Raw genomic sequence first — 72,089 nt, forward strand, 5'->3', positions numbered from 1 at the left:
ATCCTGACTAGGAGCTGTACGGACAATTCCTTCTACCTCATGTTTTGGTGTTTGCTCTGACATGCACTGTCAACTGTAGGACCTTATATAGACAGGGGTGTGCCTTTCCAAATCATGTCCAATTAATTGACTTTCCCACAAGTGGACTCAAATCAAGTTCTAGATACATCTCAAGGATGATCAATGGAAACAGGATGCACCTGAGCTCAATTTAGAATCTTATAGCAAAGGTTCTGAATACTTATGTAAATAAGGTATCGTTTTTTTATTTTTATATAAATTTGCAGAAATTCTAAAACCTGTTTTCACTTTTTCAATATAGTGTATACTGTGTAGATTGATGAGGAAAATGTTTTATTTAATACATTTTAGAATAAGCCTGTAACGTAACAAAAGGTGGAAAAGGGGAAGGGGTCTGAAAACTTTCCCAGTCATTCAATTAACTGGTAAATGTACAAAAATTTAATTCTAATCGAATTCCAATTCAAAACAGTCCAAACACTTAAATTCCAATTCTAAAACTTGAAGATTGAATTAATTTCAAAATTTCAACAATGTAAATTCTCCACTTCATGAGTTAATTCAAGAATTGAAATTGACCCCAACCCTATGCCTGTTTAACTTTGGTTTGTCATTTCAAATAAAAGTGTGACTTGAAAGACGATTCTAGACCATTAATAAATATGTAAACTATGATATCACTAGGGAATTAATCAGTGTAATATTTTGCGTAGATGGACCGGAGTTATCCTCTCTGCAGTTTCAAGATCCTATTTTGCTACATTTTCTATCAAAGTTAATAATTGCAAAATTGCTCAACTTTTACAGTATAGGTCCACAAAGCACAAATATATTTAACTTTGAAGTCACAGTTGTGTGAGCCAAGAAAGCAGACATGAGAACTGGAAATTAATCCTTTGTTATAGGTCAGTTTGATTTTGTGACTGTCTACCAAGTCGCTCATGAGCAATATCATCAATTCATGGAGACCAAAATCCACAAATTTAGCACGTTAAAATTCCATTGCAGTCATAAGAATATCCAGTACATAAATCATAGCATTGAAACAAGGCTAAGATAGAAAGGAACACTATAATACTGCACTTGGATATAGCAGAAGTCACAGAGACAACAGATACCAATCTATATATAGAGTCTATTCTTATTCACGTGAGGCACTTGAAAGACCTTCCTTTATGGCAACTTAGTTATTGTAATACACAAAGACTCACCTAATGCCATAAAGAGTAGAATTGTCACCATCTTGATCCTTGTAATGTCCTCCAATATCAGGTATGATTCTCACCAATACATGGCAGTAAATTGCAATTTTTACCCCAGATTTAACTATTTTCGAGTTACAATACAATGGACTCAACTATTAATACAACCAAAATTCTGCTGAACCAAAATTGAGAGTTAAATTACCATGGTCTGGCAATGCTACATCCATGTGAAAAAGATCAATGTGTGATCTTCTACACACTTTCAGAGTCACACAGCCACAAAACAGGAAATCCTGGCCCACTACTGTATTTAGTCTCTGGTCTGGCCACCAATTCCACTAAACTGAGCTCAACACTGAGCTCAAAGCCACAAACATCATTTTTTTCCTTTTTTTTTTACAAATAATATGAAACCCATAAAACACGAAAATTAACTGAGGGGCCAATAAGAAATGCACAGAAAGTAAAAAATAAGTCACCCCCCCCAAACAAAAATTGTAGTATAACCCTTAAATGTTCTCTGAATCTTGTGTTTGTTCTTGTAAAGTGATCTACCATAGTCCCAGGTCCACTGAAATGCTGCTCTGAAAGTGGACAGGTAGCCTAGTGGTTAGGGAATTGGGCCGGTAAGCTAAAGGTTGCTAGATTGAATCCCTGAGCTGAAAATGTAAAAACCTGTCATTCTGGCCCTGAACAAGGCAGTTAACCCACTATTCTTAGGCTGTCATTGTAAGTAAGAATTTGTTCTTAACTGACTTGAATTAGTTAAATAAAGGTAAAAACTCCCCCGGAGTTAAGAAACAACATTTAAAAAGACACAATGTGTGTTAATGCTAATGCCGGAAAGTATGTCGAAGATCACACAATGATCTTGCAAAATCAAAACAGTTGTTTATGTATTTTATCCCCAAATGCAGGTTGTGCATCCGATTGCAGTACAAGATCAAGGTGTGATCTTCTACACACTTTCTGGTATTAGCATTAACATAACAGAGAAAACCAGTACACTGTAATAGAACAGGAAATCCCAGCGCACTAACCACTTATGTGGTTAGTCTCTGGTCTGGTCACTGATTCCACAAAACTGCGGCGGCACACAACACTGAGCTCAACACCACAAACCCCATTTCATTTATTTTTTAAACCAAGAATATCAGACCCTTAAAACACGATGGAGCTATACATACAATTATATAAAATGTATTTTAGATTTTAGATTCTTCAAAGTAGTCACCCTTTGCCTTGATGACAGCTTTGCACACTCTTGGCATTCTCTCAACAAGCTTCACCTGGAATGCTTTTCCAACAGTCTTGAAGGAGTTCCCACATATGGTGAGAACTTGTTGGCTGCTTTTCCTTCCCTCTCAGGTCCAACTCGTTCCAAATCATCTCAAACCATCTCCATCACTCTCCATCTTGGTCAAATAGCCCTTACATAGCCTGGAGGTATGTTGGGTCATTGTCCAGTTGAAACAAATGATAGTCCCACTAAGCGCAAACCAGATGGGATGGTGTATCGCTGCAGAATTCTGTGGTAGCCATGTGTTAAGGGAATGTTTTATCAATAATTACTAATTATGTATACATTTCAATCAGGACTGACTAATCAGAATACTATTATATTACTGTATACGTATGAATTTTCCTTATAATCCTAGTACTGAATATAATGTGTGTAAATATAATCAAAAATTAGAACAATGACTGTCTGTTCCTTGGTAGAAAGTAATGATCTTATAGCCAGACTGGCTAGAAGGCTTATCTACACAGGCAGACCTTGGCTCTGATCGTAAATTATCTTAGTAGGGAGAGACGATGTGGGAAAGCTTGAGAACCATACAGTCATTGTACAGGAGCAGAGATGAGACGGGCTAGTAAAAAAAACTAATGATGTAATTTTCAGTTTATAACCTGTGGTAAAACGTATCATGGGCAGTACTCTCGAGAATAAACACTGCTGGTTGATTTTAAAGACTGGTCTCTGTCCATTTTATACAAATAAGAGTCTTACAAATTCTTATGAATTGACAAGAGTGTTTAATTTTAATTGGGTATTAAAACATAGAGGAATTTAATTCCTGTAACACCATGCTGGTTAAGTGTGCCTTGAATTCTAAATTAATCATGACAGTGTCATCAGCAAAGCACTCCCACACCATCACACCTCCTCCTCCATGCTTCACGGTGGGAAACACACATACAGAGATAATACACCCACCTACTCTGCGTCTCACAAAGACACGGCAGTTGGAGCCAAAAAATCTCACATTTGGACCAAAGGAAAGATTTCCACCAGTCTAATGTCAATTGCTCATGTTTCTTGGCCCAAGAAAGTATCTTCTTATTGATAATGTCCTTCAGTAGTGGTTTCTTTGCAGCAATTCGACCATGAAGACCTGATTCACACCGTCTCCTCTGAACAGTTGATTTAGAGATGTGTCTGTTACATGAACTCTGTGAAGGATTTATTTAGGATATGATCTGAGGTGTAGTTAACTCAAACAAACTTATCCTCTGCAGCAGAGGTAACTCTTAGTCTTCCTTTCTTGTGGCAGTCCTCGTGAGAGCCAGTTTCATCATGGTCCTTTATGGTTTTTGCGACCGCACTTGAAGAAACTTCAAACGTTATTGAAATGTTTCATATTGACTGATGTCTTAAAATAATGATGGACTGTCATTTCTCTTTGCTCTTTCCAAGAAACAAAGAGATCTTCTGTTGAATCTGGCAATTAATCTTAATGGTTGTACAGTCGTCTCAAATAAAACTGTGAAGGACCTCGGCGCCCTACTGGACCCTGATTTCTCTTTTGACGAACATATCAAGACTGTTTCAAGGACAGCTTTTTCCATCTACGTAACATTGCAAAAATCAGAAACTGTCTGTCCAAAAATGATGCAGAAAAATGTATACATGCTTTTGTTACATCTAAATTAGACTACTGCAATGCTCTACTTTCCGACTACCCGGATAAAGCACTAAATAAACCTCAGTTAGTGTTAAATACGGCTGCTAGAATCCTGACTAGAACATAAATATGTGATCATATTATTCCAGTGCTAGCCTCCCTACACTGGCTTCCTGTCAAGGCAAGGGCTGGTTTCAAGGTTTAACCTACAAATCATTACATTGGCTTGTTCCTACCCATCTCTCTGATTTGGTCCTGCCGTACATACCTACACGTATGCTACGGTCACAAGACGCAGGCCTCCTAATTGTCCCTATAATTTATAAGCAAACAGCTGGAGGCAGGGCTTTCTCTTATAGAGCTCTATTTTTATGGAATTGTCTGCCTACCCATGTGAGAGACGCAAACTCGGTCTCAACCTTTAAGTCTTTACTGAAGACTCATCTCTTCAGTGGGTCATATGATTGAGTGTAGACTGGCCCAGGAGTGTGAAGGTGAATGGAAAGGCTCTGGAGCAACGAACCGCCCTTGCTGTCTCTACCTGGCCGGTTCCCCTCTTTCCACTGGGATTCTCTGCCTCTAACCCGATTACAGGGGCTGAGTCAATGGCTTACTGGTGCTCTTTCATACCGTCCCTAGGAGGGGTGCATCACTTGAGTGGGTTGAGTCACTGATGTGATCTTCCTGTCTGGGTTGACGACCCCCCTTGGGTTGTGTTGTGGCGGAGATCTTTGTGGGCTATACTCGGCCTTGTCTCAGGATGGTAGGTTGGTGGTTGAAGATATCCCTCTAGTGGTGTTGGGCTGTGCTTTGGCAAAGTGGGTGGGGTTATATCCTTCCTGTTTGGCTCTGTCCGGGGTATCATCGGATGGGGCCAGTGTCTCCTGACCCCTCCTGTCTCAGCCTCCAGTATTTATGCTGCAGTAGTTTATGTGACGGGGGGCTAGAGTCAGTTTGTTATATTTGGAGTACTTCTCCTGTCTTATCCGGTGTCCTGTGTGAATTTAAGTATTCTCTCTCTAATTCTCTCTTTCTCACTTTCTTTCTCTCTCTCGGAGGACCTGAGCCCTTAGGACCATGCCCCAGGACTACCTGGCATGATGACTCCTTGCTGTCCCCAGTCCACCTGCCATGCTGCTGCTCCAGTTTCAACTGTTCTGCCTGTGGCTATAGAATCCTGACCTGTTCACCGGATGTGCTACCTGTCCCAGACCTATTATTTGACCATGCTGGTCATTTATGAACATTTGAACATCTTGGCCATGTTCTGTTATAATCTCCACCCGGCACAGCCAGAAGAGGACTGGCCACCCCTCATAGCTTAGTTCCTCTCTAGGTTTCTTCCTAGGTTTTGGCATTTCTAGGGAGTTTTCCTAGCCAACGTGCTTCAACACCTGCAATGCTTGCTGTTTGGGGTTTTAGGCTTGGTATCAGAGATATTTGAGATATCAGCTGATGTACGAAGGGCTATAGAAAGGTTATTCTCTTTGCCCAATGATCTGGCATAATCAAAACAGTTAAACAATTTAAAAAGTGTTTGATTCAATTTGGCATGAGGGTCTGCTATCCAATTTTATGGAAAGTGGTGTTGGGGGGAAAACATACAATATTAGAAAATGAATGTATACAAAAAACAATTGTGACTCACCACCTGGATTCGGTTTGGAAATTGGGTTTCTTACAAAGTATATATTTAAATATACAATACAAAATGGTAAATAATACACTGCATTTTTTAAAGGAACAATGGGAATTTAATTCTGCGTTTAAAGTTGATAAACTTGTGAACTCACTTTTGAGAAAAGGGTCTTTGAATGTTTTGATACTTACTCGAGAGCTCTCCTTTGTCTACACCCATTCAGCATTGTTCACACCCTCTTATGCCAGCCCCACCCGTCTCATTAAGGATTCACATGGGAAGTCATGTACTAAACAGTGAGCAGTTTAGTAAAGAATAAGACTAAAAGTGGAAGTAGCCTACAATAAGGACAAATTCCAGGAAAACAGAGTGTCCAGATGTAAAGATACCTTAATTGAAAATGACTGAAGTAAAAGTAAAACTCACCCAGTAAAATACTACTTGAGTAAAAGTCAAAAAGTATTTGGTTTTAAAAATGATTAGGTATCAAATGTAAATGGAATTGCTAAATTATACTTAAGTATCAAAAGTAAAAGTATAAATCATTTCAAATTCCTTAAACCAGAAGGCCCAATTACATTCTTTATTGACGGATAGCCAGGGGCACACTCCAACACTCAGACATAATTTACAAACAAAGCATTTGTGTTTAGTGAGTCAGTGTGATATGTCACAAAATCATGTTACGACCACACATATCAATATTCATTAAAAAAAATATATATTTTGCTAAGTCTTGCTGTGGAAGGGTCTCTACAGAAGGTGTAAACTGTACAGCCAATGGTTACTTGCATAGTAGCAATATCAGAAATAGATCATGTCAATATAAATCAAATACTATACAGTATGTACACGAACAACTTCAATAACGATAGTGACAAATGAGGTAGTTGTATGCACACAATCAGGGGTAAAGTGGCTGAGCAGCAGGATTAAAAAAATTATAGTAGCAGCAACATATGGCGTGTGTGTTAGGAGAGAGCAGATAGTGCTGATGACTGGTCAGTCCGGACCACACATGGACAATGGAATCTATATTCAGAGAGCCTGTTTCTGTCCTGCCCTTGACTTTAGTACAGGGCATGTGATGTATATAGCCTCTTTGTCACAAAACTCCCTGATCTTCTTAAAAATATGCATTTGTCTAGCTGTGTCCAGGCCAGGTGGCCCTTGTACAGGCAGACCATCTATGGGAGGAAGGATGTCAGTGTTGCATTTTGAAGACATTACAACCTTGCACAACATCAATTCACCTCCCAAGTTTAGATAAGAATTACCTCATACAATGCAATGAAAATGATATTCACCTGAAATGCTGGTACAGCTTGATCTGTGGCAGCGGCCTGAAGTACAGAGTCAGGTGTTGTTGCCAGCCATAGCTTACCACCAGCACAGTCCTCCTGTCCAACCAGCTGTGGGATGTTGACCCCTGTCACAGTGCTGTCCTTCACAACACCAGCAATCTCAGACAAAGTGTTCCCTCTGGTCTTTCTGAAGCGCTGCTTGATGAGGCCTCTGCGTAGTTGTTGATGAAGTTCACCACTCGCTGCAAGTCCTCATGCTTCAGGTGTAACCTGTGCTTGCTTGGGCCAGCTCTCTTTTTGATGGGATGCATTAGACCATTCTCCTTGTATGACTGGTGGAGGAGAGTCAGGCGTGTTCTACTGATGCTGAAAGACAAATTCTAATGATACTAATGTTACAAACACTTCATACATGTAAGTCAATGTCAGCTAGCAAGTCAGCCATCTAACCTCTGCTAACATTAGCTAGCTAACAGCAAGCTTTAACTTGGGGTCTTTTGTTTAGACATGTAACGTTAACGTTAGCTAGCGAACAAAGGAACTAAAATCCCAATCCAGAATAATGTTAGTAAGCCAGCCATTGAAGTCCAGCTGGCTAGCTAACAGCAAACTTTAGCAATACAAACCGATTGTCATAGCTAGCTGAAGTTAACCAAAATATGTTCAATGTTAGCTAGCAAGCCAGCCATCTAACTTCCACTAACTTTAGCTAGCTAACAACAAACTTTAACTTGGGGTCTTTTATTTAGACATGTAAAATTAACGTTAGCTAGCTAGCTAACAGCGAGCTTTAACTAGCAATACACACCACTCGTTATAGATCAAGTTAACCAAAATAAGTTCAATATTAGATTCTTACCGGTACACATGAGTGAAAGATTCACTGTAGACTGCAATCCCTTTTATTAAATAAGACATCTTGTGCCATTTCCATTTAGTTTGAACAGCTTGTTTGGCCCATTGTGTCAAGTCACTCTGATTCACACTGATCGTGTGCAATGCCATGAGAATCATCAGATTTTTCTCCCTCTCTGTCACCAATGCCATGGTTGCCCATAGTTTGAAGAATCCAGGGAGATTTTATACAACAGTTTTATACAACAGCCCTATGCATTTGCAATTAAACGCCAGAATTCTATTTATCTCCTTATCATACGCTGCTTCTTCCAGACATTCCACAGATTTCAAAACTCGGTCAACTACATCCGTGACAACAACACTGTTGATTGTCACCATTTCTTCTCCATCACTGTCATCACAAGACTCTCCAATGTCTTCTTCAATTAAAAGGTTTCTACCATTTTCAGAGTCAGAGCGAGTCAGCATGGCACGATCGTCCTCCATAAAGTAGTCCATCGCAACTTCTTCCCACTGACCTTTGTCGACTGTGCCTGATAAATTCAGGGCAGCAATGTTATTGAGAGCAGTAACAACATATTTACAACTCTCCATGGCTAAGGCTATATCTTTAGAAAAAGTTGCAGTAGAAAGGATTATTTACGCATTACGAGCAGCTCATTTTATAGACAAAAAGATGCTACACCGCAGACAAATCCAAACTCATCTCTCGGCATGTCCAGCCCACTCATTATCTCAGCCGATCATGGTTAGAGGGATGGTGGCTCTCTTTTTCTGTGGCTAAACCAACTAGACTCATAACTTAATATTGTATTCGTATTTACAGATGACATACAAGTTTGATATTAAGGCACATGAAAGTTCACATGTTCGAGAGGGCATTTCTGTCCAAAAACACACTTTGATTAAAAAATATATATGTTTTAGGTTCAAACGGCTCTCCTGTGAAGTCGTGACTTGAGACATACGCCTAGTTTCCTGAATCGGGTCACAATTGTACTGTTAAAATTGGCAATAAACACACAGATGCATTTTCTCAGAGCCATGGGGTGAGACAGGGATGCAACTTAAGCCCAACCCTTTTCAACATACAGTACAATGTTTTCAGAAAGTATTCACACTCCTTTACTTTTTCCACATTTTGTTGTGTTACAGCCTGAATTTAAAATGGATTAAATATAGATATTTTTGTCATGTGGTACACACAATACCCCATAATGTCAAAGTGGAATTATGTTTTAGACATTTTTACAAATTAATTAAAAATGAAAAGCTGAAATGTCTTGAGTTAATAAGTATTCAACCCCTTTGTTATGGCAAGCCTAAATAAGTTCTGGAGTAAAAAATGTGCTTAAAATTCACCTAATAAGTTGCATGGGCTTACTCTGTGTACAATAATAGTGTTTAACATGATTTTTGAATGACTACCTAATTCCTGTACCCCACACATACAATTATCTGTAAGGTCCCTCGGTCGAGCAGTGAATTTCAAACTGAGATTCAACCACAAATACCAGGGAAGTTTTCCAATGCCTCGCAATAATGAGCACATATTGGTGGATTGGTAAAAAAATATCAAAAAGTAGACATTGAATATTCCTTTGAGCATGGTGAAGTTATTAATTACATTTTGGATAGTGTATCAATTCACCCCGTCACTTAAAAGTTACAGACGTCCTTCTTAACTCAGTTGCCGGAGAAGGAAACCCATAAAGCCAATGGTTACTTTAAAACAGTTACAGAGTTTAATGGCTGTGATAGGAGGAAACTGAGGATGGATCAACAACATTGTAGTTATTCCACAATACTAACCTAAAATGACAGAGTTACAAGAAGGAAGCCTGTAAAGAAGAAAAAATATTCATCCTGTTTGCAATATGTCACTAAAGTAAAACAAAAAAAACAAAAAATAAATAAAAGTGTGGCAAAGAAATTAACTTTATGTCGTGAATACAAAGCGTTAAGTTTAAGTTTGGGCCTAATCCAACACAACACATCACTGAGCACCACTCTTCATATTTTCAAGCATGGTGGTGACTGCATCATGTTATGGGTATGCTTGTCATCTGAAAGGACTAGGAAGTGTTTTGGGGATAAAAATACATCGAGTACTGGTAAGCACAGGCAAAATCCAAAAGGAAAACCTGGTTCAGTCTGCTTTCCAACAGACACTGGTAGATAAATTAAACTTTCAGCAGAACAATAACTTAAAACACAAGGCCAAGTATACAATGACCTTGTTACAGTTTTGACTTAAATCGTCTTGAAAATCTATGGCAAGACTTTAAAAAGTGTCTGCCTAGCAATGATAAATAACCAACTTGACAGAGTATAAAAATGTTTTTAAATAACAATGTACAATCCAAGTGTGCAAAGCTCTTAGAGACTTACCCAGAAAGACTGACAGCTGTAATCACTGCCAAAGGTGATTCTAAAACGGGGTGGAATACTTATATAATCAAGATACAAACTACAGTGACCCAGAAGAGTAACACCTGCATATGCCCTTATGTCCACATGCAGTGTTTACTTTTTCACTCTTAACTTTAATTGCTGTTTGATCTGGCTTACGAATTTTGCGCTTTTACCGCATCTTGGTCTTGTCTATGCCCAACGTTTTTCGTTAAGCTTTTCACTTTGGATGTTTTTATCTGCCCCACCACGCATCGGTATGGTAGGGTTGAACTCCTCCTCTCCTACTCAGCTTCCTGACAAAAGCTTCTCCCTCATTGCCTGCTGCTTGGATCCCACCCGCCGATCTGCTCTGGCCTGTCTCCCCCTGTCTGGCACAGGTACCCCCACCACACTCCCCCCTCTTTCACAAGCTTTCGCTCGCCTCCAGCACACACACACACACACACACACACACACACACACACACACACACACACACACACACACACACACACACACACACACACACACACACACACACACACACACACACACACACACACACACACACACACACACACACACACACACACACACACACACACACGCGCGTTTGGATTGATCTGAATTTTATGTGGCTAATTAACCGGTGAATCTTATTGGGTGCGCTTTACACAGAAACACTTTCATTAGCATAAGCATACTATATATTTAAATCAGACTTTTCTAGCCTACTGGACTCATAGAGAGCTCTCTCACATTATTTTGTTGGGGCGAGTGACTCTTTGATCTTACAATGCTAGCCTGGGTCTGGGTTTTCTGCACACTATAATCGTATTACCTAAAATGTATGATTTGAATGTGTGGGTTCACAGCTCCAATCCAGATGTGTTGGTCATGACTGAGACGTGGTTAAGAAAGAGTGTTCTGAACACTGATGTTAACCTTTCTGGTTATAACCTTTTTCGGCAAGACAGATCTTCCAAAGGTTGTGGAGTGGCAATCTTTACCAAGGAACACCTTCAGTGCTAGATTGTCTCCACCAAGTCTGTTCCCCAAACAATTGATTTGCTGCTGTTAACCATTAAGCTTTCAAATAGCTCTTTGTTGATTGTTGCTGGGTGGTATTGTCCACCACCAGCGTTGGTCTGTACCCTACATACCCTAAACTCTCTCCTGGCACCCTACTCTAAATCTGAATTTGTAATGCTAAGTGACCTAAACAGTGTCTTAAAACAATGGAACTCCCTAAATCTCTCTCAGATTATTACCAATCCCACCAGGTATTACCAATCCCACAAACACCCAGAAAAGGCGACTCTCCTTGACATTATCCCCACAAATAATCCTGAAAGGTCTCAGTCCGGTGTTTTCTGTAATGACCTATTTGATCACTGTTTTACAACCTGTGTTCGTAATGGCTGCTCAGTTCAATGACTTGTCCTGATTTGTCATAGATGCTTGCTGAAAACCTGTAATGAGCAAGCCTTCCTTCATGACCTGGTCTCTGTAAATTGGTATAGAATCTGCTTTATCCCCTCTGTCAAAGTTGCTTGGACCTTCTTTCCCCCCCCAGCGGTATTGTTAATAAACACTCCCCTATAAAGAAATCTCTAATTAAAAACAGGTTCAGCCCCTGGTTTGACCGTGATCTGTTAGCGTTACTCCACCTTAAATTCAACACACAAATACTCAGGCTGACTGGCTCTCGTTCAGGCAAATGAGAAATAAGTGCACTCAGGCTATCCGGAAGGCCAAAGTTAGATACTTTAAGGACAAGTTCTGGAAACAATGAAAGACCTGGAGAATAACCCTGCTCACAGCTGTCCATGTCCCTTAATTGTCTTGTCTAGTAAAAAAGGTGAAATAGATCAAATAAAAATATATATTAGACTTTTACTTTTCATATTTATTTTTACAAATGTTATAATTTTTCTTCCACTATGACATGACAGAATATTTTGTGTAAATCATTGACAAAAAATGACAATGAAATTAAGTTTAAAATGTCAAGGGGTTTGAATCATTTCTGAAGGCACTGTATATGAAGATGAAAACTGCTGATGCACAACTAAATTTCCAAATTTCACCTAATATATTCTACTATTCCTACTCTCAACAGTCATTTGAGACCCAGTTTGAGACATATGGAGTTACAGACATGATAAGAAGTTGACCTTCAGCTAAACTGTCTGTCAGCCATCGTAAAATAGGCCGAAAGAGTCCAATTGTAGGTTAAGCAAAGTCTCTGTTCTCAAAGGCTATGATCTCCAAGAGAGAGCAACATGTTTGATGTCTGATATGGCTGAAATAGAATGAGGAATCTCCAAAACGTAGAAGAATTGTAAATGTGTTTATGGATGACATCCATTAAGTAGTGTGGAGAAGAGAGATGGATAGAGAGAAGACTCACTTGCACCTTTCTCATTAAACAGAATAAAAGAGGCATGAGAATAAAACACTATTGAATGTAGCTCTGCTTACTTACTGAGAAAACAGATAGAAGCGTGACTAAAGGAAGGTTAGCGACAATATAATTCAATGACATTAGATGGAGTGCACACAAGTACAGCGATAAAATAATATATTTGAAGGAATTGAAAACAACCTCTGAAGAGTAGGTGTGAAAGGCAGGGGAGGAAGGAGGGAGAGGAGGGTGAAAATGAAAAGGCTGTTGATTTCAGACCAAACTAAAGGCCTACCCAGAACAAGAGAGAGGGGAAGAGCTGTCAAATTCTTACTTTCTTCCTCCATCCTTGTTCCTCAATTCCTGTCAAAGCTCATTATGTCAGTCTCATCGCTTACAATAGGTTTTTTGATGGTAATGGTTGTATAAATTTGGGATCTATCACATCCCACAACTGTACCAGACTATGTTTGGAATATTTATTTTTCACACAAAATAGAATGGGTCAACTTTTATACTATGGGGGATAGTAAATTGACATAAACTAATGCTTTTGCTGTTTGTTAGGCCTACTCATCCTGTTGGCTGAAGATTAATAAACGTGCACAGTTCTTCCAATTTCTTGTAGCCTGTGAGAAAGACTCAATCACGTGATGAACATTGGCTAATGAGAATTGAGCTATCTGAGAGATGAATTTTACGACCCTCTCCACTATTGTTCCATCGATGTGGATAGGGGGGTGTTCCATCTGCTGTTTCCTGAAGTCCACAACCATCTCCTTAGTTTTGTTGAAGTTGAGTGTGAGGTTATTTTCCCGACACCACACTCCGAGGGCCCTCACCTTCTCCCTGTAGGCCGTCTCGTCGTTGTTGGTAATTAAGCCTACCACTGTTGTGTAGTCCGCAAACTTGATGATTGAGTTGGAGGCGTGCTTGGCCACGCAGTCGTGGGTGAACAGGGAGTACAGGAGAGGGCTCAGAACGCACCCTTGTGGGGCCCCAGTGTTGAGGATCAGCGGGGTGGAGATGTTGTTGCCTACCCTCACCACCTGGGGGCGGCCCGTCAGGAAGTCCAGTACCCAGTTGCACAGGGCGGGGTCGAGACCCAGGGTCTCGAGCTTGATGACGAGCTTGGAGGGCACTATGGTGTTAAATGCCGAGCTGTAGTCGATGAACAGCATTCTCACATAGGTATTCCTCTTGTCCAGATGGGTTAGGGCAGTGTGCAGTGTGGTTGAGATTGCATCGTCTGTGGACCTATTTGGGCGGTAAGCAAATTGGAGTGGGTCTAGGGTGTCAGGTAGGGTGGAGGTGATATGGTCCTTGACTAGTCTCTCAAAGCACTTCATGATGATGGAAGTGAGTGCTACGGGGCGGTAGTCGTTTAGCTCAGTTACCTTAGCTTACTTGGGAACAGGAACAATGGTGGCCCTCTTGAAGCATGTGGGAACAACAGACTGGGATAGGGATTGATTGAATATGTCCGTAAACACACCAGCCAGCTGGTCTGCGCATGCTCTGAGGGCGCGGCTGGGGATGCCGTCTGGGCCTGCAGCCTTGCGAGGGTTGACACATTTAAATGTTTTCCTCACGTCGGCTGCAGTGAAGGAGAGTCCGCATGTTTTGGTTGCGGGCCGTGTCAGTGGCACTGTATTGTCCTCAAAGCGGGCAAAAACGTTATTTAGTCTGTCTGGGAGCAAGACATCCTGGTCCGTGACGGGGCTGGTTTTGTTTTTGTAATCCGTGATTGACTGTAGAGATTCTACTTTGTCTCTATACTGACTCTTAGCTTGTTTGATTGCCTTGCAGAGGGAATAGCTATACTGTTTGTATTCGGTCATGTTTCCGGTCACATTGCCCTGATTAAAAGCAGTGGTTTGCGCTTTCAGTTTCACGCGAATGCTGCCATCAATCCACGGTTTCTGGTTTAGGAATGTTTTAATCGTTGCTATGGGAACGCACGTTCTAATGAACTCGCTCACCGAATCAGCGTATTCGTCATTGTTGTTGTTTGATGCAGTACGAAACATATCCCAGTCCACGTGATGGAAGCAGTCTTGGAGTGTGGAATCAGATTGGTCGGACCAGCGTTGAAAAGACCTCAGCGCAGGAGCTTCTAGTTTTAGTTTCTGTCTGTAGGGAGGGATCAACAAAATGGAGTCGTCAGCTTTCCCGAAAGGAGAGCGGGGCAGGGCCTTATATGCGTCGCGGAAGTAAGAATAGCAATGATCCAAGGTTTTTCCAGCACTGGTTGAGCAATCGATATGCTGATACAATTTAGGGAGTCTTGTTTTCAGATCAGCCTTGTTAAAATCCCCAGCTACAATGAATGCAGCCTCAGGATATATGGATTCCAGTTTGCAAAGAGTCATATAAAGTTCGTTCAGAGCCATCGATGTGTCTGCTTGGGGGGGAATATATACGGCTGTGATTATAATCGAAGAGAATTCCCTTGGTAGATAATGCGGTCGACATTTGATTGTTAGGAATTCTAAATCAAGTGAACAGAAGGACTTGAGTTCCTGTATGTTGTTGTGGTCACACCACATCTCGTTAACCATGAAGCATACACCCCCGCCCCTCCTCTTACCAGAAAGATGTTTGTTTCTGTCGGCGCGATGCGTGGGGAAACCAGCTGGTTGCACCGACTCCGATAGCGTCTCTCCAGTGAGCCATGTTTCCGGGAAGCAAAGAACGTTACAGTCTCTGATGTCCCTCTGGAATGCTACTCTTGCTCGGATTTCATCAACCTTGTTGTCAAGAGACTGGACATTGGCGAGAAGAATGCTAGGGAGTGGTGCACGATGTGCCCGTCTCCGGAGTCTGACCAGAAGACCGCTTCATTTCCCCCTTTTACGAAGTTGTTTTTTTGGGTCGCCGGCTGGGATCCATTCCGTTGTCCTGGGTGAAAGGCAGAACACAAGATCCGCTTCGCGAAAGTCATATTCTTTGTCGTACTGATGGTGAGTTGACGCTGCTCTTATATTCAGTAGTTCTTCTCGACTGTATGTAATGAAACCTAAGATGACCTGGGGTACCAATGTAAGAAATAACACGTAAAAAAACAGTTTCCTAGGAATGCGGAGCGAGGCGACCAACTCTGTCGGCGCCGGAAGTAAGGAGATGTCCTCCTGTTCTCCACTCATTACATGTATTAACCTGTTGCGACGAGCAATCCCGTATCCGGGATCGTAATTATAGCCTCAAGCTCATTACCATAACGCAACGTTAACTATTCATGAAAATCGCAAATTAAATGAAATAAATATATTGGCTCTCAAGGTTAGCCTTTTGTTAACAACCCTGTCATCTCAGATTTTCAAAATATGCTTTTCAACCATAGCAAAACAAGCATTTGTGTAAGAGTATTGATAGCTAGCATAGCATTAAGCCTAGCATTCAGCAGGCAACATTTCCACAAAAACAAGAAAAGCATTCAAATAAAATCATTTACCTTTGAAGAACTTCGGATGTTTTCAATGAGGTAGATAGCAAATGTTCAGTTTTTCCAAAAATATTATTTGTGTAGGAGAAATCGCTCCGTTTTGTTCATCACGTTTGGCTAAGAAAAAAACCTGAAAATTCAGTCATCAAAACTCCAAACTATATTCCAAATTAACTCCATAATATCGACAGAAAAATGGCAAACGTTGTTTAGAATCAATCCTCAAGGTGTTTTTCACATATCTATTCCATGATAAGTCATTCGTGGCAGTTTGGTTTCTCCTCTGAATCACATGGAAAAATACATGCAGCTGGAGATTACGCACCAATTTCGACGGAGGACAACAGGCGGACACCTGGTAAATGTAGTCTCTTATGGTCAATCTTCCAATGATATGCCTACAAATACGTGACAATGCTGCAGACACCTTGGGGAAACGACAGAAAGTGTAGGCTCGTTCCTGGCGCATTCACAGCCATATAAGGAGACACAGCGCCTCAAAAATCTGGCTCACTTCCTGTTTGAAGTTTCATCTTGGTTTCGCCTGTAGCATTAGTTCTGTGGCACTCATAGACAATATCTTTGCAGTTTTGGAAACGTCAGAGTGTTTTCTTTCCAAAGCTGTCAATTATATGCATAGTCGAGCATCTTTTCGTGACAAAATATCTTGTTTAAAACGGGAACGTTTTTCATCCAAAAATAAAATACTGCCCCCAGAGGTTCAAGAGGTTAACTGCACCTGTTTGAACTCGTTACCTGTATAAAAGACACCTATCCACACACTCAATCAAACAGACTCCAACCTCTCCACAATGGCCAAGACCAGAGAGCTGTGTTAGGACATCAGGGATAAAATTGTAGACCTGCACAATGTCATGTTTGTCATTTATTATCATGTCTTGTCCCTGTGCTCCCCATTCTATTCGTTTCCCTCTGCTGGTCTTATTTGGTTCTTTCCCTCTTTCTATCCCTCTCTCTCCCCCCTCCCTCTCTCACTCTCTCGCTCTCTCTTCTCTCTATCGTTCCGTTCCTGCTCCCAGCTGTTCCTATTCCCCTAATCATCATTTAGTCTTCCCACACCTGTTCCCGATCCTTTCCCCTGATTAGAGTCCCTATTTATTCCTTTGTGTTCCGTTCCTGTCCCGTCGGTTCCTTGTTTAGTATTCACCATGCTGTGATTGCGTTTCGCCCTGTCCTGTCGTGTTTTTGCTGTGATTGTGTATCGCCCTGTCCTGTCGTGTTTTTTGCCTTCATCAGATGCTGCGTGTGAGCAGGTGTCTCTGTCAACTACGGCCTGCGCCTACCCGAAGCGACCTGCAGTCTGTGGCCGCTTCTCCTGTTATTCCCCTCTACAGACTAGAGGATTTCTGTTATTCCCTGTTTGGACTTGAATAAACTCTGTTTCTGTTAAGTCGCTTTTGGGTCCTCTTTCACCTGCATGACAGAAGGAACCGACCAAGGAATGGACCCAGCGACTTCAGACGCTCGTTACACTGCCGTCGAGATCCAAGGAGCCATGCTCGGCAGACACGAGCAGGAATTGTCTGCTGCTCGCCATGCCGTGGAGAACCTGGCCGCTCAGGTTTCCGACCTCTCTGGACAGTTCCAGAGTCTACGTCTCGTGCCACCTGTTACTTCCTGGCCTGCCGAGCCTCCAGAACCTAGGGTTAATAACCCACCTTGCTACTCCGGGCAGCCCACTGAGTGCCGCTCCTTTCTCACGCAGTGTGAGATTGTGTTCTCTCTCAACCCAACACATACTCTAGAGAGAGAGCTCGGGTTGCTTACGTCATTTCACTCCTTACTGGCCGGGCTCGAGAATGGGGCACAGCTATCTGGGAGGCAAGGGCTGATTGCTCTAACAAGTTCCAGAACTTTAAAGAGGAGATGATTCGGGTTTTTGACCGTTCAGTTTTTGGTGGGGAGGCTTCTAGGGCCCTGGCTTCCTTATGCCAAGGTGAACGGTCCATAACGGATTATTCTATTGAGTTTCGCACTCTTGCTGCCTCTAGTGAGTGGAACGAGCCGGCGCTGCTCGCTCGTTTTCTGGAGGGACTCCACGCAGTGGTTAAGGATGAGATTCTCTCCCGGGAGGTTCCTTCAGATGTGGACTCTTTGATTGCTCTCGCCATCCGCATAGAACGACGGGTAGATCTTCGTCACCGGGCTCGTGGAAGAGAGCTCGCATCAACGGTGTTTCCCTGCTCCGCATCGCAACCATCTCCCTCCTCTGGCTTTGAGACTGAGCCCATGCAGCTGGGAGGGATTCGCATCTCGACTAAGGAGAGGGAACGGAGGATCACCAACCGCCTGTGCCTCTATTGCGGAGTTGCTGGACATTTTGTTAATTCATGTCCAGTAAAAGCCAGAGCTCATCTGTAAGCGGAGGGCTACAGGTGAGCGCAACTACTCAAGTCTCTCCATCAAAATCCTGTACTACTTTGTCGGTCCATCTACGCTGGACCGGTTCGGGTGCCACATGTAGTGCCTTGATAGACTCTGGGGCTGAGGGTTGTTTCATGGACGAAGCATGGGTTCGAAACATGACATTCCTTTCAGAGAGTTAGAGAAGCCTACGCCCATGTTCGCCTTAGATGGTAGTCATCTTCCCAGTATCAGATTTGAGACACTACCTTTAACCCTCACAGTATCTGGTAACCACAGTGAGACTATTTCTTTTTTGATTTTCCGTTCACCGTTTACACCTGTTGTTTTGGGTCATCCCTGGCTAGTATGTCATAATCCTTCTATTAATTGGTCTAGTAATTCTATCCTATCCTGGAACGTTTCTTGTCATGTGAAGTGTTTAATGTCTGCCATCCCTCCCGTTTCTTCTGTCCCTACTTCTCAGGAGGAACCTGGCGATTTGACAGGAGTGCCGGAGGAATATCATGATCTGCGCACGGTCTTCAGTCGGTCCCGAGCCAACTCCCTTCCTCCTCACCGGTCGTATGATTGTAGTATTGATCTCCTTCCGGGGACCACTCCTCCTCGAGGTAGACTATACTCTCTGTCGGCTCCCGAACGTAAGGCTCTCGAGGATTATTTGTCTGTGTCTCTTGACGCCGGTACCATAGTGCCTTCTTCTTCTCCGGCCGGGGCGGGGTTCTTTTTTTGTTAAGAAGAAGGACGGTACTCTGCGCCCCTGCGTGGATTATCGAGGCTGAATGACATAACGGTTAAGAATCGTTATCCGCTTCCCTTATGTCATCAGCCTTCGAGATTCTGCAGGGAGCCAGGTGCTTTACTAAGTTGGACCTTCGTAACGCTTACCATCTCGTGCGCATCAGAGAGGGGGGACGAGTGGAAAATTAAGGCGTTTAACACTCCGTTAGGGCATTTTGAGTACCGGGTTCTGCCGTTCGGTCTCGCCAATGCGCCAGCTGTTTTTCAGGCATTAGTTAATGATGTTCTGAGAGACATGCTGAACATTTTTGTTTTTGTCTATCTTGACGATATCCTGATTTTTTTCTCCGTCACTCGAGATTCATGTTCAGCACGTTCGACGTGTTCTACAGCGCCTTTTAGAGAATTGTCTCTACGTAAAGGCTGAGAAGTGCTCTTTTCATGTCTCCTCCGTTACTTTTCTCGGTTCCGTTATTTCCGCTGAAGGCATTCAGATGGATTCCGCTAAGGTCCAAGCTGTCAGTGATTGGCCCGTTCCAAGGTCACGTGTCGAGTTGCAGCGCTTTTTTAGGTTTCGCTAATTTCTATCGGCGTTTCATTCGTAATTTCGGTCAAGTTGCTGCCCTCTCACAGCTCTTACTTCTGTCAAGACGTGTTTTAAGTGGTCCGGTTCCGCCCAGGGAGCTTTTGATCTTCTAAAAGAACGTTTTACGTCCGCTCCTATCCTCGTTACTCCTGACGTCACTAGACAATTCATTGTCGAGGTTGACGCTTCAGAGGTAGGCGTGGGAGCCATTCTATCCCAGCGCTTCCAGTCTGACGATAAGGTTCATCCTTGCGCTTATTTTTCTCATCGCCTGTCGCCATCTGAGCGCAACTATGATGTGGGTAACCGTGAACTGCTCGCCATCCGCTTAGCCCTAGGCGAATGGCGACAGTGGTTGGAGGGGGGCGACCGTTCCTTTTGTCGTTTGGACAGACCATAAGAACCTTGAGTACATCCGTTCTGCCAAACGACTTAATGCCCGTCAAGCTCGTTGGGCGTTGTTTTTCGCTCGTTTCGAGTTTGTGATTTCTTACCGTCCGGGTAGCAAGAACACCAAGCCTGATGCCTTATCCCGTCTGTTTAGTTCTTCTGTGGCTTCTACTGATCCCGAGGGGATTCTTCCTTATGGGCGTGTTGTCGGGTTAACAGTCTGGGGAATTGAAAGACAGGTTAAGCAAGCACTCACGCACACTGCGTCGCCGCGCGCGCTTGTCCTAGTAACCTCCTTTTCGTTCCTGTTTCCACTCGTCTGGCTGTTCTTCAGTGGGCTCACTCTGCCAAGTTAGCTGGTCATCCCGGTGTTCGAGGCACTCTTGCGTCTATTCGCCAGCGCTTTGGTGGCCGACTCAGGAGCGTGACACGCGCCGTTTCGTGGCTGCTTGTTCGGACTGCGCGCAGACTAAGTCGGGTAACTCTCCTCCTGCCGGTCGTCTCAGACCGCTCCCCATTCCTTCTCGACCATGGTCTCACATTGCCTTAGACTTCATTACCGGTCTGCCTTTGTCTGCGGGGAAGACTGTGATTCTGACGGTTGTCGATAGGTTCTCTAAGGCGGCACATTTCATTCCCCTCGCTAAACTTCCTTCCGCTAAGGAGACGGCACAAATCATTATTGAGAATGTATTCAGAATTCATGGCCTCCCGTTAGACGCCGTTTCAGACAGAGGCCCGCAATTCACGTCACAGTTTTGGAGGGAGTTCTGTCGTTGATTGGTGCGTCCGTCAGTCTCTCTTCCGGGTTTCATCCCCAGTCTAACGGTCAAGCAGAGAGGGCCAATCAGACGATTGGTCGCATACTACGCAGCCTTTCTTTCAGAAACCCTGCGTCTTGGGCAGAACAGCTCCCCTGGGCAGAATACGCTCACAATTCGCTTCCTTCGTCTGCTACCGGGTTATCTCCGTTTCAGAGTAGTCTGGGTTACCAGCCTCCTCTGTTCTCATCCCAGCTTGCCGAGTCCAGCGTTCCCTCCGCTCAAGCGTTTGTCCAACGTTGTGAGCGCACCTGGAGGAGGGTGAGGTCTGCACTTTGCCGTTACAGGGCACAGACGGTGAGAGCCGCCAATAAACGCAGGATTAAGAGTCCAAGGTATTGTTGCGGCCAGAGAGTGTGGCTTTCCACTCGCAACCTTCCTCTTACGACAGCTTCTCGTAAGTTGACTCCGCGGTTCATTGGTCCGTTCCGTGTCTCCCAGGTCGTCAATCCTGTCGCTGTGCGACTGCTTCTTCCGCGACATCTTCGTCGCGTCCATCCTGTCTTCCATGTCTCCTGTGTTAAGCCCTTTCTTCGCACCCCCGTTCGTCTTCCCTCCCCCTCCCGTCCTTGTCGAGAGCGCACCTATTTACAAGGTACATAAGATCATGGACATGCGTTCTCGGGGACGGGGTCACCAATACTTAGTGGATTGGGAGGGTTACGGTCCTGAGGAGAGGAGTTGGGTTCCGTCTCGGGACGTGCTGGACCGTTCACTCATCGATGATTTCCTCCGTTGCCGCCAGGATTCCTCCTCGAGTGCGCCAGGAGGCGCTCGGTGAGTGGGGGTACTGTCATGTTTGTCATTTATTATCATGTCTTGTCCCTGTGCTCCCCATTCTATTCGTTTCCCTCTGCTGGTCTTATTTGGTTCTTTCCCTCTTTCTATCCCTCTCTCTCCCCCTCCCTCTCTCACTCTCTCGCTCTCTCTTCTCTCTATCGTTCCGTTCCTGCTCCCAGCTGTTCCTATTCCCCTAATCATCATTTAGTCTTCCCACACCTGTTCCCGATCCTTTCCCCTGATTAGAGTCCCTATTTATTCCTTTGTGTTCCGTTCCTGTCCCGTCGGTTCCTTGTTTAGTATTCACCATGCTGTGATTGCGTTTCGCCCTGTCCTGTCGTGTTTTTGCTGTGATTGTGTATCGCCCTGTCCTGTCGTGTTTTTTGCCTTCATCAGATGCTGCGTGTGAGCAGGTGTCTCTGTCAACTACGGCCTGCGCCTACCCGAAGCGACCTGCAGTCTGTGGCCGCTTCTCCTGTTATTCCCCTCTACAGACTAGAGGATTTCTGTTATTCCCTGTTTGGACTTGAATAAACTCTGTTTCTGTTAAGTCGCTTTTGGGTCCTCTTTCACCTGCATGACACACAAGGTCCTGAAGAGAGCTGGGACCACAGTCTCAAAGAAAACCATTAGTAACACACTACGCCGTTATGGATTAAAATCCTGCAGCGCACGCAAGGTCCACCTGCTCAAGCCAGCGCATGTCCAGGCCCATCTGAAGTTTGCCAATGACCATCTGGATGATCCAGAGGAGGAATAGGAGAAGGTCATGTGGTCTGATGAGACAAAAATAGAGCTTTTTGGACTAAACTCCACTCGCCGTGTTTGGAGGAAGAAGAAGGATGAGTACAACCCCAAGAACACCATCAAAACCGTGAAGCATGGAGGTGGAAACATCATTCTTTGGGGATGTTTTTCTGCAAAGGGGACAGGACGACTGCACCATATTGAGGGGAGGATGGATGGGGCCATGTATCGCGAGATCTTGGCCAACAACCTCCCTCAGTAAGAGCATTGAAGATGGGTCGTGGCTGGATCTTCCAGCATGACAACGACCCAAAACACACAGCCAGGGCAACTAAGGAGTGGCTCCATAAGAAGCATCTCAAGGTCCTGGAGTGGCCTAGCCAGTCTCCAGACCTGAACCCAATAGAACATTTTTGGAGGGAGCTGAAAGTCACTATTGCCCAGCGACAGCCCCAAAACCTGAAGGATCTGGAGAAGGTCTGCATGGAGGAGTGGGCCAAAATCCCTGCTGCAGTGTGTGCAAACCTGGTCAAGATCTACAGGAAACGTATGATCTCTGTAATTGCAAACAAAGGTTTCTGTTCCAAATATTAAGTTCTGCTTTTCTGATGTATCAAATACTTATGTCATGCAATAAAATGCTAATTAATTCCTCAAAAATCATACAATGTGATTTTCTGGATTTTTGTTTTATATTCCGTCTCTCACAGTTGAAGTGTACCTATGATAAAAAGTATAGACCTCTACATACTTTGTAAGTAGAAAAACCTGCAAAATTGGCAGTGTATCAAATACTTGTTCTCCCCACTGTACATGGATTTATTGTGATGGCGTAGGCTATATTACATGGATTTATTGTGATGGCGTAGGCTATATTACATGGATTTATTGTGATGGCGTAGGCTAGATTACATGGATTTATTGTGATGGCGTAGGCTATATTACATGGATTTATTGTGATGGCGTAGGCTATATTACATGGATTTATTGTGATGGCGTAGGCTATATTACATGGATGTATTGTGATGGCGTAGGCTATATTACATGGATTTAATCAACTTTTTCAAACGTAGATGTTGCAAAGGTATGCATCGTTGGCTTGTAGGCTATACGTGGAATCCATGAGATCCTACATGTGTTTATGTTAATTGACAGTCAATTACTGTGAGAATGGCAGTTATTTGCTTGACAATCACCAGCTGACAAAATGTCATGACCACCACAGCCCTACCCCCTGTCCCGTCAGCCTTGGTTAGCCTCTGAGCGAGGCCAGCTAGTTTTACTGGGTGCTTCTGGGTGACAGGTGCCCTCAAACATTAAAGTGTAGTTTAGAGTGTGTAGTTTGTGTAGTTTAGAGTGTGTAGTCTTAGAGTGATTATCTTAATTTACCGAGGTTAGCTAGCCAGCTATTTGTCGTCCTTAACGTAGGAGACACTGCTAGCTAGCCAACAGCTAGCCAACGTCTTCCGAATAGAACTCAACAACCCGGTCGCATTCCGCTTCGCTCCACAGGTAGTATCACATTTTCATTTCATTTCATTACAGTACAACGGTTTGATTTGTTTGATCGTAGCTAGCTACATAGCTAGCTACATAGCCGTCTTTGTATCAAAGATAATTGTGTAGTCTAGAGCGACTTTCTAGGTTAGCTAGCCAGCTATTGTCGTTCTTTTAACGCAACGTAACGTAATCAACACTGCTAGCTAGCCAGCTAGCCCCCGAATAGCAGCACTGTAGAAACTATTACACTCAACGGAACAACTTGATTAGTGTAGTGTCAACAACGCAGCCACTGCCAGATAGCCTACAAAGTCAACAACGCAGCCACTGCCAGCTAGCCTACTTCAGCAGTACTGTATCATTTTAATCATTTTAGTCAATAAGATTCTTGCTACGTAAGCTTAACTTTCTGAACATTCGAGACGTGTAGTCCACTTGTCATTCCAATCTCCTTTGCATTAGTGTAGCCTCTTCTGTACCCTGTCAACTATGTGTCTGTCTATCCCTGTTCTCTCCTCTCTGCACAGACCATACAAACGCTCCACACCGCGTGGCCGCGGCCACCCTAATCTGGTGGTCCCAGCGCGCACGACCCACGTGGAGTTCCAGGTCTCCGGTAGCCTCTGGAACTGCCGATCTGCGGCCAACAAGGCAGAGTTCATCTCAGCCTATGCCTCCCTCCAGTCCCTCGACTTCTTGGCACTGACGGAAACATGGATCACCACAGATAACACTGCCACTCCTACTGCTCTCTCTTCGTCCGCCCACGTGTTCTCACACACCCCGAGAGCTTCTGGTCAGCGGGGTGGTGGCACCGGGATCCTCATCTCTCCCAAGTGGTCATTCTCTCTTTCTCCCTTACCCATCTGTCTATCGAATTCCATGCTGTCACAGTTACCAGCCCTTTCAAGCTTAACATCCTTATCATTTATCGCCCTCCAGGTTCCCTCGGAGAGTTCATCAATGAGCTTGATGCCTTGATAAGCTCCTTTCCTGAGGACGGCTCACCTCTCACAGTTCTGGGCGACTTTAACCTCCCCACGTCTACCTTTGACTCATTCCTCTCTGCCTCCTTCTTTCCACTCCTCTCCTCTTTTGACCTCACCCTCTCACCTTCCCCCCCTACTCACAAGGCAGGCAATACGCTCGACCTCATCTTTACTAGATGCTGTTCTTCCACTAACCTCATTGCAACTCCCCTCCAAGTCTCCGACCACTACCTTGTATCCTTTTCCCTCTCGCTCTCATCCAACACTTCCCACACTGCCCCTACTCGGATGGTATCGCGCCGTCCCAACCTTCGCTCTCTCTCCCCCGCTACTCTCTCCTCTTCCATCCTATCCTCTTCCCTCTGCTCAAACCTTCTCCAACCTATCTCCTGATTCTGCCTCCTCAACCCTCTCCTCCCTTTCTGCATCCTTTGACTCTCTATGCCCCCTATCCTCCAGGCCGGCTCGGTCCTCCCCTCCCGCTCCGTGGCTCGACGACTCATTGCGAGCTCACAGAACAGGGCTCCGGGCAGCCGAGCGGAAATGGAAGGAAAAGGGAAACTCGCCTCCCTGCGGACCTGGCATCCTTTCGCTCCCTCCTCTCTACATTTTCCTCTTCTGTCTCTGCTGCTAAAGCCACTTTCTACCACTCTAAATTCCAAGATTCTGCCTCTAACCCTAGAAAGCTCTTTGTCACCTTCTCCTCCCTCCTGAATCCTCCTCCCCCTCCCCCCCTCCTCCCTCTCTGCAGATGACTTCGTCAACCATTTTGAATAGAAGGTCGACGACATCCGATCCTCATTTGCGACACCGCTCAAACGACACCGCTGGTTCTGCTCACACTGCCCTACCCTGTGCTCTGACCTCTTTCTCCCCTCTCTCTCCAGATGAAATCTCGCGTCTTGTGACGGCCGGCCGCCCAACAACCTGCCCGCTTGACCCTATCCCCTCCTCTCTTCTCCAGACCATTTCCGGAGACCTTCTCCCGTACCTCACCTCGCTCATCAACTCATCCCTGACCGCTGGCTACGTCCCTTCCGTTTTCAAGAGAGCGAGAGTTGCACCCCTTCTGAAAAAACCTACACTCGATCCCTCCGATGTCAACAACTACAGACCAGTATCCCTTCTTTCTTTTCTCTCCAAAACTCTTGAACGTGCCGTCCTTGGCCAGCTCTCCCGCTATCTCTCTCAGAATGACCTTCTTGATCCAAATCAGTCAGGTTTCAAGACTAGTCATTCAACTGAGACTGCTCTTCTCTGTATCACGGAGGCACTCCGCACCGCTAAAGCTAACTCTCTCTCCTCTGCTCTCATCCTTCTAGACCTATCGGCTGCCTTCGATACTGTGAACCATCAGATCCTCCTCTCCACCCTCTCCGAGTTGGGCATCTCCAGCGCGGCCCACGCTTGGATTGCGTCCTACCTGACAGGCCGCTCCTACCAGGTGGCGTGGCGAGAATCTGTCTCCTCACCACACGCTCTCACCACTGGTGTCCCCCAGGGCTCTGTTCTAGGCCCTCTCCTATTCTCGCTATACACCAAGTCACTTGGCTCTGTCATAACCTCACATGGTCTCTCCTATCATTGCTATGCAGACGACACACAATTAATCTTCTCCTTTCCCCCTTCTGATGACCAGGTGGCGAATCGCATCTCTGCATGTCTGGCAGACATATCAGTGTGGATGACGGATCACCACCTCAAGCTGAACCTCGGCAAGACGGAGCTGCTCTTCCTCCCGGGGAAGGACTGCCCGTTCCATGATCTCGCCATCACGGTTGACAACTCCATTGTGTCCTCCTCCCAGAGCACTAAGAACCTTGGCGTGATCCTGGACAACACCCTGTCGTTCTCAACTAACATCAAGGCGGTGGCCCGTTCCTGTAGGTTCATGCTCTACAACATCCGCAGAGTACGACCCTGCCTCACACAGGAAGCGGCGCAGGTCCTAATCCAGGCACTTGTCATCTCCCGTCTGGATTACTGCAACTCGCTGTTGGCTGGGCTCCCTGCCTGTGCCATTAAACCCCTACAACTCATCCAGAACGCCGCAGCCCGTCTGGTGTTCAACCTTCCCAAGTTCTCTCACATCACCCCGCTCCTCCGCTCTCTCCACTGGCTTCCAGTTGAAGCTCGCATCCGCTACAAGACCATGGTGCTTGCCTACGGAGCTGTGAGGGGAACGGCACCTCAGTACCTCCAGGCTCTGATCAGGCCCTACACCCAAACAAGGGCACTGCGTTCATCCACCTCTGGCCTGCTCGCCTCCCTACCACTGAGGAAGTACAGTTCCCGCTCAGCCCAGTCAAAACTGTTCGCTGCTCTGGCCCCCCAATGGTGGAACAAACTCCCTCACGACGCCAGGACAGCGGAGTCAATCACCACCTTCCGGAGACACCTGAAACCCCACCTCTTTAAGGAATACCTAGGATAGGATAAAGTAATCCTTCTCACCCCCCCCCCTTTAAGATTTAGATGCACTATTGTAAAGTAACTGTTCCACTGGATGTCATAAGGTGAATGCACCAATTTGTAAGTCGCTCTGGATAAGAGCGTCTGCTAAATGGCTTAAATGTAATGTAAATGTAAAGTCCCACTCACCTCTAGCCAGGCACACATACACACACTCGGGTATAATCAATGACACTCAGGAGAAAGCAGGTACACACACACACACACACACACACGCACAAACATTTGTTTAACTATCTTTGTGGGGACCAAATAATTGATTCTGATTAAAAATCCTGTTTCCTAACCCCTAACCCCTTAACCTAACCTTAACCCTACACTTAACACCTAACCCTAATAGTAACCCTAAACCTAACCCCTAAGCCTAAAATGGCCTTTTTCCCTTGTGGGGTTCCCACAAATGTCCCCAATTTTCCTTGTTTTAATATCGTTGTGCGGTCCCAAAACCACACACACACACACACACACAATGTGTTGGACATAATGAATGATGTGACACAATTTCCTCCTTGTGGCGATAATAAGATCTGCACCATCAAGTCCTTTGCTTAATAGGTTTTTTCTAAATGAAAGTTGTTGGTCGGGGTCGATTTTGGCCTCCTGCGTCCAGAGATCTATTTCTAAATGTTGACCATATAGTTGTACAATATTTAAATCTCCACATATTTTTAAGACCATATCTGTATCTAGTGAAGTCTCACATCAATAATAACAATTTAACAATCTAAAAAGTAGTCAGGGTTCATGGATTTCATGTTCTTTAAAGCCATACACACAATAATTGAAAATGTACACTGAAATCAAATTATTGTTAGATTTACACACACAGTACAAATGTTTATTTTTTTACATTTTGTCATACAGTAGATCTCAAGTTTAGCACATCACAACCAGTCATTGCTACAGACTATTCTTTGACAGCACACTGAACGTTATAGAAGAGAAATAGTCTAAAGTATTAATATATTTACTTAAAAAATGAAATAATAGATTATGTTCAATGCGTTCAGCCAATTCATCAAGACAATCACTATTTTTAAACTGAAGTAAATAATGTCATAATATAATGTCATTATTTTAAAATATATATAACATAGTCAAGTCTGAAATCTAATACAAGTACCTGGAAACAATACAACTAGAAATAATACACCCAAACTATATTCAAACAAAGCCTTTCCTCTTATCTACTAAGTGAACATTTTGATGAAAAAGTTGTTTTTTTAAGCCCTTATAATTCAACTCTAACAAAGCTAACATTTCATGCCTTTCCTGGCATCACTATCTCTGCATCAGCATTCGTATTACTGGGCCTTCACTCATAGTTTGCGTATACGTTGTCATCCTCTTCATAGTCATTCTCCCTTCCATATTTACATGAAGTGAGCTGCTCCAGGTCTAAAGACTCACTGTCTTCATCGTAGATGTCTTCAGCAAAATCCCTCTCTGTGAAGATGTCTGCATTTTCATAGTCGGCCTCATCTTCCTCACTTGCCTCTGGCCCTTCTACACCTTGGTTGTTTCCAAACTTGTTCATGGCTCCTGGAGCATTCCTGAGGATGAATACAAACATTCGAGTTACATGCCTAGGCCCAGATTCACCAAAAAGTACCTATTATTCTCCACTTCCTGTCTGATTGATGTGCCAAAAGTAAACTGCCTGTTACTCAGGCCCAGAAGCCGGGATATGCAGATAATTGGTACCATTGGATAGAAAACTCTTTGAAGTTTCTAGAAATGTTAAAATAATGTATACAACTATAACACAATTGAGATGGTAGGAGAAAATCCAAAGAAAAACCAACCAGACCTTTTTTTTGAGAGAGAGCCCATGCTCTTACAATGGAAAGCTATGGGTCATATGCAATTCCAGCGACCAGATTGCAATTTCTATGGCTTACACTAGATGCAAACGGTCTTGTTCAAGTTTTCAGGCTTGTTTCTTCCCAAACGAGGAAGAATTGTGAGTTTTGGTACTGGGAGTCAGAGTTGGAAATCAGTGTGTGCATGCGCAACGAAAAGGACATGCACCTGATAATTCTACTTTCCTATTGAACATACTTCTTTCCGTATGAAATATCATAGTTTAGTTACATTTTAGGGTACCTGAGTATTGGGTAGAAACGTATTTTGACTTGATTTAACCTCTCTGAGCACGGAACCCAGTAGCGGGCTGAAATTCCACAACATACGGTGATCGCTACATAAATAGTCATATTAAACATTCATGAAAATACAAGTGTCTCACATGTATCAAAAGCCTAGAATCTTGCTAATCCAACTGCCTCGGATTTAAAAAAGGATTTACTGTGAAAGAATACAATGCGATTATCTGAGGATTGAGCCCCCCCCCAAAAAAACAATTTCAACCAGCACAGGCGTAACAAAATCACATACTGCATTAAAATAAATAGTTTATAAATAGTTTACCTTTGACGATCTTCGTCTGTTTGCAATCCCAATGCTCATTGTTACACAATGAATGATCTTTTGTTTGATAAAATCCGTTTTTTATAGCCTAACACTAAACATTTTGTGAACCGCTTGTGTCGTGAATTCCGTCTCATTCCATTTTCGACAACACATTCCAGGTAAATAACCCACACAGAACGTGACTTTTCCAGTCATGTTTGGTTTCATTGCAATCAACTGGTTTGTTTGTAACACAACCACACCTGATGGGCCATTTCGCGGGACGTATTGACTGAAAGAAACCGATTTGAAGACAACAAGTAATGACATCACTGTGCACCAATGATATGACCACTGTTTCGTTGATTGACTGTATTTTAACCCAATGACCACTGATCGTCTTGAAATCTAGCTGGGTAGATAGCCAATGAGCTGAGGTAAACGGCAGTATGCAGTGGTTGTGTGTTGGAAGACCAACCCATGTCGTAAACTCCGGAGTAAAGAGAGTCATTCGCTATTGAAGATTTATTCCGGAAGGAGCTACGCATTTTACGCACAGCGTTGTTTTGGTAAATGCGCAGATTCAGCTGTTTATATATCAATCAGTATGGCGACTAAGTCAGGGAAAGCTAAATCTAAGTCTAGATATACAGATGTACACACAATTTTAGAAGAAATTGATCGGAAAAGTGAGACAGAGTTTGATGTAGGACGATTCATTTAGCGATTCCCAAGTGGAGGAATATTTTTTGAACGGAGAGGACACCGTTGTAGCCACTGTGTATAATCTGTAATGGTGACTGCAGAAGAGGAACAATGTCACCGTTTTGGACTGGTAAGTTCTTCTCATGCTAACGCCCTTGTTTGAAATTAATAATATAAAATATTATTTGTGATTTTTTCAAATTTTAGAAGCAATATATAGAAATGTAATGTAATGAAATGATGTAATGAAATGTAATGAAAAGTGATGAAATGTGCCCCATCCCAACCCACATGAAATAGCCTATTTGAGACTGTTGAGGGGAGGGCAGGCCCACAACAATGACCAAAGTGAAATGGAGACAGTAGATACAGCTGGTCTGTTGTAATATAATAAAGACAGTACATCTAGCTGGTCTGTCATAATATAATAGAGACAGTAGATCTAGCTGAAATGTCATAATATAAAATAGACAGTAGATCTAGCTGGTCTGTCATAATATAAATGAGACAGTAGATCTAGCAGGTCTATAATAATATAACAGAGACAGTAGATCTAGCTGAAATGTCATAATATAAAATAGACAGTAGATCTAGCTGGTCTGTCATAATATAAATGAGACAGTAGATCTAGCAGGTCTAGTGTAGCCTAGTGGTTAGAGCGTTGGACTAGTAACCGGAAGGATGCGAGTTCAAACCCCCGAGCTGACAAGGTACAAATCTGTCGTTCTGCCCCTGAACAGGCAGTTAACCCACTGTTCCCAGGCCGTCATTGAAAATAAGAATATGTTCTTAACTGACTTGCCTGGTTAAATAAAGGTTAAAAAAATATGTTCCCTGTACTCTATATATATATATCTGTATATTATACCTCAGCAGCACAATATTGTGTAGAGCTTTGGCAAAGTGGGTGATGTTAAATCCTTCCCGTTTGGCTCTGTCCGGGGGTCTCATCGGATGGGACCACAGTGTCTCAGCCTCCAGTATTTATGCTGTAGTAGTTTATGTGTCGGGGGCCTAAGGTCAGTTTGTTATATCTGGAGTACTTCTGTCTTATCCGGGGTCCTGTGGGAATTTAAGTAAGCTCTCTCTAATTCTCTCTTGGAGGACCTGAGCCCTAGGACCATGTGTCAGGACTACCTGGCATGATGACTCCTTGCTGTTCCCTGTTCCACCTGGCCTTGCTGCTGTTCCAGTTTCAACTGTTCCTCTTGAGGTGCTGTCCTGTTGCATCCTCTACAACTACTGTGATTATTATTATTTGACCCTGCTGGTCATCTATGAACATTTGAAAATCTTGGCCGTGTTCTGTTATACTCTACACCCGGCACAGCCAGAAGAGGACTGGCCATCCCTCATAGCCTGGTTCCTCTCTAGGTTTCTTCCTAGGTTTTGGCCTTTCAAGGGAGTTTTTCCTAGCCACCGTGCTTCTACACCTGCATTGCTTGCTGTTTGGGGTTTTAGGCTGGGTTTCTGTACAGCAATTTGAGATATTAGCTGATGTACAAAGGGCTATATAGATCAATTTGATTTGATAGAGGACTGAGGGTCTTCCAAATATTGAAAGCATGTAAATAGTTACCCATGTTATTTTGTAAATGTTTGTATTTTTTTCTTCATATTTTTTTCCATATTTGTTTCTCCATTTCTTGGAGGTGTGTATTAGAATACCATTTTGGCATTTTGTATATAGTTATTTGTTTCAAAATGTATACCTTCACCAATTTGGCCACTTGGGTACATTTGGACTACTTGTGTGGGACACCTGGGTGACTTCATGATAAATGTCATGTAGCACACACATTTTGGAAGTTATCATTCTGAAACTTTGCACAAGTACTGTTGCCCACTTGTATCTTTCACTGAAATTGTCCCCATCATCCTATCTGAATGTTTGTTTTATCTTGTTCATTTTAAAGATGATGATACAACAATACAAATAAAAAAACATGTTTTTTTTCATTGTATTATCTAAACCAGATCTATTGTGTTATATTCTTATATTCGGGGTGGTGGCATAGGGATCCTTATCTCTCCCATGTGGTCATTCTCTCCTTCTCCCCTTACCCATCTGTCTATCGCCTCCTTTGAATTTCATGCTGTCACAGTTACCAGCCCTTTCAAGCTTAACATCCTTATCATTTATCGCCCTCCAGGTCCCCTCGGAGAGTTCATCAATGAGCTTGATGCCTTGATAAGCTCCTTTCCTGAGGACGGCTCACCTCTCACAGTTCTGGGCGACTTTAACCTCCCCACGTCTACCTTTGACTCATTCCTCTCTGCCTCCTTCTTTCCACTCCTCTCCTCTTTTGACCTCACCCTCTCACCTTCCCCCCCTACTCACAAGGCAGGCAATACGCTCGACCTCATCTTTACTAGATGCTGTTCTTCCACTAACCTCATTGCAACTCCCTCCAAGTCTCCGACCACTACCTTGTATCCTTTTCCCTCTCGCTCTCATCCAACACTTCCCACACTGCCCCTACTCGGATGGTATCGCGCCGTCCCAACCTTCGCTCTCTCTCCCCCGCTACTCTCTCCTCTTCCATCCTATCATCTCTTCCCTCTGCTCAAACCTTCTCCAACCTATCTCCTGATTCTGCCTCCTCAACCCTCCTCTCCTCCCTTTCTGCATCCTTTGACTCTCTATGTCCCCTATCTTCCAGGCCGGCTCGGTCCTCCCCTCCCGCTCCGTGGCTTGACGACTCAATGCGAGCTCACAGAACAGGGCTCCGGAAGGCCGAGCGGAAATGGAGGAAAACTCGCCTCCCTGCGGACCTGGCATCCTTTCACTCCCTCCTCTCTACATTTTCCTCCTCTGTCTCTGCTGCTAAAGCCACTTTCTACCACTCTAAATTCCAAGCATCTGCCTCTAACCCTAGGAAGCTCTTTGCCACATTCTCCTCCCTCCTGAATCCTCCTCCCCCTCCCCCCCCCCCCTCCTCCCTCTCTGCAGATGACTTCGTCAACCACTTTGAAAAGAAGATCGACGACATCCGATCCAGGTTTGCTAAGTCAAACAACACCGCTGGTTCTGCTCACACTGCCCTACCCTGTGCTCTGACCTCTTTCTCCCCTCTCTCTCCAGATGAAATCTCGCGTCTTGTGACGGCCGGCCGCCCAACAACCTGCCCGCTCGACCCTATCCCCTCCTCTCTTCTCCAGACCATTTCCGGAGACCTTCTCCCTTACCTCACCTCGCTCATCAACTTATCCCTGACCGCTGGCTACGTCCCTTCCGTCTTCAAGAGAGCGAGAGTTGCACCCCTTCTGAAAAAACCTACACTCGATCCCTCCGATGTCAACAACTACAGACCAGTATCCCTTCTTTCTTTTCTCTCCAAAACTCTTGAACGTGCCGTCCTTGGTCAGCTCTCCCGCTATCTCTCTCAGAATGACCTTCTTGATCCAAATCAGTCAGGTTTCAAGACTAGTCATTCAACTGAGACTGCTCTTCTCTGTATCACGGAGGCGCTCCGCACCGCTAAAGCTAACTCTCTCTCCTCTGCTCTCATCCTTCTAGACCTATCGGCTGCCTTCGATACTGTGAACCATCAGATCCTCCTCTCCACCCTCTCCGAGTTGGGCATCTCCGGCGCGGCCCACGCTTGGATTGCGTCCTACCTGACAGGTCGCTCCTACCAGGTGGCGTGGCGAGAATCTGTCTCCTCACCACGCGCTCTCACCACTGGTGTCCCCCAGGGCTCTGTTCTAGGCCCTCTCCTATTCTCGCTATACACCAAGTCACTTGGCTCTGTCATAACCTCACATGGTCTCTCCTATCATTGCTATGCAGACGACACACAATTAATCTTCTCCTTTCCCCCTTCTGATGACCAGGTGGCGAATCGCATCTCTGCATGTCTGGCAGACATATCAGTGTGGATGACGGATCACCACCTCAAGCTGAACTTCGGCAAGACGGAGCTGCTCTTCCTCCCGGGGAAGGACTGCCCGTTCCATGATCTCGCCATCACGGTTGACAACTCCATTGTGTCCTCCTCCCAGAGCGCTAAGAACCTTGGCGTGATCCTGGACAACAAACTGTCGTTCTCAACTAACATCAAGGCGGTGGCCCGTTCCTGTAGGTTCATGCTCTACAACATCCGCAGAGTACGACCCTGCCTCACACAGGAAGCGGCGCAGGTCCTAATCCAGGCACTTGTCATCTCCCGTCTGGATTACTGCAACTCGCTGTTGGCTGGGCTCCCTGCCTGTGCCATTAAACCCCTACAACTCATCCAGAACGCCGCAGCCCGTCTAGTGTTCAACCTTCCCAAGTTCTCTCACGTCACCCCGCTCCTCCGCTCTCTCCACTGGCTTCCAGTTGAAGCTCGCATCCGCTACAAGACCATGGTGCTTGCCTACGGAGCTGTGAGGGGAACGGCACCTCAGTACCTCCAGGCTCTGATCAGGCCCTACACCCAAATAAGGGCACTGCGTTCATCCACCTCTGGCCTGCTCGCCTCCCTACCACTGAGGAAGTACAGTTCCCGCTCAGCTCAGTCAAAACTGTTCGCTGCTCTGGCTCCCCAATGGTGGAACAAACTCCCTCACGACGCCAGGACAGCGGAGTCAATCACCACCTTCCGGAGACACCTGAAACCCCACCTCTTTAAGGAATACCTAGGATAGGATAAAGTAATCCTTCTCACCCCCCCCTTAAAATATTTAGATGCACTATTGTAAAGTGGTTGTTCCACTGGATGTCATAAGGTGAATGCACCAATTTGTAAGTCGCTCTGGATAAGAGCGTCTGCTAAATGACTTAAATGTAAATGTAAATGTAATTCTCCTACATTCAATTCACATTTACACAAACTTCAGAGTGTTTTCTTTCAAATGGTACCAAGAATATGCATATCCTTGCTTCTGGGCCAGAGCTACAGGCATTTAGATTTGGGTATGTCTTCAGGCGGAAATTGAATAAAGTAAGGGGGTAGCGCTAAGAGCTACCTCTTGAAGCTAGGGGGCACTATTTTTATGTTTGGAAAAATAACCTTCCCAAAGTAAACGGCCTATTTCTCAGGACCAGATGCTAGAATATGCATATAATTGACAGATTAGGATAGGAAACATTCTAAAGTTTCCAAAACTGTCAAAATATTGCCTGTGAGTATAACAGAACTGATATTGCAGGCGGAACCCTGAGAAAAATCAAACCAGGAAGTGACTTCTATTTTGAAAACTCAATTTTCCATAGCCTCCCATTGCGCCATTTAAAGAGATATCAACCAGATTTCTTTTCCTATCTCTTCCTCAAGGTGTCAACAGTACTCAGACATAGTTTCAGGCTTTTATTTTGAAAAATGAGCCAGAACAATAATATCGTGTTAAGTGGTCACATGAGTTTTGCCCCCACAACAGAGTTTGGATAGGTATAGCTTTTCCCTCTCCCACTGTGAAAAACATTTGCGGTTGATATATTATCGATTATATATTTTAAAAACAACCTCAGGGTTGATTATAAAAAATGTTTGACATGTTTCTGTGAACATTACGGATATTATTTGGAATTTGTCTGCGTTGTCGTGACCACACTTCCATTTCTGAACATAATGCGCCAAACAAACGGAGCTATTTTGGATATAAAAATAATCTTTATGGAACAAAAGGAACATTTGTTGTGTAACTGAGAGTCTCGTGAGTGAAAACATCCAAAGATCATCAAAGGTAAACGATTAATTTGATTGCTTTTCTGATTTTCGTGACCAAGCTACCTGATGCTAAGTGTACTTAATGTTTGTCATGCGATCGATAAACTTACACAAACGCTTGGATTGCTTTCGCTGTAAAGCATAATATTTGACTGAGGAACTATGTTATTCAATTATCCCGCTTAATGGTTGGGTAGCGTCAAGAAGTGCAAATTATTTTGTTTTAGATTCCATCTCTCATAGTTGAAGTGTACCTATGATTAAAATTACAGACCTCTATATGCTTTGTAAGTAGGAAAACATGCAAAATCGGCAGTGTATCAAATACTTGTTCTCCCCACTGTACATTCCTGCATGGCATCCTTCTTTCATGTATTCATCTTTGCTCTTGTTGACAAAGGTTTCTGCGTTGACATAGTCCTCTTCATCATTTTCCTCCCTCGCTGACACACATCACAACAAGAGAGACAACACAACACTACATAAAGAGAGATCTAAGACAACAACATAGCATGGCAGCAACACATGACAACACAGCATGGTAGCAACACAACATGACAACAACATGGGAGCAACACAACATGGCAGCAGAACAATATGGTAGCAGCACAAAACAGGGTACAAACATGATTGGGTACAGACAACAGCACAAAGGGCAAGAAGGTAGAGACAACGCATAACTTACTCATTATTTTTACTGGTAAGCAACTCCTTTTTCATATACATTTCTGCATCGCATCCTTTTTTCAGGTCTTCATCTTTTCTCTTGTTGACAAAGGTTTCTACGTTGACATAGTCCTCTTCATCATTTTCTTCACTCGCTGCAACCACAGTGTTGGGATTGATCAGTTTAATTCATATAAATAACGTCAGTGAATAGGAATAAATATCATAAACAGTACAAAACCACAACAAAATTAGGGCTGAAAAATTCCAGTAATCAAAATGTCCAGGTTTTCAAGATATCCTGGTTGGAGGATTCCATATTTCCTGATGAATCCTTCCTGATTTTCAGGAATCTTCCAACTGAGTGTTCTTGAAAACCTGGGTATTTTGCAGCCCGAACCTGAATCCTGTTTAGAGGAGCTAGATCTTACTTTCTCTCAGGTTTATCATAATAGACTGCTCTCTGCTGCTTATCTTCTTCCAGGCTAGACAAGGAATGAGCAGCAGGAGGAGGAGCAGTAGCCCACATATTGCACCAGAGGCAATAATGGGGACTATGGATGCTATGGAGAGAAACACCATATTCAACATCTTTCAGAAGACCACATTTTATAATTCGTATAGCTATCAAATTCTTCTGCAATGTAAAACATTTTTGTCTACTCACAATTATTACATATGGCCTTCATGGTAATGCACTTGAAAACATAAAAATTAAATATATTTTACCTCGAATGCTGACTGTCAGCAACTCCGTCTTGGTAGAATGGAATGACAGGGTGGAGACATTAACTTCATAAACACAACTGTAGTTCCCCTGGTCTGTATAGTCTGCAACAGGAAAGTGAAAGGAGGCAGAGTGGTTGACTGCTGGCTTAGTTTCAGTCATGTTGGACCCAGAGAATTCCAGGCAGAAGAGGCCTCCAGGATACTGTGGCTGAATGGAGCAGGTGATGGAGAAGCTGTGGCCCCTGGTCACCTCTGGCCCCTGAAGTCCCCAGAACATCCCTCCATTTGGAGCATTGAGAGAGATGTTGGGCTGTAACAAGACAACTAGCAAAAGACAAGAGCAGGTTGTTAACGTGTGCACTTAACTGCAGCATAACAGTAATCTTTCTCGACAAGAGAACACTATGTTAGAATACATTATGAAGAGATATCCAAACTCTTGCATTAAAGAACGTATCATCTCGGAACCCAGTGTTCCTCTTGCTGATGGTGTTCACTCATTAATGTTTAGTTGCTCACCTATAACAGATCATTCAACAGAGTCACTTTGAGGGGAGCTGAAGTCTCGACTGGATAACCTTGACTCATACTGAATTTTTTTATTTAACCTTTATTTAACCCGGTAAGCTAGTTGAGAACAAGGTCTCATTTGCAACTGCGACCTGGCCAAGATAAAGCATAGCAGTTCGACACATACAACAACACAGAGTTACACATGGAATGAACAAAACACACAGTCAATAATACAGTAGAAAAAAAGGAAAAAATATATATATACAGTGAGTGCAAATAAGGTCAAATAAGGGAGTTAAGGCAATAAATAGGCCATGGTGGAGAAGTAATTACAATATGGCAATTAAACACTGGAATGGTAGATGTGCAAAAGATGGATGTGCAAGTAGAGATACTGTGGTGCAAAAGGAGCAAAATAAATAAATACAGTATGGGAATGAGGTAGATAGATGGGCTGTATACAGATTGGCTATGAACAGGTGCAGTGATCTGTGAGCTGCTCTGACAGCTTAATGCTTGTGAGGGAGATGGGAATCTCCAGCTTCAGTGATTTTTGCAGTTCGTTCCAGTCAGTGGCAGCAGAGAACTGGAAGGAAAGGCGACTAAAGGAGGAATTGGCTTTGGGGATGACCAGTGAGATATACCTGCTGGAGTGTGTGCTACGAGTGGGTGCTGCTATGGTGACCAGCGAGCTGAGATAGGGTGGGGCTTTACCTAGCAGAGACTTGTAGATAACCTGTAGCCAGTGGGTTTGGCGATGAGTATGAAGCGAGGGCCAGCCAACGAGAGCGTACAGGTCGCAGTGGTGGGTAGAATATGGGGCTTTGGTGACAAAACGGATGGCACTGTGATAGACTACATCCAGTTTGCTGAGTAGAGTGTTGGAGGCTATTTTATAGATGACATCGCCGAAGTCAAGGATCGGTAGGATGGTCAGTTTTATGAGGGTATGTTAGGCAGCATGAGTGAAGGAAGCTTTGTTGCAAAATAGGAAGCCGATTCTAGATTTAATTTTTGATTGGAGATGCTTAATGTGAGTCTGGAAGGAGAGTTTACAGTCTAGCCAGACACCTTGGTATTTGTAGTTATCCACATATTCCGTTCAGAGTAGTGATGCTGAATGGGCGGGCAGGTGCGGGCAATGATCAGTTGAATAGCATGCATTTAATTTGATTTGCGTTTAAGAGAAGTTGGAGGCCACGGAAGGAGTTGTATGTCATTGAAGCTCGTCTGGAGGTTAGTTAACACAGTGTCCAAAGAAGGGCCAGAAGTATACAGAATGGTGTCGTCTGCGTAGAGGTGGATTAGAGAATCACCAGCAGCAAGAGCGACATCATTGATGTATACAGAGAAGAGAGTCGGCCCAAGAATTTGAACGCTGTGGCACCCCCATAGAGACTGCCAGAGGTCCGGACAACAGGCCCTCCGATTTGAGCTCTATCAGAGAAGTAGTTGGTGAACCAGCCGAGGTAATCATCTGAGAAACCAAGGCTGTTGAGTCTGCCTTGGCCAGGTCGATGAATACAGCTGCACAGTAATGTCTCTTATCGATGGCGGTAATGATATTGTTAAGGACCTTGAGCATGGCTGAGGTGCACCCATGACCAGCTCGGAAACCAGATTGCATAGCGGAGAAGGTACAATGTGATTCAAAATGGTCAGTAATCTGTTTGTTAACTTGGCTTTCGAAGACCTTAGAGATGCAGGGTAGGATAGATATAGGTCTGTAGCAGTTTGGGTCTAGAGTGTCTCCCCCTTTGAAGAGGGGAATGACCGTGGCAGCTTTCCAATATTTGGGAATCTCAGACGATACGAAAGAAAGGTTGAACAGGCTAGTAATAGGGGTTGCAACAATTTAGGCAGATAATTTAAGAAAGAGAGGGTCCAGATTGTCTAGCCCGGCTGATTTGTAGGGGTCCAGATTTTGCAGCTCTTTCAGAACATCAGCTATATGGATATAGGTGAAGGAGAAATGGTGGGGGCTTGGGCGGGTTGCTGTGGAGGGTACCGGGCAGTTGACCGGGGTAGGGGTAGCCAGGTGGAAAGTATGGCCAGCCGTAGAGAAATGGCTAAAGACCTCTTTAGGAATGTTGAAGATGACAGAGTTGCTACTTGTGGTTTTGTCCATTCTGAACGAGCCTAAAGTCTTCTGAAATTTGAATGCTCCACCCAAGTGTTGTGTTGTGACGGAGCAGATGATGTCAACTCCGTCACTCCAGGCAACCTCTGTGGCAGATCTCAGATTTATTTGGGGCTTTTAGATGGTCACTTGCTGTTCCCAGTCCACCTGGTCATGCTGCTGCTCCAGTTTCAACTGTTCTGCTTGCGGCTATGGAACCCTGACCTGTTCAGCAGACGTGCTACCTTGTCCCGGACCTGCTGTTTTCGATTCTCTCTCTCTTCCGCACCTGCTGTCTCTAACTCTGAATGATCGGCTATGAAAAGCCAACTGACATTTACTCCTGAGGTGCTGACCTGTTGCACCCTCTACAACCACAGTGATTATTTTTATTATTTTACCCTACTGGTCATCTATGAACATTGCATATAACTGACTCAACACATTTAAATTCACTAGCAATGGTATTCAAAATGAATTTTGTGTTTCTACCCCATTGTTCATTTCTTTTTTATATTAATGGTTTTTCTTTTGCGGGGATCTCAAATTGTTTGTGCATCACTCGTCACAAGATGCCAATAGCACGATAAAACCACCTCCTACCTGAGAGGCAGACAACACCAGCATCCTCACCATGATTGCAGTTATGTGTTGTAGTGTGTGAGCACTGTGTGAGTGTGCTTTCACTACCGGAGCATTCAATATCATCCATCCAGATCTGCCCAGTGCCCTGACCAAAGTAGGCAGACCCTGGGGAACTCATAGCACTCCCACAGCCCAGCTGTTTACAGACCACCTTAGCACCATTCATCTCCCAGTTGTCATCACACACTGTTCCCCACTGGCTGTTGTGATAGATCTCCACTCTCCCAGAGCAGGGACCATTCCCATTGACCAGCCTGACCTGGGCACCTTGCAGGTTTGGGGGAGGGTGGGGGGGGACAAAAATGAAGGCCATTGTCATTCAAGTCATGGAACTGGACAGTTTTTTATCTCATCACCCAATACGTGATATCAACTAACGCAATGGAAATGTGTCAAGCAGGGGGGGGGGGGGGGGCATTGACCAGTCTGATCTGGGCATTCTCTATGAGGTTAAAAGGCATGGACAGTTATACATCCAAATTCATGCCTGTGATAAACAAGAAAACAAATTGTAAAAAATAACTCGGAGAATTCATCTGCATTCTGTAAAATGATGGGCAAATAGTTTTCGTAACCCAGAGCTGGTTAAATATGGACAGAGCACACGATGGGTTATTTGGACCCACACAGTTGTGCTGCATGGATAACCCAACATGTCGGGTTGTTGGGATACACCAAACATGGGTTAATTTAACCATCAGTTGTTGTTTTTTAACCATCATTTGTGTTGACCGAACAGCTAGGTCTTATTTAATGTAATCCATAGGTTATTTATTTTCAGGAGGTGTGACCTATTATGGGCGTGACTTTCATATAGTTATTTTTGGCCACCCATGAGAGTAAATGTCATTCCTGTTTATCATTTTAAGTTTGTACATCACTAATTGTCTATATTTTTGCACATGACATATTCTGATATAAAATTCACAACATTATAATTTACATATCCCAACATTGAGAAAAATGTTGGGATGTGTATTATGTTATGTACCAGTGGTGGTTAGTGCCGTTTAAGATGAGGGAGGAGGAAATTATTTAATGAGCATGGCCATATTTCTAATACAGCATATTGGATGACTCATTCATAGTCCATTCACCCAGTTCAATGTAACAGCGATAGGTTAAGGCTACTACATGATACTCAAATTGTCCCTATACCCATCATGAGGTTGCTACAACCGAGCCTATGAAGGAAAGTTTACAATGTAGCTGCACATAGGTTGAGAGACAAATTTGAGTTGACAGACAGTGACACATGGACAGACAGGTATTTTAGCCTGGTCACATACAGCTGATGTGTTGTGCATTGAAGTCCACAAGTGAAGGGAAGAGGAGAGATGCGAGAAGGACCCGGTGGCAATAAATAAGTCATACCAAAAGCTTACCTTGACTTGGAAGAATTACAGTGTTTTTTTGGAAAGTTGGCTATGAATGATTTATTACTTGATCCTTTGATTGGGTGGACAACATGTCAGTTCATGCTGCAAAAGCTCTGATAGGCTGCAGGATGTCCTCCAGAATTTGACATAATTACTGTTTAAGTCTATGGAAGGGGGTGAGAACCATGAGCGTTCTAGGTTTTGTATTGAAGTCAATGTGGCCAGAGGAGGACGGAAGCTAGTTGTCCTCAGGCTACACCATTGTGCTACCCTACAGAGTGCAGTTGAGGCTACTGTAAGCCTTTGCAAAATAGTGTGTTTTAAGCAATTATTTAGTGACTATATTTAGTATAGTTTTATCTAAATAGGATAACTATGTAAATGTTTAAAATGTACCATTTTTAATTAATTGCACTGAGGAGGATGGTCCTCCCCTTCCAGCTCTGAGGAGCCTCCATTGAAACGTACATATCCCAACATTGGGATGTGCATAGGCTTTTAACGAACTCATACACTTTTATAAGCTTCATTACATACAAACATACAAACGTATCAATGTTCAACCTTAATATGTGATAACAATACAACAGAACGTATTAATCGGAATGGCAAAAAATGATTATCAAGCCACACCTCCTTGACCCACTGGGTGCTGGATTGTTTATGCTGGGTTATTGAGATATACAGAATAACCCAGCATAAACAACCCAGCATCAATAACTAGCCTGCAACCCAGCAGTTGGGTCATCCAAACAACCCAGCATTTTCTTTTGTGATATGTGCAGCATACTATGAATGCGGTATAGTATGAACTACTACTGATTCTAATGTTCATGTTATTAAGACATCTTAATATCAATATTTGGATGTCAAAAAGATGTCTCTGCTAAAGATATTGTTTTGTTTCAAGCAATGGTTTCAGGATTTGACATGACTAAAAGCAAAGGAGATTCACTTACCTGCAGGTAGATGTCCATTCCATAGATAGACTAATAAATAAAAACAAATTGAAATTGAAATTAGTGGTAGTCAATGTCTCAGAATATTCACACAGCTGAGACAAAAACTTTTCAGTAAGATAAAACTGAAGATGAGCCAGCAGGCAATATTCTGTGGTTCACCACAAACTGTCACGAGAAGCATGCTGTGTGATTGGTCAGTTCAGTATGTGAAAGGCAATTTTTAGTGAGGATAGTGAGAATGTTTAGTTAGCACAAACTAAATTCAATCAAACATGAATGATGTACTAATCAGAGTTCTGGCCAAATAAAGTAAGAGTGGCGCTGCACCACATGTGGGCATTATTTGATTCTATTTGTTATCATTTAAGGCCAGGCAACCCACCCTAATAGGGTACTGTTTGCTCTAGCCTACAGGAAATGGCAGTTACGGTGGTTAAAAATGACAAAATAGCCATCTGCTTCCAGGACCTTTTTTCTCTCGTTTGCCTTAAACTATTACTGTATTCCTTATTGTCCACTACAACTACGTAGAGGCCCAGTGCAGTCTAAAACTGGATTTTCTGTTGTTTTATATACACTCAGTGGCCAATTTATTATGTACGTTCATCTAGTACCGGGTAGGACCCCACTTTGACTCCAGAACACCTTGAATTATTCGGGGAGTGGATGATACAAGGTGCAGCACTCCAACCTGGTCTCAGAGCATTTCGTATTATATTATGGAAAGTTGTTAATTAGCTAAAATGCTAAAGTTGTCCATGATGAGATTCGAACTCGAAATCTTTGGTTTGCTAGACATGTGTTGTCCATGATGAGATTTTAATTAGATGTTTGCGTTAGATGCCTACCCATCCACCTCAACCAAACACCCTACTTTTGTTTTTGCCTTAAGTAACCATATATCTTATGTAACCATACCAAATGTAACATATCATACTAATTTGAGTGTCCCAGATCAGGCTGGGCTTCAAACGTTGCTCAATTGGCATAAAACGAACTAACGTGCCAGGAATACATTCCCCACCCCATTACACCACCACCACCACCAGTCTGTACTGTTGACAGCAGGCAGGATGGGGCCATGGACTCATGGTGCTTACGCCAAATCCTGACTCTGCCATCAGCATGATACAACGGGAACAGGGATTTGTCAGACCAGGCAATGTATTTCCACTCCTCAATTGTCCATTGTTGGTGATCCCGTGCCCACTATCAGCTAAAAACTCTTCTTGTTTTTAGCTGATAGGACTGGAACCCGGTATAGTCATCTGCTGCCCATCCATGACAAGGACAGTATAACGTCTAGAAATGCGAAGGTTGCGAGTTCGAATCTCATCACAGTCAACTTTAGCATTTTAGCTAATTTGCAACTTTTCAACCACTTACTACTTTTTAGCTACTTTGCAACTACTTAGCATGTTAACTAGCCCTTCCCCTAACCTTAACCCTTTAAATTAACTCCTTAATCCTAACCTTAACCCGAACCTCTACCCCTAGCCTAGCTAACATTAGTTGTTGATCGTGTTGTTGTTGATGTGCATAGGCAACTGAGGGAGAGAGCCTACCTGTTCATAGTGTTTGATCAATAGGACTGTAAAAGTTTTCAAAAGTAAGAGGACTCCTATGGTATTTATATTGAACAAAAATATAAATGCAACATGCAACAATTTCAAAGATATTACTGAGTTACAGTTCAAAGAAGGAAATCAGTCAATTTAAATAAAATCCTTAGGCCCTAATCTATGGATTCCACATAACTGGGGAGCCAAGCCCAGCCAACCAGAACGATTATTACCCCCCCCCCGAGAGTATCACACAGGTGAAGAAGCTACCCAGACTACTTGCATTGCCCCCCTCTTTCACACTGCTGCTACTCTCTGTAATTATATATGCATAAGTCACCAGAACCTCACCCACAGAGCTGTGCATGTCTGTGTGTGGTTAGACAAATCCTTAGATTTGGTCAAATAGAATACCATTGTAGTTAGACAGCTGAAGTTGTACTCTACACACAACTTACATATATTTGCTAGGTAAGAGTAGAAATATTGTCTCAATAAGCACACCAATATGATATTTACAGGATATGTTTTGTCTTTGTAACAAAAACACAAATCGCCAATTTTTAGTTGATAAAATGTATCCAGACTTAAGCTGGGCGATGTTTGTGTAATGTCCACGTGTAGCCTACACCTGTCGGGATACTAGTAGTTCTGGGATTTGTCCTCCGGGCAAAGGTCTAAGAGTGGACATAAGGAGAGACGAGCCAAGACTAGCCAGCGAGGCTATAGAGCATTGTGTTGTAGGCAAGCTGAGCTGACTCATGACTGGGCATTCAACTCTTGATACTGTTTCCACAGTTCCACTGTCTTTCCATCTTGTTGAAACGTTGAAACTACATTGCAAGCTACTTTCATAGCAAAATGTTGTATATATTTTGATTTTATCTTCATTTAACTAGGCAATTCAGTTAAGAAACACATTCTTATTTACAATGACGGCCTAAGAACAGTGGGTTAACTGCCTTGTTCATGGGGCAGAAAACGACTGATTTTTACCTCGTCAGCTCGGGGATTTGATCTAGCAACCTTTCGGTTACAGGTCCAACGCTCTAACCACTAGGTGACCTGCCACCCTCGTTGTAGAACGAGTGTCTTATGAAACACATTCCAAACCACTGGCTCTTGCTTCCTTTCTATTACTGATTTGACAGGGGAATTTCAGCTTGATTGTCTAGCCAGCTTGGCTAAACACACGGTCAGTGCAGGCTTTAGCCTACACATGTGGAACTGAACTGAGCTGATCTTGAGATGGGCGATTCAGTCAGGAGGGGAGAAGTCCTCGACTTCAAAACTTTCTTCTCTCCATAGCAAAGACAACATAGCTTACCTCTGTACTCACTACTTCCAATGTTTCTTGTGATGGAATGGCAAAAGCAAACCCAAGAAACACCCACGTCAAAACCACACCCCCAAGAAAACTGTTGTTTGGTTTCAATCATGAGGCCACAAGTGTTTCTTAATGACTAAGCTTCAAAACGAGGCCAAATCAGGAAGTTCAGTCACTCTTTTAAAATGCATCTACTGGTAATTGTTATCATTATTTTAAGTTGAATTATTGTTGAAGTCAGTTTTAAAACTCAATCTCAATGTAGTCAAATACGTAAATTCTTGGAAAATATAAATTGCTTGCATCAATTATCTGGCAAAAGTCAGTATTTCCTTAGTCAAGAATACTATTGAGCATATCAATCCCTTTACTAAACATTGACCGATCATTTGACTATTGGCTAGTGATTTATGATAGTCTGGAGAGATTACTCCTCGTTCTTCCCTATTACTGACAGAGATCCAAATCTTTACTTGAGATTGAACTCAAACTCATTACATGGATGGCCTAGCGTCTGCTGCTTTTAGATTCTTCCTTTCAATTAAGACCTATATGTAACGCCGTTCGTCTGTAGAAGGAGAGTCGGACCAAAATGCGGCGTGGTGGTTACTCATGTTCTTTAATGAAAATAAACGATACATGAAATAACAAAAATATATACAAAACAACAAACGAAACGCGAAAACCTATACAGCCTATCTTGTGACTACGAACACATAGACAGGAACAATCACCCACAAAACACACAGTGAAACCTAGGCTACCTAAATATGGTTCCCAATCAGAGACAACGAGAATCACCTGACTCTGATTGAGAACCGCCTCAGGCAGTCAAGCCTATGGTAGACACCCCTACTCAGCCGCAATCCCAATGCCTACTAAAACCCCAATAAGAAACACAACAAAATAAACCCATGTCACACCCTGGCCTGACCAAATAAATAACGAAAACACAAAATACTAAGACCAAGGCGTGGCACTATAGGTGAGGGGAGTTCCTTATAAATCGATGACCTTCATTAATCAACCAAGCCCAAGGGAGGAGAGAACCTGCAGACACTCAACCCTCTGTGGAGGTTTAACAGTGCAAGTATAAAGCTTCAAGCAAATTTACCATTCAAATAAATTAATGATTAACATGATACACTTTTCTCAATTTGAAGTAGAATCCATCCCTGAGTACTTGTATCCAATGTGCAGCCCTTAAAAATATTAATTTCAAGATATTACTGTTTTCTCTATTTTCTGACATATTCCAGTAAATTGGACTTTTTTGGAAATTAAACTCACCCATTGTCAGACAGAATATATTCCATATTTGGGTCTTCATGTCAGAAAAAAAGACAGGTATTTTCTCTAGTCGACCTGAACAAGCGATCTGGTGAAAAGTGTGTTGACCAGTCTCTGTCGCAAAATGTCTTGTGAATGTAGATGCTACTATATAAGTATTCATTTCCAGTTCACAGCTCACTGTCACTTCCCCATTTGTGCTGTGGCTGTATTTACTGCAGAGTAGACAGTTCTGTGGTCAATATAGCCCTTGTATGATTGGTGGAAAACCAAAAGAGACTCAAAAGAGAATGCATAGATTGATGGTCTTGACCTAAAAAAAACTAGTTTGGAATTCGACCCAATGGATCAAATATGCTGAACATTTTGAATGGATACAAAAAGCTAAATAGAATAAAGCAATACCATTATTTCAAGTGTCTAGTTTAAGTGTCGACTACAGCCACCGTAGTTGTTATACTTTTGCATCTTAATTACAATTTTTTATTTCACTAGGCAAGTCAGTAAAGAACAAATTCTTATTTACAATGGCGGCCTACCGGGGAACAGTGGGATAACTGCCTTGTTCAGGGGCAGAATGGCAGATTTGTATCTTGTCAGCTCGGGGTTTCGATCCAGCAACCTTTCAGTTGCTGCAACCTTTCAGTTGCTGGCCCAACACTCTAACCACTAAGCCACTTGCCGCCCCTTTATAAACATGTCACGAAGGACCAAATCCATGTGTTGATGCCAATGAGCTACTTTAGTGACAGGTTGCATACAGTCCACTGTTACTTTTCCTAATAGTTTTGATAAATGTCTTCATTCACATCATGTGCTGTATTGTCCTGAGCAGAGACATTAACGTAATCTTCATCATCGTCTTCACTATTCATTTTCTCATGAGACCCCCCACTAACACCATTTCTTTGAGTGTTTCCATCCTCGTTGTCATAGACATCCTCTGATTTTCCATAGCTGAGCCCTTTTTCCTTCTCATTTTTCTTTGCACCCTCCAGACCTCTCTGGTAACAGACGTTTTCAACATTAACATAGTCCTCTTCCTCTTCGTTGTCCTCCCCTCTGTTGTGTCTGTTGTCAAGACCTGTTGCATAACAGTTTGCTCATGAATTTTCGCAAAAGCAAACTCAAGGGAATAAAAAAAACCTTACAAACAAAATGATATAAACAAAACTCGTTGGCCCGAATTTGAGATGCTGCTAAACTTTTCAGGCTCAAGGCGTAAATCAAGTTCACAGTATAGTGATATCACTTACATTCTCTCTGGTCAGCCTCTGTAGATGGCTTTCTGTTCATCCTTGTCCTCCAGATGACTAGACAGATGACTAGAAGAAGCAGAAACAGCAGTCCTACCCCACCAGTCCCTCCAGAGACAATGATGGGGGCCATGAAGACTTGTAGATGGGAAATTCATAGGATATAAAAACAAAAAAAATGGTGATATGAAGGACTATGAATCATCTTACAATACTATGATTTTTCTCTCACGTAAAAGCTATTTTAAATGTGTTTTTTTTTTTAAGCGTGTGTTACTTTACCTCTAATGGTGACAGCTAGTTCCCTATTAGCTGAGCTGAATGACCGGGTGGAAACGTTAACTACATAGCTGCAGCTGTGTTTCCCACCGTCTGCATAGTCTGCAACAAGGAAGTGAAAGGAGGCAGAGTGGTTGACTGCTGGCTTAGTTTTTAGTCCTGTTGGACCCAGAGAAGTCCAGATAGAAGAGGCCTCCAGGATACTGTGGCTGAATGGAGCAGGTGATGGAGAAGCTGTACAGTAATGAGAGACAATTGATAGGGGTTACTAGTGCTTGGAGGGGAAACATTCAATGTGCATGTGGATGAGCCGTGGCTTCAGTTCATATCAGGAGAAAGTTGACAATAGTTGTGGAGTGGAGTAGTCATCACCTCTTAAATCAGGGAACAGGAGGGGACTTAGCTGTAAATACAAATAGCAGATACATTCCATTGTCAGATATAATTTATGTTACAGCTACTGAGATTTGATTGTCTGCATCTCTCTTTAATAAGGGTTTGATTTTAAGTCAGTTTTATTTAAATGTATTATGCCTCTTTCCCCTAGTTGGAGGCTTTGGTGGAAAACATAAACATTCTCTCTCTATATATATATAGCGACATGTCATTTTAATGGAATATGTTGAACATCCTTTTACAGTCTGTCTAAAATGCTGATCTGTTATGGACTACTGAGTTCCTCCAAGCTCATTCAATCTCAATTCAATTTCAATGTAAGGCCTTTATTGGCATGGGAAACATACGTTTACATTGCCAAAGCAAGTGAAAGAGATAATAAATAACAGTGAAATAAACAATACAAAATTAACAGTAAACATTACACTCACAAAAGCTCCGAAAGAATTGTGTCTATATACAGTGTTGTTACGACATGCAAATAGTTAAAGTACAAAAGGGAAAATAAATCAACATAAATATGGGTTGTATTTACAGTGGAGTTTGTTCTTCACTGGACAAGCTTTTTTTCCGGCTGCCCCAAACAATCGGAAAGGGGATTCATCAGAGAAAATTACTTTACCCCAGTCCTCAGCAGTCCAATCCCTGTACCTTTTGCAGAATATCAGTCTGTCCCTGATGTTTTTCCTGGAGAGAAGTGGCTTCTTTGCTGCCCTTCTTGACACCAGGCCAGCCTCCAAAAGTCTTCGCCTCACTGTGTGTGCAGATGCACTCACACCTGCATGCTGCCATTCCTGAGCAAGCTCTGTATTGCTGATGCCCCGATCCCGCAGCTGAATCAACTTTAGGAGACGGTCCTGGTGCTTGTTGGACTTTCTTGGGCGCCCTGAAGCCTTCTTCAAAACAATTGAACCGCTCTCCTTGAAGTTCTTGATGATCTGATAAATGGTTGATTTTGGTGCAATCTTACTGGCAGCAATATCCTTGCCTGTGAAGCTCTTTTTGTGCAAAGCAATGATGACGACACATGTTTCCTTGCAGGTAACCATGATTGACAGAGGAAGAACAATGATTCCAAGCACCACCCTCCTTTTGAAGCTTCCAGTCTGTTATTCAAACTCAAACAGCATGACAGAGTGATCTCCAGCCTTGTCCTCATCAACACTCACACCTGTGTTAATGAGATAATCACTGTCATGATGTCAGCTGGTCCTTTTGTGGCAGGACTGAAATGCAGTGGAAATGTTGTTTGGGGATTCAGTTCATTTGCATGGCAAAAAGGGACTTTGCAATTAATTGCAATTCATCTGATCACTCTTCGTAACATTCTAGAGTGTATGCAAATTGCCATCATACAAACTGAGGCAGCAGACTTTGTGAAAATGTATATTTGTGTCATTCTCAAAACTTGTGGCCACGACTGTACAGTGCATTCTGAAACTATTCCGACCTCTTGACTTTTTCCACATTTTGTTATATTACAGCCTTATTCTAAAATGGATTTAAAACAAAATCCCCCTCATGAATCTACACACAATACTCCATAATGACAAAGCAAAAACAGGTTTTTAGAAATGTTTGCTAATTGGTAGGGGAGCGTTGCTGCACAGCTATTTTCAGGTCTTTCCAGAGATGATCGATTGGGTTCAAGTACAGGCTCCGGCTGGACCACTCAAGGACATTCAGAGACTTGTTCCGAAGCCAATCCTGCGTTGTCGTGGCTGTGTGCTCTGGGTCGTTGACCTGTTGGAAGGTGAACCTTCAGCTCAGTCTGAGGTCCTGAGCGCTCTGGAGCAGGTTTTCATCAAGGATCTCTGTATTTTGCTCCGTTCATCACTCCCTCAATCCTAATCTCCCAGTCCCTGCCGTTGAAAAACATCCCCGCAGCATGATGCTGCCACCACCATGCTTCACCGCAGGGATGGTACCAGGTTTCCTCCAGAAGTGACGATTGGTATTCAGGCCAAAGAGTTCAATCTTGGTTCATCAGACCAGAGAATCTTGTTTCTCATCGTCTGGGAGTCCCTTAGGTGCCTTTTGGCAAACTTCAAGCGGGCTGTCAAGTGCCTTTTACTGAATAGTAGTTTCCATCTGGCCACTCTACCATAAAGGCCTTATTGTTGGAGTGCTGCATAGATGGTTGTCCTTCTGGAAGATTCTGCCATCTCCAAAGAGGAGCTGTAGCTCTGTCAGAGTTAACGATTGGGTTCTTGGTCACCTCCCTGACCAAGGCCCTTCTCCTCAGATTGCTCAGTTTGGCCGGGCGGCAAGCTCTTGGAAGAGTCTTGGTGGTTCCAAACTTCTTCCATTTAAGAATGATGGAGGCCACTGTGTTCTTGTGGACCTTCAATGCTTCGGCAATGGTTTGGTACCCATTCCCAGATCTGTGCCTTGATACAATCCTGTCTAGGCTCGGTTTTTGCTCTGACATGGAGTCAACTGTGGGTCCACATTTAGACAGGCCTTTCCAAATCATGTCCAATCCATTGAATGTTTCACAGGTGGTGTTACCCTCTCCGCTGTTTCCAAGATCCTATTTTGCTACATTTTCGGGGGATATGTACATCAAAGCACATCGTTTGACTTTGAAGTCACAGCTGCGTGAGCCAAGAAAGCAGTCGCGTGAACTGGAAACGAGTCCTTTGTTATAGGTCAGTTTGATTTTGTCACAGTCTACCAAATCGCTCGTGACAATGTTCATGGAGACGTTAATATAGAAAGATCCTATTGAAACAAGAATATCATACTGCACTTGGATAGAGCAGAAGTCATCGAGACAACAGACACCAATATATAGTCTATTCTTATTCATGTAAGGAACTTGAAAGACCTTCCTTTATGGCAACTTAGTTACTGTAATACACAAAGACTCACCTAATACCATAAAGAGTAGAATTGTCACCATCTTGATCCTTGTAACGTTCTCCAATATCAGGTATGATTCTCCCCACCACTTGGCAAGTAAATTATTGCAATATTTACATCAGATTTAACTTTTTATGTTACAACCAAAATGTAGAGTTAAATTACCATGTTCTACCTCCATGAACAAAAGGTCAATGCATGAGCTTCTATACACTTTCCAGCATTAACATTACCATGACAGAGAAGAGTGGTAAATTGTCACAAAACAGGAAATCCTAGCCAACTTGTCTCGGGTCTGGTTGCTGATTCCACTGAACTGTGCTGGCACACAACACTGAGCTCAACACCACAAACCCCATTTCATTTATTTTTAAAACCAAGTATATGAGACCCAAGAAACACGACGATTGAACTATACATACACATATACAGTGCCAGTCAAAAGTTTGGACACACCTACTCATTCAAGAGTTTTTCTTTAGTTTTACCTTGCCAAGAGTGTGCAAAGCTGTCAACAAGGCAAAGGGTGGCTACTTTGAAGAATCTTACATTTAAAATATATGTTGATTTGTTTAACAATTTTTTGGTTACTACATAATTACATGTTTGTTATTTGATAGTTTTGATGTCTTCATGTAGAAAATAGTACAAATAAAGAAAAACCCTGAATTGAGTAGGTGTCCAAACTTTTGACTCTCTCTCTCATATATATATATATATATATATATATATATATACACACAGAAAGACAGTGTACAAAACATGAAAAACACCTTCCTAATATTGAGTTGCACCCCCCCATGAATGCTCCCAACAGTTGGCTAGATGTAATTTGGGTGGTGGACAATTCCTGATACACAGGGGAAACGGTTGAGCGTGAAAAACCCAGCAGCGTTGCAGTTCTTGACACAAACAGGTGCGCCTGACACCTACTACCATTCCCCATTTAAAAGGCACTTAAATATTTTGTCTTGCCCATTCACCCTCTGAATGGCACACATACACAACCCATGTCTCAATTGTCTCAAGGCTTAAAAATCCTTATTGAACCTGTGTCCTCCCCTACATCTGCACTATTGAAGTAGATTTAACAAGTGACATCAATAAGCGATCATAACATTTACCTGGATTCACCTGGACAGTCTGCCATGGAAATAGCAGGTGTTCCTAATGTTTTGTGCACTCAATGTATTGTCTAAACTACATTGAGGGGCCAATAAGGAACCTAAAAAATAAGCCTCCCCCCAAATTAAACTGTAGTATAACCCTTAAAGGGACTCTGAATCTTGTATGTGTTATTGTAACGTGACCTGCTATAGTCCCTGGCTGACCTTCAAGTCCCAACAGAATCTTACTTTCAGCCTAATAGTGGACCCACCACCAGTTAAGAAACATTTTAAAACACACACAGGCATGGTTCTTTATTAAATGTCATTCTCTTCGTCCAATGATCTGGCATAATCAAAACAGTTATTTATTTTATCCCCAAATGCTGGTTGACATCTGATTGCATTACAAGTGAGAGTGCAGGGGAAAAACAGTTGTGCGTTGTCATACTGGCTGCAGAGAGGCTGGCCAATAGCAACGTTCGATCGTTGTGAAGGACAGATCCACTCCTACTGAACAGCAGAGGCAGTGGTGTTGTGGGGAAAAGAGATGGATAGGTAAGTTACACTATTTTGTGTAAACAGTGGTTAAAGGTGGGGAAATAGCTAGCCTGATCCCAGATCAGTTTGTGCAACTCCTATTTCATTGTCATGCATTGGAAAGACGGCACGAACTGATCTAGGGCCAGGCTAGGGAACAGCTAGGTACTCGGATGTGTCAGTAGCGTCAAGAATGACAGACAGATAAATACTAATAGTGTGTAAACAGAGGCAGTTGCGTTGCTGTGATAGATAAAGAGAGAGGTGCTGATACTGTGAAGCAAACTTACAGAGGCAGTGGTGTTGTGTTGTGGGGGAGGGGGGGTAGAGAGATGGGAGACATGTATACATACAGAGGCAGTGGTGTTGTGTTGTGGGGGGGGGGTAGAGAGATGGGGGACATGTATACATACAGAGGCAGTGGTGTTGTGTTGTGGGGGAGGGGGGTAGAGAGATGGGGACATGTATACATACAGAGGCAGTGGTGTTGTGTTGTGTTGTGGGGGAGGGGGGTAGAGATGGGGGACATGTATACATACAGAGGCAGTGGTGTTGTGTTGTGGGGGAGGGGGGTAGAGATGGGGGACATGTATACATACAGAGGCAGTGGTGTTGTGTTGTGGGGGAGGGGGGTAGAGAGATGGGGGACATGTATACATACAGAGGCAGTGGTGTTGTGGGGGGGGGAGAGATGGGGGACATGTATACATACAGAGGCAGCGGTGTTGTTGTGGGGGAGGGGGGTAGAGATGGGGGACATGTATACATACAGAAGCAGTGGTGTTGTGTTGTGGGTGGGGGGGTAGAGATGGGGGACATGTATACATACAGAGGCAGTGGTGGTGTGTTGTGGGTGGGGGGGGGTGGAGAGATGGGGGACATGTATACATACAGAGGCAGTGGGGGAGGCAGTGGTGGTGTGGGTGGGGGGTAGAGAGATGGGGGACATTTATACATACAGAGGCAGTGGTGGTGTGGGTGGGGGGGGGTAGAGAGATGGGGGACATTTATACATACAGAGGCAGTGGTGGTGTGTTGTGGGTGGGGGGGTAGAGAGATGGGGGACATTTATACATACAGAGGCAGTGGTGGTGTGTTGTGGGTGGGGGGGGATAGAGAGAGATGGGGGACATGTATACATACAGAGGCAGTGGTGGTGTGTTGTGGGTGGGGGGGTAGAGGATGGGGGACATTTATACATACAGAGGCAGTGGTGGTGTGGGTGGGGGTAGAGATGGGGGACATTTATACATACAGAGGCAGTGGGGGGGATGGGGGACATTTAGAGGCAGTGGTGGTGTGTTAGAGATGGGGGACATGTATACATACAGAGGCAGTGGTGGTGTGTTGTGGGTGGGGGGGGATAGAGAGATGGGGGACATGTATACATACAGAGGCAGTGGTGGTGTGTTGTGGGTGGGGGGGGGATGGGGGGGACATGTATACATACAGAGGCAGTGGTGGTGTGTTGTAGAGAGATGGGGGACATGTATACATACAGAGGCAGTGGTGGTGTGTTGTGGGTGGGGGGGGTAGAGAGATGGGGGACATGTATACATACAGAGGCAGTGGTGGTGTGTTGTGGGTGGGGGGGTAGAGATGGGGGACATGTATACATACAGAGGCAGTGGTGGTGTGTTGTGGGTGGGGGGTAGAGATGGGGACATGTATACATACAGAGGCAGTGGTGGTGTGTTGTGGGTGGGGGGTGGGGGTAGAGAGATGGGGGACATGTATACATACAGAGGCAGTGGTGGTGTGTTGTGGGGGAGGGGGGTAGAGAGATGGGGACATTTATACATACAGAGGCAGTGGTGGTGTGTTGTGGGTGGGGGGTGGGGGTAGAGATGGGGGACATGTATACATACAGAGGCAGTGGTGTTGTGGGTGGGGGGGGTAGAGAGATGTGGGACATGTATACAGAGGCAGTGGTGGTGTGTGTGGGGGGGGTAGAGAGATGGGGGACATGTATACATACAGAGGCAGTGGTGGTGTGGGTGGGGGGGGGGTAGAGATGTGGGACATGTATACAGAGGCAGTGGTGTTGTGGGGGGGTAGAGATGGGGGACATGTATACATACAGAGGCAGTGGTGTTGTGGGTGGGGGGGGGGTGGGGGTAGAGAGATGGGGGACATGTATACATACAGAGGCAGTGGTGTTGTGGAGGGGGGGTAGGATGGGGGACATTTATACATACAGAGGCAGTGGTGTTGTGGGAGGGGTAGAGATGGGGGACATGTATACATACAGAGGCAGTGGTGTTGTGGGTGGGGGGGGGTAGAGAGATGGGGGACATGTATACATACAGAGGCAGTGGTGTTGTGGGTGGGGGGGTAGAGAGATGGGGGACATGTATACATACAGAGGCAGTGGTGGTGTGTTGTGGGTGGGGGGGGGTAGAGAGATGGGGACATGTATACATACAGAGGCAGTGGTGGTGTGGGTGGGGGGGGGAAAGAGATGGGGGACATTTATACATACAGAGGCAGTGGTGGTGTGGGTGGGGGGGTAGAGAGATGGGGGACATTTATACATACAGAGGCAGTGGTGTTGTGGGAGGGGGGTAGAGAGATGGGGGACATGTATACATACAGAGGCAGTGGTGTTGTGGGTGGGGGGGGGGGTAGAGATGGGGGACATGTATACATACAGAGGCAGTGGTGTTGTGAGCGTACTGGTATCGTGTCACAGAGTTAACACGGACATATATAGATACATCCTACAGACAATGTGCTACAATGTGAGCATACTGGTAACGTGGTACAGTTTGTGACTGATGGTGGGGGGTAGTGGGAGCACATAGATAATGTGCTACAGTACAGAGGCAGTGCTGTTGGGGGTAATACATACATTATCCAGAAATGGAATGAGAGAGGGATGACCTGGGTCACGGAGTTGTTGGTCTTTAAATGGTCAAATCTTTCTTTTTTTACATTTCAACTCTCATTACAGGTTGTCAATGGCTATGGTGTTCCTAGCAGTCCGTCCCTTCCTTAAGCGCTCTAAACAGGCGACCAGTGATTCATGCCTTCACTTCAGGACACCAAACAAAAAGCAAAACATAAAAGGCTTTGACAAAAGTGAAAATTGGCTAGACTCCATGTACTTTAACACAAAGGAATACATCTTATGTACATTATTTCATGGCTGCTATTTTCTTACACGTCATCTTCATAACTCCACAACAACTTGACTCTAGATCATAGAACCATTACGTTTCCTTTTCTCCTATGGAAAAAAAAGAAGAAAATACTGTAAATGGAACAAAACCAGAGAGATGCCAACCCAACCTGGTCCAATTTGTGTTTTGTGTCTCAATTTGATCCAACTTGTGAACGTGACAGTGCAAGAGGTCTAGTGCATAAAGTGAATTGCATCTGAAATCGTGTCGTCATTTTTGTTCTACTTATCTTCTGATTTGATAGAAAAGACACATTTCCACGGTGACTACTTAGTGTGCTGATATTCCTGGGTGAAACGAAGAGAACAAAACACTAGGTCTGGGGAGGTGGGATCACAAATAACATCTAAGTTCTTAGAACAGTGAGAAAAATACTGAGAAAAAAAGATAGCAACTCCTCTTTTATGCATCATTCCACCTGGACAATTCAAATTGCAATGATTACTTTTTCAATATATATATATTTATATTTCCATATATCTTTTGTAAGAAAATCTGTCTCTCAAAGTTGTGAAGGAGAGGCAGCCCCCCCCCCCTCTGAGCAGCCCCCATTTGCTGTCCCTGACAACATTTCGGGATGACTCGTGCCCAGTGTCCAGCAGTCTGTCTGTCTAGTTCCCTGCAGAAAGACGTGCATCTTGTCGACCCCTTTACCCCAGGTCTGACAGGCACTGAGCCTGAATTCCTGTCCCATAGTCTTGAGGGGGAGAGAGGAAGAACAGAGTCATGACTGAGGAGAGTAAACAGAGCATCTCAGATTAAACTCCTTGTGTTGCGTCTGCCAATCCCTGGCGCTGGTTCTGAGGCATGTCTATGGTGGTGGTGGTGGTGGTGGGGGCGATGGTTATCGTGCCATCCAGATTCAGTTAAGTATGATGGTGCCCAGTCTGGGGCTGAGATAGGGGGAGTGGGGGGACGGCTGTCTCTCCATTGAGGCCTGCGTTTACCCTCAAAGTGTCAAAGTCCGTCCTGGTTGGGCCCAGGCTTGGCCCTCTTCCTAACCCCACTCCACTCTGGCCTGGTTTGTCACAGTGTGGGAGTCTGTAGTCATGCCTTCTGGCTGTCCCTGCCTGGGGGGTGGTGGTGGACCCCAGTCTAAGGGGAGGGTGCAGGGGGGCTGCTGCGGGCTGAGCTGGGGGACAGGCTTGGGCTGCAGCTGCCTGGTGGGGCCCCTCCTCCGCTGGAGCGGCCCCCGCTGGCCCCCTGGCCCTCCAGACCCTCTGAGTTTTCCAGCATCTCCTGGATGAGAGGGGGCATGGAGCCCGGGATCTCCATCTTCAGAGTGATCACTCGCTCCGCTCCTGGAGGAGGAGAGGGAGGGAGGAGAACAGAGAGGCAGAGAGAGTGAGAGGGTCATGTGTTCCACAAGGTTCGGCCACTACAGCAAAATATCATATGTAAGACCCTAAATATTTTTCTTCAAATAAATAACGCCTGATATAGATAGAAATGGTAGTAGTGTTGCACTGAGACTAGGGCTGAATTAATACAGGGACCCAAGCTTGTAGGGGCGCCCAAGCCCGTAGGGGGCCCAAGCCCGTAGAGGGGGCCCAAGAAGAAAAACAACACCAAATATAGAATCACAGGAGCCAACTCAAAGTCTAAAATACACCAGAGAGCATAATTTAGCCACAGAGGATCAATAGTTTCTACAAAATGAACTGTGAATTAAGTTTTATAACAAGCTCATACAGGTGACTGCCAAAATAATGTTAACACCAACATAAAACAATAGAGTTTACCAAGCTACCAATGACTTCACACTGGAAGAAGTTTAAGCTACACTAAATCTACCCTGTAAAAAAACACAAACAACGCAGTGTGCAGGCGTGTTCTCTCACCCTTGGCGCTGATGCTCCTGAGGTCCGTGATCTTCATCAGCATCTTGGGGAACATGTGTGGTTTGTGAGGCCTCCTCTTCCTCACGTAGATCTTCAGAGCTTCCAGTAGGGGCTCCTGTAGTACGTCCACCTTGTCTGCCTGCTCCAGATCCTGACGGTCTACACGCACACACACAGGCGCACACACAGGCGCACGCACACAGCGCACACACACACACACACACACACACACACACACACACACACACACACACACACACACACACACACACACACACACACACACACACGCGCACACACACACACACACACACACACACACACACACACACACACACACACACACACACACACACACACACACACACACACACACACACACACACACACACACACACACACACACACACACACACACACACACACACAGGCGCGCACACACACACAGGTGCACACACACACAGGTGCACACACACACACACACACACACACACACACACAGGCGCACACACACACACACACACACACACACACACACACACACACACACACACACACACAAACACACACGAAAAACACATCCTTAATACCCAATACTAATTTGCTTGAAAACAAATGACAATTGGCCTCGTGATATCAACTCCCGGCCCTGATAGGCGGTGCAGTGCTGGGTTGGAACCCGAGCAGCGGTGCAGTACCTCCACACAGCAGACAGATGCCGCTGAGCAGGCCGGTCTCGGCGTCGTCCATCTCCAGAGGGAGGAGTGTCTGGGCGAAGGCGAACACCAGGTCTGTGAGCGGGCCGAATCCTGCGTTGTGCATCTGGGTCCTGTTCAGGGTCAGCCCGTCTGAGAACGTCATTGTGTCCTGGTCTGGAGTGTACCGCGTGCAGATCCTCAGAATCTAAGGTAGAAAGAGGGAAGGAGGGAAATGGGGGAAAAGAAGTCAGTCAGTCTTGCGAGCCGAAATGCCCCCCTCCCAATCCATCTCCTTAATGCTGAGTGCCAGGCAGAGATGCATCAGGTCCATTTTTTTATGACCAGGGATCAAACTCCCAATCTCAGGACGGACACAAACCACAAGGCCACTGAGTTAGTTGGGAAGGGAAGCACAAATATATTGCTGTTCACTTTCTGTCGATGTTTTGCTGTTTGTAATAAATACACACATGTCCTAATGTGTGTGTGTGTGTGTTTTGTGTCCTGATGCGTCTCCTCACCAGTATGTCCAGACAGGCAGCCTTGAGCAGGGTGATCTGGTCAGCGATAGTGAGGGTGGTGAAGCCTGGCAGATGCTTGGCAAACTCCACCGTCTTGATGATACACTTAGTGGACAGCTCACTGAACTTATCCCACAGGTTGACATCTAGAGCCACGCGGTGCTCTGCACTGTTATTCTGTAGGGAGGGAGAGGGAGATACATACATGTAGGTTAGTCTGTGATTCTACAAATACATTGGCTGGTATGTTGAGCGTGCAAGGAGTGTGTATGTTAGTCAGTGCGTATAAGTCACCGTGGTGTATTTGCCCAGCTGGCAGAGCGAGGGTAATGTGCGTATAAGTCACTGTGGTGTATTTGCCCAGCTGGCAGAGCGAGGGTAATGTGCGTTTAAGTCACTGTGGTGTATTTGCCCAGCTGGCAGAGCGAGGGTAATGTGTGCGTGCGTATAAGTCACCGTGGTGTATTTGCCCAGCTGACAGAGCGGGGGTAATGTGTGTGTATAAGTCACCGTGGTGTATTTGCCCAGCTGGCAGAGCGAGGGTAATGTGCGTATAAGTCACCGTGGTGTATTTGCCCAGCTGGCAGAGCGAGGGTAATGTGTGCGTGCGTATAAGTCACCGTGGTGTATTTGCCCAGCTGACAGAGCAAGGGTAATGTGTGCGTGCGTATAAGTCACCGTGGTGTATTTGCCCAGCTGACAGAGCGAGGGTAATGTGTGTGTATAAGTCACCGTGGTGTATTTGCCCAGCTGGCAGAGCGAGGGTAATGTGCATATAAGTCACTGTGGTGTATTTGCCCAGCTGGCAGAGCGAGGGTAATGTGTGCGTGCGTATAAGTCACCGTGGTGTATTTGCCCAGCTGACAGAGCGAGGGTAATGTGTGCCCTCGCTCTGGTGTATTTGCCCAGCTGACAGAGCGAGGGTAATGTGTGTGTATAAGTCACCGTGGTGTATTTGCCCAGCTGGCAGAGCGAGGGTAATGTGCGTATAAGTCACTGTGGTGTATTTGCCCAGCTGGCAGAGTGAGGGTAATGTGTGCGTGCGTATAAGTCACCGTGGTGTATTTGCCCAGCTGACAGAGCGAGGGTAATGTGTGTGTATAAGTCTTTGCCCAGCTGGCAGAGCGAGGGTAATGTGTGCGTGCGTATAAGTCACTGTGGTGTATTTGCCCAGCTGACAGAGCGAGGGTAATGTGTGCGTGCGTATAAGTCCCAGCTGACAGAGCGTGTGTGTGTATAAGTCACCGTGTGTATTTGCCCAGCTGACAGAGCGAGGGTAATGTGTGTGTATAAGTCACCGTGGTGTATTTGCCCAGCTGGCAGAGCGAGGGTAATGTGTGCGTGCGTATAAGTCACCGTGGTGTATTTGCCCAGCTGACAGAGCGAGGGTAATGTGTGCGTGCGTATAAGTCACCGTGGTGTATTTGCCCAGCTGACAGAGCGAGGGTAATGTGTGCGTGCGTATAAGTCACCGTGGTGTATTTGCCCAGCTGACAGAGCGAGGGGAAAGTCTCCTTATGGGCCTTGCGGACGCGTTCGATCATCTGCTCGGTCTCGGTACTCAGCACGTAGATCTCAGTACACTCTGGCTTCTTCTCCTCCTTCTTTTCTTGTTCCTGTCGTTCCTCACCGCTGAGGGAGGGAGAGAAAGAGACAAAGAGAGGGGGAGAGGGTTATCCTTTGGGCTCAAATGGCAATTTTCTGGGATATGTGAATACTAACCACTACAGGTTGACCTCACAATCCTCACATAGGCATGCCATCTCCGGCCAAAGAGAGAACACAGAGGCAGTCAGAAAAAACGATCGCTATCCCGGAGACCAGACACTACTGGAAACACAAACGCTGATCAACTGGGACATTGTACATTGGGGGAAATACGCACATCAACCACTAGATGGAACCATATACACTTTTTATCCTCAAACTGGCACACATGCAGAGACAGAGAGAGACAGAGAGAGACAGAGAGAAACAGAGAGAGACAGAGAGAAACAGAGAGAAACAGAGAGAGACAGAGAGAGACAGAGAGAGACAGAGATAGACAGAGAGAGAATAAAAAATGTGTTAGCCGTGTGTTATTGGGGAAATTTGCAGAGGAGAGGGTGTGAGTGAATTGTATGTGGGAGAGAGAGAGAGGGGGGGAGAGCTGAAGTGCTTTGATGTGACAGTGTGAAAAGAGCTTAAGAAGGAGAATCTGTGTGTCGCTGATCTGGCACAATACAGACAGGGAGACATTGGAGAGTTGGGACTAACTGTCTGTTTCCAAACAGTAGCAACAGACACACACACACTCTCTCTCGCTCTCCCTCGGTCTCTCTTTCACCTTCCTTATTAATCTCTCCACATTCTGTCTACCCTCCTCTAGAGACCCACTGCATCACCACTAGAGGTCGACCGATTAATTTTGGCCAATATCAAGTTTTCATAACAATCGGTAATTGGCCGTTTTGGCCGATTACATTGCAATACACGAGGAAACTGCGTGGCAGGCTGACCACCTGTTATGCAAGTGCAGTGTCAAAAGGACCTTGTGGTTGCAAGGAGCCAAGGCAAGTTGCTAGCGAGCATTAAACCTAACTTATAAAAAACAATCAATCTTCACATAATCACTAGCTAACTACACATGGTTGATGATATTACTAGGTTAACTAGATTGTTCTGTGTTGCATATAATCAATGTGGTGCTCGTTAATTTATCATCGAATCACAGCCTACTTCATCTTCGTCAAACGGGGGATGATTTAACAAAAGCACATTCGCGAAAAAAAGCACAATCGTTGCACAAATGTAACTAACCATAAAAATCAATGCCTTTCTTAAAATAAATGCATGTTAGCAGGCAATATTAACTAGGGAAATCTTGTGTTCAGTGCAAGCAGAGTCAGGGTATGTGCAACAGTTTGGGCCGCCTGGCTCGTTGTGAACTGTGTGACCATAATTAATTTGCATGAATTTTACATAATTATAACATAACATTGAAGGTTGTGCAATGTAACAGCAATATTTAAACTTAGGGATGCCACCCTTTCGATAAAATACGGAACGGTTCCGTATTTCACTGCAATAATAAATGCTTGGTTCACGAAATTTTGGTTTCTGGATTTGACCATATTAATGACCAAAGGATCATATTTCTGTGTTTATTAGAATCAAGTCTATGATTTGATATTTGATAGAGTAGTCTGACTGAGTGGCGGTAGGTAGCAGAAGGCTCGTAAGCATTCAAACAGCACTTTCCCGCATTTGCCAACGTTTATGACTTCAAGCCTATCAACTCCTGAGATTAGGCTGGCAATACTAAAGTGCCTATAAGAACATCCAATAGTCAAAGGTATATGAAATAGAAATGGTATAGAGAGAAATAGTCATATTATTCCTATAATAACTACAACCTAAAACTTCTTAACTGGGAATATTGAAGACTCATGTTAAAAGGAACCACCAGCTTTCATATATTCTGAGCAAGGAACTTCAACATTAGCTTTTTTTACACGGCACATATTGCACTTTTACTTTCTTATTCAAAACGGTTTTGCATTATTTAAACCAAATTGAACAGGTTTCATTATTTATTTGAGACTAAATTGATTTTATATATGTATTATATTAAGTTACAATAAAAGTGTTCATTGTGCATTCAGTATTGTTGTAATTGTCATTATTACAAATATAAATATATATATATAAAAAATAAAATAATACAAAAATATATATATATATATTTTTTTTTAATCGCCCGAGTAATCGGGATCTGTGTGGAAAAATCATAATCGGTCGACCTCTAATCTTCACATGTCATATTTATATATTCTCAATATATTAAGAGCTGCCAAAATAAAGCGATGACACATACATGTGTGTGTGAGAGAGTGAGTGAGTGTGTGTGTGAGCGAGAGAGTGTGTGTGTGTGAGCGAGAGAGTGTGTGTGTGAGCGAGAGAGTGTGTGTGTGAGCGAGAGAGTGTGTGTGTGTGAGCGAGAGAGTGTGTGTGTGTGAGCGAGAGAGTGTGTGTGTGTGAGCGAGAGAGTGTGTGTGTGTGAGCGAGAGAGTGTGTGTGTGAGCGAGAGAGTGTGTGTGTGAGCGAGAGTGTGTGTGTGAGTGAGTGAGTGTGTGTGTGAGCGAGAGAGTGTGTGTGTGAGCGAGAGAGTGTGTGTGTGAGCGAGAGAGTGTGTGTGTGAGCGAGAGAGTGTGTGTGTGAGCGAGAGAGTGTGTGTGTGTGAGCGAGAGAGTGTGTGTGTGTGAGCGAGAGAGTGTGTGTGTGTGAGCGAGAGAGTGTGTGTGTGTGAGCGAGAGAGTGTGTGTGTGTGAGCGAGAGAGTGTGTGTGTGTGAGCGAGAGAGTGTGTGTGTGTGAGCGAGAGAGTGTGTGTGTGTGAGCGAGAGAGTGTGTGTGTGTGAGCGAGAGAGTGTGTGTGTGTGAGCGAGAGAGTGTGTGTGTGTGAGCGAGAGTGTGTGTGTGAGCGAGAGTGTGTGTGAGAGCGAGAGAGTGTGTGTGAGAGCGAGAGAGTGTGTGAGAGAGCGAGAGAGTGTGTGAGTGAGAGAGTGTGTGAGTGAGAGAGTGTGTGAGTGAGAGAGTGTGTGAATGAGAGAGTGTGTGAGTGAGAGAGTGTGTGAGTGAGAGAGTGTGTGAGTGAGTGTGTGTGTGTGAGTGAGAGAGTGTGTGTGAGAGAGTGTGTGTGAGTAAGAGAGTGTGTGTGTGTGAGTGAGAGAGTGTGTGTGTGTGTGTGAGTGAGAGAGTGTGTGTGTGAGTGAGAGAGTGTGTGTGTGAGTGAGAGAGTGTGTGTGTGAGTGAGAGAGTGTGTGAGTGAGAGAGTGTGTGTGTGAGTGAGAGAGTGTGTGAGTGAGAGAGTGTGTGAGTGAGAGAGTGTGTGTGTGAGTGAGAGAGTGTGTGTGTGAGAGAGAGTGTGTGTGTGAGTGAGAGAGTGTGTGTGTGAGTGAGAGCGTGTGTGTGAGTGAGAGTGTGTGTGTGAGTGAGAGAGTGTGTGAGTGAGAGAGTGTGTGAGGGAGAGAGTGTGTATGTGAGTGAGAGAGTGTGTATGTGAGTGAGAGTGTGTGTGTGTGTGTGTGTGTGTGTGTGTGTGTGTGTGTGTGTGTGTGTGTGTGTGTGTGTGTGTGTGTGTGTGTGTGTGTGTGTGTGTGTGTGTGTGTGTGTGTGTGTGTGTGTGTGAGTGTGTGAGAGAGTGAGAGAGTGTGTGAGTGAGAGAGTGTGTGTGTGTGAGAGAGAATTGGAAAGAAGAAGGGAACCATGATAAATAAGATGCTCTCTTTCCTCGGGGCAGCGCAGCACTGTTCACTATGTGTGTTACACTGTTGTTCCCCAGAGACAGAGCTGCCAGCGTGGGCCCAGAAAACACAACCTAATGAAGCCATTAAAGAACTATTAGCCTGGCACTCTAATCAGTCATGGCACACACACACACACACACACACACACACACACACACACACACACACACACACACACACACACACACACACACACACACACACACACACACACACACACACACACACACACACACACACACACACACGACTTAGTAAATAGCATCAGTGTGTCACCCCCCTTCAGAGATAAGAGTCTTACTGTTAGGGGTTCTAGGTTGACCGTTCCAGGTTGACCGGCTCAAAGGTCAATCAAGAGGGGTTAAGACAGCCCTGGACACACACAACCCCCAACTTAAAAACGCAAAAAAACACACACACCTGCTGATTTTGTCAAATATATATTTTTTTAAACAACACACCACACTGTGCGCCACTACCCAGGTGTAGTAACATACTCCCCACCACTAGATGGCAGTCGTTGATTTCCCTAGCAGCCTTGACTGGGATGAATGTTGCTATAAACCAGCTGCTCGGAACGCTGAGGAGGAGAACTCACTTACAGGGGGCCTAGAAGATAATGTGCTAGGAGATTGTTTTAGCGCTTAGCCTCATTGAAGCGTATAGGGGGATGTACAATCTGTGTGAGCATATGTGTGTGGTGGATGTGTAGGAGGGCGTGGACCGAGGGAGGGAAGCCATCATGGGGTGTGGCGGGTTGCGCACCATTGCTTCTTGATAAAAATAAAAAAACATCTCGAAATGTATTAGAACTATCACTTTTTGTCATGTCAGCGCGTGGTGCTTTGAATATCTACTTCGGGAAGGCATTTCTTGGGAAACAGTATTCACTCAGAAGAGACAGGCGAACAAACGAGAGAGAGATGTCTACTGTTCATTTTTATTGTTTATTTCACTGTCGTTTATCATCTAGTTCACTTGCTCTGGCAATGTTAACATATGTTTCCCATGCCAATAAAGCCCTTAAATAGATGTATTTATTTCTATAATAAAAAAAATTGAGAGAGAGGAGAAACTGTTTCCCATGCCAATAAAGCCCCTTAAATTGAAATTGAGAGAGAGCCGGAGAGACAGACATACAGAGACAGACATACAGAGAGAGACATACAGAGAGAGAAACATACAGAGAGAGACATACAGAGAGAGAGAGAGAGAGAGGAATAGTACTCACACTCCTTGGACATGCCCACTTCCAAACACTTCTGCAGGCGGCAGTACTGGCAGCGGTTGCGGGTGACCTTGTTGATGATGCAGCCCTTCTCGCGATGACAGGTGTACACCATGTTCTTCTGGATACTGCGCCGGAAGAAACCCTGAGAGAGCGAGAGGGGTCGGCTGTGACATTTGCTTTAATTGCGCATTTTAAAAAAAATGTCATTGTAAAAAAAAAATAATAATAATTTAAAAAAGGTGAATGGGAGAAAGATTGCTGTTATGTTCTTGTTTGGCAATATACAAATATGAATGGCATGCTTTGATGTCAATGTAGCATCGTGGAAGTGAAAAAGAGAGAACTAGAGAGAGAAAGAATAGGAAGACGAGAGAGGGGGTTGGGCTGATAAAAGGTCATTTTTGATAGCAGTGGTATCATCAAGATAGTAAAACTAGAACAGGCCATATATCCTATTTGTTTTCAGAACTTTTATTTCCATGACTGATCACTTGTTCTCTCATCTCTCTGCAGCAGACATACGATGAGCAATATGTTCGGAACATAAAAAAAAAATAAAATAAAAAAATCACAGTATCGAATCACAACAGACATAGAATTGCTGGCAATTCCCAGCCCTAATATGATTCATGCCGTCTTCAGAATCACAATCGCACAACCCCCAATGAATCAATAAAACACATCGACGTCTTAACAGTGCCCACACGGTGCTCAACATCCCTTTCTGTCAGAGAGAGCAGAGACCAGCCACGTGTTTCTCCACAGTGACACCACCAACACCACACGTGCTACGCTCTACTCTGAATCATGCCCGATCACACTCTGCTATTTGGGCATTTTAAAACGAGGCAGTTAACATATTTTAAAGACACGACTTTTACAACCCACTAAGCTGGGGGATATGTGCTGGCTTTGGCAGCGTGTGGACACGTTTGATGCCAATAGAGCAATTTGATGGGGAAAACAGTGTGTGGGAAAGACTACGTTTATTAGGCATTAACAGTCGACATTTGAGACATTTAACAGATGAGTTTTATTCAGAGCGACTGTACATACATTTTCTTGCCTTCTTTTTGTTGTACTGGTTCCCTGTGGGAATCGAACCCACAACCCTGGCTTTGCAACCTCCGTGCTCTACCAACGGGGCCACATGGGGACTATTATCTGTGTGTGTGTGTGTGTGTGTGTGTGTGTGTGTGTGTGTGTGTGTGTGTGTGTGTGTGTGTGTGTGTGTGTGTGTGTGTGTGTGTGTGTGTGTGTGTGTGTGTGTGTGTGTGTGTGTGTGTGTGTGTGTGTGTGTGTGTGCACATGTGTATGTGAGTGTCAGTTTGTCTGTTCATCTATGCGGCTATGTGAGCCTAGCTTGGCCAGGGGCTAGGTTAGTTGTGCCACACCGGGTGGGCATTAACTCACTAGTCTTAAGCACCAATGAGCTCCCATTGGTTAATCCCTTAAGGGGCTTATGGGCAGGCAGGGCCTGGTGGCATTTGGGGGGGGGCATCATACATCATACTAACTCCCATTCCTCCCCAGATAGTGCCCTCCTCGTGTGTGCCCTCCTCGTCCGCAAGACGCAAGAGACAGGCAAGTAGTGTGGGAAGCTTTCTGCCTATTGTGTTGAAGTGTGGTGTGTGTGTGTGTGTGGCAGATGCCTTGCAAATACAACGCATGTTTGTTAAATACAATGTGCACGTTTCACTGTCATCGTGTGAATATCTAGATCAAGGTCACTGATCAGAACATTGCCCATGAACAGTGCAGGTGTAATAGTGCTTGTGTGTTGGAGTAACTCATACAGATCCATTCATACTGGAGAAGACTAACAGAGGTGGAGAGCCTTTGTTGCTGACCTATGAACCAGTCATCGTGACGGGATGAGTGAGTGATGGCATACAGAGAGCGGTAGAGGACAGAGACGCACTAAGTATGAAACCAAACATGAGGAACACCTTCCGAATATTGAGTTACACTCCGCTTTGCCCTCAGAACAGCCTCAATTCGTTGGGACCTGGACTCTACAAGGTGTCAAAAGCATTCCACAGGGATGCTGGCCCATGTTGACCCCAATGCTTCCCACAGTTGTGTGAAGTTAGCTGGATGTCCTTTGGGTGGTGGACCATTCTTGATACACACGGGAAACTGTTGAGCGTGAAATACCCAGCAGCGTTGCAGTTCTTGACACACACCGGTGCACCTGACACCTACTACCATACCCTGGTCAAAGGCACTTCAATCTTTTGTCTTTGTCTGAATGGCACACACACACAATCCATGTCTCAATTGTCTCAAGGCTTAAAAATCATTCTTGAACCCATCTCCTCCCCTTCATCTAAACTGATTGAAGTGGATTTAACAAGGGACACCAATAAGGGATCATAGTTTTCACCTGGACTCACCTGGTCAGTCTGTGTTATGGAAAGAGCAGGTGCTCCTAATGTGTTCTACACTCAGTGCATGCGCCGATATGTGAAACAGAACAACGGATTTGACAGGAAGACAAGATGAATATTTGGAGGAGAAAAAAAACACACTAAAGAAAAAAACAGGTAAAGAACAAAAGCACAGCTAAAAAAAGGACGGTCAGATAGAGGAGAGAAGATGAGTAGACAGGCAAGCAAACAAACCCAACATACCGAGCGTAAACACAGGGCAAATACAAACAGATAGAAAGGGGATGAATAAACGATAAAAGAGACGGAGAGCAAACATGAACAGATGTACGGCCAGATGCAACAGAATAATGACTGGAGGAGAAGCAGAACGATGCCCTGCAGCAACGACGAGTAATGCTTGTGGCGACAATTAGCGTGTCCCTCTGGTGTTACACCTTTCCCAGGAATATCACTAATCCGCTCCATCGCACACACACTATTGTGGGGGAGATTAAGTGGCGACAGACCCTAATGCCAGCAGACCAGAGCTGGTGTGTGTGTGTGTTGTGGCAGAGTGCACAGGCCAGGCCAACCACTCCTCTGCTTTGAGCCCTGTGTGAAGGTCAGGTGACCCGTTAAGCCTCCCCCAAGTCTGTCGCCCCTAATCAGGATCAGCGGAGCCAACATAGATGACTTGAAACCTACCATACATTAGCAAACATAGCACATCCGACGCCGTCCATTTTGTGCCAAACGGCCCTGGTTTCCTCAACTTATGGGGTTTGTAAAGGTAGAGAAATGTAACTCAATGCAGCCGGTGAGGGAGTCCGTGTGGACATGATGGGGCGTGAATCTAGCCCCGCTAAGCTGCGGTCGCATAGTGAACATACTGTATGTAAGCCTACCCTCCCAGGCAGAAGGTAGACCGTCATGTTACGACGGGGGCACTGCCACATGTGGTGGGTGATGCCCTCTCCACATGCCAGAGGAGATCCCTGTGCCCAGTTTGGCAGTGGCACTGCTTGGCATGGCAGTGGCACAACCATGAAAAATATTAAGCCCTTTTACTGGGTAAGTCTCTGTGCTATCAAATTTATAGACTCCCACGGATTCAAACAGCAAATTCTTCATAACATCAGGCATTAGTATTAGGTCAACTTGGAATCCATGGAAAACAAGCAGTAAGCACTAACTAAAATAGTGAAGTCCATTGTTGTTCTAGTGGTGTGTGTTTGATGCTTCATGGGATTATGCTGCCCTACACAGGCCAATCAGCATCCAACACAGGCCAATCAGCATCCAACACAGGCCAATCAGCATCCAACACAGGCCAATCAGCATCCAACACAAGTAGAGAGAGACCCTACTCCTCGAGACACAGAGATCTAGGAACTGATCTAGAAAGACTAGCCTACACTCCCTAGAAAGAGAGTGTGTGAGAGATAACCTCTCAGTCCCTTAAATATGCATTACAATATCGCAGCCGGCATGAAATAATCATGGCGGAAAGAGGTGAGCTAGGTGATTTCACACCGCTGTGAACACCATGGTCGTGTAACTCCCCTACCACTCTTCATGCAGTCCAGGGATGTGGTTTTATTATGGCGTCGAAGTGTACATCCCAAAAGGCACCTCAAATAGGGTGTGACTTGGGATGCAGCCACAGGTTAGGAACTCTTTCTCTCTGATTCTGCTATGGGCTGGGATGAGGGCTCTAACTGCTATGTGGGTAGTTGATGCCTTATTGATGCTCCTGTGCTCTCTCTTCCTAGAGAGGTCCTGGGTTTGAGGTCAGATAGGAAGGATACCTCAGGCAAGAAGGTCTCTGATGGCTCAATTCCCTTAAGAGGAACCAGACCGCGACTGGCCGTGGCAGAACCAGCAGAACCAACCAACCTAGTTCGTTCTTAGGTTGTTTTCCATTTGCAGTGGAACTGGAAACGGGACTGGGTTTCATTGGCGGGGGAAACAAATGTCTAGTGGCGACCGATGACGCCATTCGACAGTGACTATTGTTGTGATGCGTACTGGAGGCATTAGCATGGCTGTTTTGTGCCATCCTTTTTACTTTCTGTTTGCGGGCAGCAACGGAGAGTGAACAGAATACAGGAGACAGCTGAAACGAGCCCGAGAAATGCACAACGCATCATCCTGCGAAGAGAGGATCGTTTCAGCCGGTTGAAAGACCAGCTTATGCGTCGGAAGGCTCTTCCCAGGTGCTCAAAATCTTTGAGGTATTCGTTAGCGTAGCTGTACCGTTCGTAGTCAGATTTTCCTTCCTCTGTTGAGAGGTGTACTACGCGCACACAAATGCACATGCACCTACTAAATAGTTTGTCCAAAACAGTCCGTTTCCTCTCGCTTGCCATTTTGACAGCTACAGCTGTTAGTGGCCTGAAATCCCCTGGACTGAAACTCAGTAATTACAAGGCGTGAAGAATGTTCTGGCAGCAGAGGGCTGGTGCCGTGGTGGAAGGCCGGCCTAGCGCACTGGAACTACAACCAAAGGTAAACAACTACAGGAGCTTGACCTTACAGCTCTGGAACTAAAACAATACACTGTGGCTAAACTACAGGAGCTCGGGCTGACAATACTGGAACTACAGCAATATAAAAAGGTGGGGGTGGTTAGTATGTAGTATGCTTATTGGTCATAGTATGGATATAGTTATTATGCCAAAAGTTCCCGGATGTCGTACTACATTCGTCAAAATACAAAGTAAACAAGCAGTGGACACCATTTCTGTGCTTTTAGGGCCCATAATGCAACTCTTCACAAAACGGGCGTGGCTTCACAACGTCTTTCAGATTGGAAGAAATGGTGGGAAATATGCTGCCGAAGTCCGACGAGAGCGGATACAAATTCATTGATTTAACTAAGCAATGCCTTTTCAAATAAGTTATGCTACACGTTATGTTGACTGACAATTTGCTAGTTACGCTCTCCTGAATTACAGCAGTAC

At 44.5% G+C, this 72,089-nt stretch overlaps 3 protein-coding genes across 4 annotated transcripts in view; all 3 read right to left on the minus strand.

Annotated features, from left to right (window-relative positions):
* Positions 1-1,468, minus strand: part of LOC124000813 (antigen WC1.1-like) — a 15,010-nt gene extending 13,542 nt beyond the window's left edge. Inside the window, exon 1 of the mRNA XM_046307438.1 lies at positions 1,233-1,468. Coding sequence (XP_046163394.1) covers positions 1,233-1,263 — 31 coding nt within the window. The 5' untranslated portion in view covers positions 1,264-1,468. The remainder of the gene's footprint in view (positions 1-1,232) is intronic.
* Positions 1,469-28,395: 26,927 nt separating this feature from the next.
* LOC124000814 lies at positions 28,396-52,866 on the minus strand. Of its 2 annotated transcripts, XM_046307439.1 has the most exons (9): positions 52,359-52,866; positions 48,810-49,322; positions 47,554-48,637; positions 43,372-43,401; positions 41,022-41,300; positions 37,757-38,080; positions 37,459-37,590; positions 37,047-37,182; positions 28,396-29,143 (listed from the first exon to the last, which is right to left on the minus strand). In XM_046307439.1, exons 3-9 carry the CDS (start codon positions 47,714-47,716, stop codon positions 28,906-28,908), a joined length of 1,302 nt encoding a protein of 433 aa, XP_046163395.1. In that variant the 5' UTR covers positions 47,717-48,637; positions 48,810-49,322; positions 52,359-52,866; the 3' UTR covers positions 28,396-28,905. The 2 variants fall into 2 exon arrangements, with proteins under 2 accessions (XP_046163395.1, XP_046163396.1); XM_046307440.1 differs by lacking the exon at positions 41,022-41,300 and having other exon boundaries at positions 52,359-52,858.
* Positions 52,867-56,448: 3,582 nt separating this feature from the next.
* The window catches only part of rarab (retinoic acid receptor, alpha b), a 201,811-nt gene continuing 186,170 nt past the window's right edge, over positions 56,449-72,089 (minus strand). The window contains 7 exon segments of the mRNA XM_046304021.1: positions 56,449-58,478; positions 59,019-59,177; positions 59,717-59,921; positions 60,238-60,414; positions 61,710-61,846; positions 61,849-61,869; positions 66,755-66,896. Of these exon segments, the coding sequence (XP_046159977.1) occupies positions 58,273-58,478; positions 59,019-59,177; positions 59,717-59,921; positions 60,238-60,414; positions 61,710-61,846; positions 61,849-61,869; positions 66,755-66,896 (1,047 nt within the window). The 3' untranslated portion in view covers positions 56,449-58,272.

Source organism: Oncorhynchus gorbuscha, linkage group LG16, assembly GCF_021184085.1.
Source record: "Oncorhynchus gorbuscha isolate QuinsamMale2020 ecotype Even-year linkage group LG16, OgorEven_v1.0, whole genome shotgun sequence".
NCBI lineage: Eukaryota > Metazoa > Chordata > Actinopteri > Salmoniformes > Salmonidae > Oncorhynchus > Oncorhynchus gorbuscha.

Bases quoted from the DNA above. Each gene is read 5' to 3' on its own strand.
- LOC124000814 (XM_046307439.1), bottom strand. From the start codon at position 47,716: ATGAATACTTATATAGTAGCATCTACATTCACAAGACATTTTGCGACA. The intron at 41,301-43,371 runs GTAAGTGAATCT...CAAACCTGCAAG, and splicing joins GAATGGACATCTACCTGCAG to GTGCCCAGGTCAGGCTGGTC. The intron at 37,591-37,756 runs GTAAAATATATT...TTCTCTCCATAG, and splicing joins GCTGACAGTCAGCATTCGAG to CATCCATAGTCCCCATTATT.